The sequence below is a fragment of the Gambusia affinis genome, linkage group LG08 (assembly GCF_019740435.1).
Source record: "Gambusia affinis linkage group LG08, SWU_Gaff_1.0, whole genome shotgun sequence".
Lineage (NCBI taxonomy): Eukaryota > Metazoa > Chordata > Actinopteri > Cyprinodontiformes > Poeciliidae > Gambusia > Gambusia affinis.
The window spans coordinates 22,755,709-22,813,092 of record NC_057875.1 but is presented as its reverse complement, the minus strand read 5'-3'; the positions used below and the strand labels follow the sequence as shown (position 1 = coordinate 22,813,092).

The 57,384-nt window shown below is 41.5% G+C and overlaps 1 protein-coding gene across 3 annotated transcripts; it reads left to right on the top strand.

Annotated features, from left to right (window-relative positions):
• The first annotated feature begins 285 nt into the window (after window positions 1-285).
• fbln1 (fibulin 1) lies at window positions 286-46,572 on the top strand. 3 transcript variants are annotated; one of them, XM_044124974.1, is made up of 17 exons: window positions 286-649; window positions 14,389-14,497; window positions 16,704-16,833; window positions 19,100-19,259; window positions 19,800-19,853; window positions 19,947-20,033; window positions 20,146-20,283; window positions 20,399-20,536; window positions 21,491-21,634; window positions 21,718-21,843; window positions 21,921-22,046; window positions 22,639-22,758; window positions 22,883-23,014; window positions 23,106-23,229; window positions 30,557-30,702; window positions 32,483-32,623; window positions 46,008-46,572. In XM_044124974.1, the coding sequence occupies exons 2-17, from the start codon at window positions 14,487-14,489 to the stop codon at window positions 46,145-46,147; spliced, it is 1,917 nt and encodes a 638-aa protein (XP_043980909.1). In that variant the 5' UTR covers window positions 286-649; window positions 14,389-14,486; the 3' UTR covers window positions 46,148-46,572. The 3 variants fall into 3 exon arrangements, with proteins under 3 accessions (XP_043980909.1, XP_043980908.1, XP_043980907.1); XM_044124972.1 differs by lacking the exon at window positions 286-649 and adding an exon at window positions 7,613-7,960; XM_044124973.1 differs by lacking the exons at window positions 286-649; window positions 30,557-30,702; window positions 32,483-32,623; window positions 46,008-46,572 and adding exons at window positions 7,609-7,960; window positions 24,012-24,570.
• The last annotated feature ends 10,812 nt before the right edge of the window (window positions 46,573-57,384 follow it).

Here is a 57,384-nt window from a genome sequence, read left to right as displayed (position 1 = left end):
CCAGAACTTCTCATTGTAAATAGAAATAATGAGATTTGGTTATATAGAAAAGCAGGCTTTATTGCTGAAAAATGATCAAATGCTACAATCCCTACATGTCATACAAATGGAACAAATAGAGTTACATTCACCGTCCAGCGCTGGGGCCACACTGAGCTCACCTTATGGATGGAACCAAGATTGTAACGCGAGTTTACGTTTATATTCTTCTCTGCTATCTGTGCCCTTCCTAAAGGGTAATCTAATCAGTTTCAGTCTGTTCACGTATGGCGGTAGTCACATGGTTATGTAAGCTGCAACGCTTGCATGTAAGGAGTTAAAAGAGGCTAAAAGAGATAGAATAAAATATAGATCCTACAACAACACTTAGGCAAAATTTCTTTAAAACTTTTTTGTTGTTGCCAGTGACGGTCCAGCGCTTTATTATCGGTCTCATTGCGCTGCAGCAGTGTCGAGGCGTGAACGGGGTCCTTTCCAGCTCTCCGCGGGCATTCTTCTGTCTGCCCGGCCGTGTTAGAGGTGACACATACGTGGCAAGGCGAGCTTTATTGAGCTTCAAAGGAGCGCAGCCCCCCTCTGCAACAAGATTAACGCCGCTGGAGAACGACCTTTCAGGAACTCCAATTTCCTCCAACGCATTAGCTCAGAGGTCAGTGAGCTGCTGTTTCTCGTTAAGACCCCGCGGTGGAGGAGAGGAGGAGTGAGTGATTCGCTGAGCTAGACCCTCTGGTATTCTGGATGTCGCTCCTTCCTCATTCAGACTTTTATCACTAAGATAAGATAGGCACCTACGCAAAGAGAAGCGTAGGTGTCGGTCGGAAGTAACGAGGTGTGATGACTCCTAGGAGGATCCGTCCATCCATTTTCTGTACACCCTCCTCCCTTAGAGGGACACTGTGCACTCGGAGGAGGCTGCACAGTGACGCAGTTGCTAGCACTGTTGCTAGCTGTTGGTAGCAGTTGATAGATGTTTAATTACAGAAAATAACGAAAGCTGAAATTGAGAGAGCATTTTCGCTAACTGAGTGGCGCTATGTCATGCGTTTATAAAACTAGCTACAACACACATGCGAAATTTGTGAAGTTGACATCAGCTGTCGGCTAATCACGATACTCCATATTCCTCCTGGCGGCGCTCACGCTAGTCCGCAAAATGGCGACTGCAAAAGTTTATGAGGGAACAATAGTTGAATCGATTTGTTTTTTAATGGTTTCTTTTGTTGAGTATTCATTATCTAATCGATGCATACATAATGACAATACGGCCCTTTGACCTTTTTTTAATTCTGCACCCAAAAATTTCTCAAAGGATAAAACACTAAAACACCTTACAAACTAAAGTAAAATTCACAAATAATAACTGATAAAAACTGGCAAACACGCTCTAAAAACTAAATAACTGAATTAGACAAGTAAAAAGTCACAACAAAATAAAGATAAACTATAATAAAAAAAACCCCAAAGTATTATAAAAACCAGTGTCACATAACTAACACCGATACATTTACAGTCATTCTAAGAGTTTCTATTCAGATAGATTCTTTCTTTTCAGGCACATTAAAGTCTGTTCCTTGATTTATTTTTATTTATTTATGGGTTTTTTTTTTATTTAATCTTTATTAAACCAGGTAAGTTGATTGAGAGCAAATTCTCATTCTCAACAACGACCTGTTCAGAAAACATTAAAACATCTTACAAATATTAAATAGTGAGTGAAGGTACAGAGGGGTTTTTGCTAGTGACATAGTCTTATAGGTGAATTTGTACCAATTTATTAATTTGTTAGTGATTTTTGTCGTTCATTGCAACAAAAAGCAACATTTTCCTGACTTTTCTTTCAGTTTGCCGAGGCGTTCACTGAATCGGTGTGACGTACGAGCTTCTAGTTTCTACTGCGTGTACGGGTTTTTATTTTGAGAAACGATTAAAGCGTGGCCATTAAAGTTGATTAAAAAAAAAACACTGATTGACAGATGTGTTAATTCATGTAATGAATTTGCTGTTTATCCTTTGCAGCACCTCTGCGGCTCTAACAGCACGACTCTCTAAAACAAGTCGAGAAATGTGATGCGTTTCAAAAAGAGGACACACGGTTAAAAATGACTTGTGCTTTTGTCAAGATCTGGGATTCGTTAAGTCAGTCATTCTACTGATTGTTCTCATGTGTTTCCCATGCCGCTGATCACCTCCCATAGACTCGAAAGACAACTTCTAGATTTGTTATGTCTTTGTCAGATCCTTCCACCATCCACTCAATAACAGTCACTGCTCCCACCAAACTCAGCAGGTGTTTACATCCCTGCTGGTATTTGTACAATTTTAATGCTGTACAATTGTAAATAGTCTATATTTTATTGCTCAGTGAGACGGGCACATTTTAATTTAACCAACTCAGCTGCATATTTTTTTTATAGCTACACTTTTTAAAATCTTGCCTGTATTTTATTCTTTATTCTGCTTTTCTTTTCATATTCTGTCTTTATGGAAGCTTATTTGCGATCGCCTGCCACTGTTGCACTGAAATTTTCCCACCGTGGGACGATAAAGGGCATTTCTTGTTGCAAGTAATCAAATTAAGTTTATCCAAGTCAATATATTAAGTTTCTGAAGTTGTCATGTTGAGCGTAAATAAATTACGTTTGTCAAATTTGATCACATTAAAAAAATTAACTCAACTTTTTCTGTTGTTTTTTGAAGTTGAAGCTCTGTTCTCTAGCCAGAATAGAGAAGAGCAGCTTAGATCGCACTTTAGAATGGCCCAGTCAAAGTCCAGATCTAAATAAAAAATAAAAACAAAACTATGGTAAGATTTGAAAAGAAGAATAAGCAAAGCCTCTAGAGATATCCTTAAAAAGGCAGAAAGGCATGTGTCAAACGTTCCACAGTTTTATTTGTAAAAACCTTGAATACCATTTGCCTCTTTTCTTCTCCTTCACATTTGTCCAGTGCATTGTTTTGGCTATTCAGGTAAAATCCCAGTAAAATAAATATACTCGTAACTATATTGTTAAAAGTAAAAATAAAAATCCCCGCCAAACATTCAAAGAGATAGAAATATTTTTGGACAGCACTTTATGAAGTGTCATGCTTAAAAAGACTATCCACTGACTTTAATTATCAACCAAACCCAGACAGCGGCAGCAAGCACAGCAGAGCCCTTTTCCTCTTTCACACTGCAGTTATCTATTTCTCGCTGTCATGTCGCTGCGGTTTCCCCCGATGACACCGAGTCCACACTGATGTTTCTTGACCGACTAGACTGCTGGTGGAGGAGGAGGAGACGACATCTGGCTCTGATTAGAGGATCGTTTAACCTCCTCCTGTCAGCATGCCCAGAATCAGTAGACTGATTGAATTTGCAGAGGGCCTTAGCTGGTACAAAATATTTTGAATGCAGTCTAGCAATTATTTCTGCGCCTCTTGCCAAGTCTGGCAGGCGAGTGTGTACCTGAGTATGCGTGCGTGCGTATGCGTGTGTGTGTGTGTGAGCAGCTTGTTTATACCCAGACCCTTCCCAGAGTCCATAATCACTTTGGCTGACAGACACCTTTTCCCTCCAGCTGGTGGCAGCGCTACAAAAAGCCTTAACTTATTAACTTTAATGGAGAAAAATAGGCTTAGTTGTGGGCCTGGAGGGAACCGTGGAACTACCGCAGAGAGGCGGGGGGGGGGGAAGGAAAGGCGCTCAGCCTCTTCACAATAATCTCTGATACGACAACGTGACTCGCCAAATGTGTTTGTGCTCAAGACCCTCGAGTCGAAACGCTGCAGAGCTGCGTTTGTCTGTCGCTACAGCTGCAAGTGTTTTGGGCTTTCTTGTCTCTATCGGTTCACAGTTTGGCCCGTTCTTTGCGAGCGCAGTCAGGCCGAACACAGAGCATCTGCGAGTCGTGATTTTGAACCCTCCCCTCAGATTCTCTGTTTTGATTCCGCTCTGGACTTTAACTAGGCCAATCTGGCACATGAATATGCCTTTGATCTAAACCAGGGGTTTTCAAAGTATGAAAGGGTGAGCCCCCCTCCAAGGAGCACAATGCCTGCCGCGCCCCCCCCCCACACCCCCTTTGAAAAAGTAACTATAATCGGGCTACTGATTACTCCTTGAAAAAGTAACTTAGTTAGATTACTGACTACTTGACTTGCAAGTAACTAAGTTACATTAAAAGTAACCTTTTAGTTACTTTCAGCAGCTGCTAACAACAACGCTCCGCCTCCTGCCAATACTTAATTATCAGCTATTTTATAATGGTAACATCAACAATGTGTCTCCACTTATAAGGTTGAACTGAAGAGGAGATTGTACAAAAAAACAAAAAAAGTGAGTAATTTGTGTGGTCCACTGTTGTCGGAAAACTCTAAGTAGGATTTTAAAGCCCCCCTCCCCCCAGCCTCCAGATTCTGTTACGGCCCTGCGTTTGGTGTCAGCGCAGCGTACAGAGCTCCTCCTGAAGCTCCACAGCTCAGATGGTTGCACAGATTTGTGACACTTACCGTAATATTAATTATTATAACGGTGCAAACTTGCCATTATAATTATTGGCAACTACGGACACGTTCATTCGTGGCTGTTTTCACGTTTATTGCGCTGTTCATATTGGTCTCGATGTTTGCAGTTTTCTGGAGCGCAACGCGAAGCTCGACGTCATTCAGAGGTAATATATTAACTTGACATTAACAAAGACACAGCGGGACGGATCATCCTGGAAATGATGAACAAGGAGAGACTGAGTAAGACTCCCTTAATGACGGACAAATTCTGGGATTTATTATGAGTCTCTGCTTATTTCTAAGCCCAAATGAGTAACTTCACGTTCAAAAACGAGCCCAAAAAGGCGCAACCAGCAACTCATTAAATTTTCAAGCGACTTTAAAAAAATGAAGCCCAAAGCCGCTTGTAATAATCGGACTTGGCGACAGAAACTCAAAATAGTTCCAGTTTTTCCACCGACAAAATGCGCATCTCCCTCCATTGTTTACATTTCTGTTGCATAGAGACGTCGGTCACTCGACAAGACGCGTAGAGGAAATACGATTAAATAACAAAAGAAGATAGTAACGCACAGTAACGCAAAAATGATTTTGATAAGTAACTGTAGTCTGACTACTGGATTTGAAATAGCAACGCGTTAGATTACTTGTTACTGAAAAAAGTGGTCCGACGTCAATAACGTTACTGACATCACTGGCCAAAACATCCTCTAAGGGGGGAAACATTTCCACTGATCCCCGCTCCACACGCGCACCCCACAGTACCAACTTTTTCCTAAATCCACAGAGTTGATCGTGTGCGTAAAAGACGTTTCTCTCACATCAGTAGACAGCAAGCAGATATCTTTTCCGGTTTATTTTTTCCCTCGCACCGCGCCTCCCCTAAAGTGCTCTGGCGCCCCCCAGGGGAGGCGCGCCTCACACTTTGAAAACCGCCGATCTAAACCATCCACCATAGCTCTTTTCAAATTTGATTAGAAAAACCAAATTTTTTCATATTTTCCTCTTACTGCACAGTGATGTTGTGTTGGTCTATATCCCTTAGATTCTAAGATTGCACCACTTTTGTTGGCAGCATGTTGGAGTAACTCAGTTAGTTTGCTCTGATTTGCCCTTTTTTTTCAGAATTATTATCTTTATGCCTCAAGGTATTGCATGTTTGGGCAATTATTCCGTCAGCTAGACACTTTTACTTTTTGACTTTCAGCCAGTTGTTACGACGCATAGCTGTGACAGTAAGGTATTGGTTTTTTTAACAACTGAGAGCATGATTAGCATCTCAAAGGCTCCAATAATACCTGAACCACAAACCAAATGCAGAGAGCAGAGTGAAAGATGGTCAGACCAGCTCTTCTGTTCGTCATAAGGAGCAGGAATCTCATCCTCAACTCCAAAATCTTTCTAACCTTACAGCCAGACAGAGATTTATAGGGGAGCAGCAAAAGCAAATGAGTCGGATTAGCAGTGTTCTGCAACAACTGATGGTGTCATCTGGAAAGTTACTGTGGTATTTCATTTCATGTCTGCAGCCCAGATATCATGAGACTGTGATAGCTCAACAGCCTTCAGTCAGAGGCTTCTTCAGATTCGTTGCAAGACTGACTGCTACTGGAGATGCATTATTCCCACAGCACCACTGTCCACAATGACTCTTCGAAGTATTCGCTTTGAACCATGCGGCTTACAGCCCGGTGCGGCTTTTCTGTGGGTTTTCCTTCAACCACCAGGGGGAGCTCTTTAGAAGGAAGTGAATCATTGGAAGTCAAAATTGGAAATCAAAGTAGAAAGGGCTAATTTTCATTAAGAACAAGCACATGCTAGCAGTAGACACGATGGAGAAATTTCTTCAAATTTACATCCCGTCATCATTTAAACACGAAGAAGTTCATATGATGCATCTTTTAAGTTGAAGGCTATCGATTTGGCAGTACAGATCGATAGCCGCTGCACTTAAGCTGGTTCGACGTTGGAAACGAAGGGCTATGTCCTTAATATCAGATTTATTAGTACCCAGCCCTCCGCTGTCCTTGTGGAAAAGCAAGAGCGGTGGAAATACCAGCGGCACACACACACACACATATATATATATATATATATATATATATATATATATATATATATATATATACGTTTCCAGTTTTTATTTTATTTCATTTTTTTTTCACTTTGTGGGTTCTGCTTATAGTGAGGTGCGCTCTATAGTCCGGAAAATACGGTACTTGGATGATTTGAGTCATGACAACATTTAATTTCCCTTTTGGGAAAAATAAAATATTTTGAACTGGAGTAAAATACCAATCAAACAGATGAAAGTTTGTGGCTGGAGCGCGACAAAATGTGGGAAACCTCATGTGGCGCGGATGCCTTTGCAAGGCACCGCAGCGACAGAACTGACATCCGATACCGTTTACGTTTTACGTCCCTGTCGTCCGTATAACTGATGCCTAAAACTTCTACTGGCTTTAAAAGGGGCAACGTCTGGACACAACCGCAACACATTTCTACAAAGCTCTCCAAACCATCTCCAGATTTTTACTAATCTCTGGAATCGTTAGTCATGGACCAGGAAGGTCTCTGCCCAGCCACTGACGAGGAGATAATTTTCCACGTGTGCCAGCGTCCTCCGGGACACGGTGAAGAGAGACAAAAGAAACATTCTGAAGGCTTTTACAGAAAAGAAGATTTATAGTAACAATAATCTATTTTTTTTCCCCAAAGCACTTTTCAGGACACTTGAAAACCTCACTTTCATTTTTCATCAACTACAAATTGTTGAATTGCATCCGATGAGCACTTCTAAAAAGGTTACAATATTTAACATTGAAATAATATGGCATCATATTAAAGAACTCATTTGATTTGAGTGATAAAATAATATTTAAGCTCACAACAGGAAGTTCTATTTTTTTAACTTTAAGGGGCCATGGAAGTAGCTATAGTGGGCAGAATTTGGCTCACATATGCGCAGTACAGTAATAAAGATGAAAAACTACAACAACAACAGGAGTGGCAACAAGCAATCGGATAAATATTACATTTAACGTAGATATAAAATCCTAAAGGAACAACGAACGTGTTCGAATGACGTCGAAACCAAACAGGGAACAAAGATCACCCTGTAATTGATGAGCAACAAGTGGGTGTGAGTGGACCCAGCCCGCCCCTCACGGGGCCATTAGACGCTGCAGTCACGCTGCGAGCTGCGACTTCCCAGCTCCATCACATCCACTTTTCTTTCCCCCCCCTTTTTCCTCCACACACTCAGTCCTTTCTTTTTAAAAGAAGCGCTGCGGTTTATCCACACATCCCCGAAGGAACGAACACTCTCGCAGGATCGGTCACTCCATTTTTATTTATTTATTTATTTTTTGTAACACTCCTCTCTAACCCTCCTGCGGCTGATATTCGCGTCCCCCAATGGCTCTGCGTGTGGTGCTGCTCTGCTCTCTTTTCGGGCTTCTCCTCGGACAAGGTAACGAGGTCACCTTTGCGGACGAGGCTGTGCGCGTGCGAGGACTTTTAATTAGGTTGGGGGCAAAACTACACGTGATTATTGGCGCCGTTGTGTAAAGATATGTGTATCAGAGCGCTGCACGTGAAGAGTTTGAAGATACTTAGAGACGGAAGCAGATGAAGCAGAGTGGGGACTTGAGGAAGTGATGATTGTGTCTTGGGACTAGTTGGGGCTTGTGATTGAAAGCTGAGTGCTTCAGAGTGCTGCAGGAACCCCCCCCCTCCCCCCGTTTTACTAACTTGATGCAACCATGGTACAGAAAACTCTCCTGGCAGCTAATCAGTGTTAGCACCTTTGGTTTGAATCATTGCCTGACTGATTTATAAAAGGTGTGAAGTGCAGTTCCTCCTGTCATGCAAGTCAAAGGCGATGTGTGTTTTGATGTTACATGTGAATGCTAAGTTAGTATCTTACTAGGACAGGAGTGTTAGTAGGATTTAAACACTGGGGGTGGAGGTGAGGCTCCAGGGTGGATAAGCCCTCAAACTCCCCCCAAAAAGTTAATCAAACCTTAAAATAGTAGCTGGATTTGTAAAAAAAAATCTGTTTATCACAATTGTCTTGTATAAAACTGCTGATGCACAGTGACATTTCCCCCCAAGTTCTTTTACATTGAAATTAAATTTCCAAATAGAATGGAAATATCTTTTACTGTCCCACAATGGGTAAGTTGCTAAATGCATCAGTGATGTTTTCTTAGTTAATTCTTCTGTGTCCCTCAACCTACACTGGGACCAAGTTTGCCTTCCCGATTAGCTTATCTAGCTGCATCCTCTCAGCAGTAGATAAGCTGATGCTTCAACAAACTACACCACAGATGATAGTGCAGGTAGACTCTGCATTGGGCCTTCCTGTAAAGAAAGCTCAGACTCTTTAAGGAAAAATTCCTAACTACCTGCTGGCTTCAGCCTCGCTCGCTCATGGTTATGTGACATCTTTCCACTGCAGTTATCAGTAATGACTTAATATATATTATATATTCTGAACTTACCCTTTAAGAGACTTCATTATAAAGATTCATCGATCAGAAATGTGTGGCCCATTTTTGATTTCCAGTTATTGCAAATCTGTTTTGGCCTCTTTGAGAATGAACAGAGGATGAAAGTTCAAAATGACAAACCGAGACAACCACTCTGTAATATGTTCAGCCTTCCTGTTGTCTGCTTCAAGTCCTGCTCTTTCTCACTTTCTGGCAGCCTAAGTGAACCACCGACATGTCTCCTCATGTAGAAAGTACAGCTTAGTTTTGAAATATATTCCTGCATCTCTGAACGTCCTCTGACTTCACTACACTGACATTGAAAAGAACAATCTTCCAACAGAGGAGTGTTGTTGGACTTTCTAGTTTCTGATTTAGTTTTATTACTTGCGGAGCTTTATTTATCAAGATGTGTTGTTTAACATAGTGGCTCTCACTTCTGACCTCTGCTCTGCTTGCTGGAGATGTTCCCGTGCTTGAACAATATGGCTGAAAAAAACAAATCATCGATACCAGTTGAAATCGATGATTATTGATTTGTTTTGTATTTATTGTAAATATTTGAAACACTGACACTCTGGTGGCAGGACCTTTCATATTTTATCCACATTTTTCACTTTACACTGTTGTTTTTAAATTTTATATTTTTATTTTTAAGCAGTTAAGAGACACAGACACACACACACACACACACACACACAATCTGAAACTGCTGCTGCGCAAGTTACTCAACAGGTTGTTGCTAGGCAACAAAAGAGCGAGCGAGTCATTTGATGCCACCAACTTTTCTTATCCGGCTGTGACAGGTTGAGCTGCTAAAGCCTTCCCTCTGCCTACATCTCCCAGAATACCTTGTTGCTCTGGCTCGGAGTTCAGTGAAGTTACTGAATGTTCTATCAGACGTTATTATCTATTGATATTGATCACATACCTATCGTGAGACATATTGTTATTGATTTATTGCTCGGCCCGACTTGAACATACCTGATTTAAATAAATTGTTAATGAACAAGTTTGGACAAAATCTAAATGTAATACGTATTGTACTGTTACAGTTATACTGGGGGTGATTCTAAACATCTTAAGGAAGATTCACCTCCTTTACGACTGGACCAGTGAGGCTGTAAGTTGTGCTCAGAATCCCACTGAGGATGACCTCAAGAAATGAAACTGTGTTTAAAGTTTATTATGAGAAGCTTAATTATTAATACAAATAACATACAGTTGTGTGAAAGTATTGTAGTTGGGTCTTTGGTTAAGTTAACTAAGACATAGAAAAGCAGCATAAACAACCCCAGTGATACTTTAACAAGTAATTGTTAGTTATTTTGTGGAGAGGAGACTTAAAGTTTTGAATCACAACCGCAGTCACACAACCGCGTGATTATCCCCCGACACACACAACAGGAGCTCTGAAGTGTAGGATGTTAATGCACATGGGTTGATTTCTAAGCTTTTATTCAAAAGATGTCAGTAGCTTGGTATTACCTTGGAAAGTCACTATTATGCTATTATTTTGGAAGTGAGTTATTGAGCGAGTGAGTGCTGACCATCAATCTTCTCTCTGCGCAAGACTTTTATGACCATCCAGGCAAAACAGAAAGCTCCCATTAAAAGCCCTTTGAGTGCGGCTTGGAAAGCGGTCCAGTACTCTGTTGCGATCCGGTTCCAGACAAGCCGCTCTGCCTGGGCGGAGCTCCACCAGTGGGCTCGCTAGACTGTGTTTACATGAGGCGTCTAGACTCGGGCAAGCCACGTGCTGCTCCGCATGGACAGAATGGCCCTCTCTACCAGCAACTTCATCCAAAATGGAAACGAGCCCCTATTCTGACAGACTGTGAGTCACAGAAACAGAGAAACAGGTCGCAGGATAGCTGGGCCAGTCGGAGTATGCCGGAGATGGGTTACACGGTAGTATTTGTGGATCTAAATGTGTCAATTTAGCTTTTAAAACCCAGTGAGGTGGAATAGCTTAGCAAAAATCTGTTAAAGGAAGAAAGCTCGTGAAATATTTCTTTAATACATAAATATACTCTGGTCTCTAATTTCACCACAATTCAGATCCACTACATTATCTTCAATAGCATTTTTAAAAGACCAACATTTCTATTAACCTGCTTTACTTTAAGTATTACGCTGCTAGCTTAATGTGACTGCAAATCTCCAAAAGCACTGCCAGGCTTTTTGGGATTAAGTTGATGTTTCACCAATGTATCCAGAGTTTATCTATCAACCCTCACTTGCGTAAATTCAGAACACTGTGGTTCTGTTTCTGTCATTTTCAAATAGACGTCCTCACTTCGAGTGGCTTGATAATTAGCTTCCTTTGCCTCTTTTAAGTTCAAATGTCACGGAAAATGTCAACTTTGAACCTCCTGTATGGAGAAGCAAAACCAGTGTTTCGCTTGGATGAAATCGAGTCTGTTATTATAATTATAATTATTATTATTATTATTCAAGGAATAGCGGTAATCACTTGTAATCTGAGGTTTTGCTGCATCATGTTTCTCTGGTCATCTAAAAATCCCAAACCCGCTGATATTTTGGGGCTTTTACAATATTATCATATGCATATGTTATTCCTTGAATCAGTCAGAAAATAAGAAATAACCCACATTCTGTATAAATTTTCTTTATAATTAGTGTAAATATTACAGCAAATAGGCTCAAATACATGCATACACTCCCACAAATATACTTAAATAACTTCAGTCTCAGCCGAGGGTTGTACGATTACGGCAAAAATTACAAACGCGATTTATTTTTTGTCAATACTGGGATAATGATTATTTAAAAAGATCACTTATTCCACAAAAATATAGCAAGTGGCTCCAAGTTAAGCCTTGCTTGGCTCCAGTAAGCATGTCATAAAAATTTTATTTAGTTGTTTTTAAAAATCAGGCTTTTTTTCAAAATCCTAAACATCTTACCGGCTTTGGACTACATTTCTTAATCTTCAGTCTACTTGTCATAATGACTGGTATTACATGTACCTCCGTAAAACTGTTTGGGGTTGTTGTACACTTCCTTCTGCTGTTGTGGAAGAAGACAAACAACATCATAAAACCAGGCAGTGCTGCTCCAGACACTTGTCCTCCCAGCTCAATCTCTCACTATCTAAACTTGCTCACTCCTGCCAGACCGCTCTCCGCAGCCAAGACAACCCCCAGACAAAAGCAGCCGTACAGCACATTTCCCAATCACTCCTCAAAAAAAAAAAACCAGAGCCAAGGTTCTGTTACCAAGACTCAATAAAAACCCATCTCAGACTTAGTTGGTTTCATCCCCTTTTTTGCCGTCTCGGGAGTCGTTCTTTAAAAAAAACAGCGTGGCATTCTAATCCTGACTCCAGCCGTGGGCAAAATTCTTCTCAAGAAGAAGTCTTATCTGCCAAAGCTTTTGTTTTTACGTTTGGCAGTTCACACAAACCACAAGGCAAGTGAATGTACTTGACGTGACTGCGACGGTTGATTGTTTACAGAGCTGAGGCATTCCACATTCTCTAGTCCACATGAATCAGCAGCCAGATCACCACAAAACTGGTCGCGCTCCAGTCGAAAGCCTCTCTTGTGTCTCCAACAACATATTTATCATCCTCTGCCTCAGACAAAAAAAAAACCAAAACCCTAATGATTGTAAAAGATGTTGCAGTTCATCAATCTTACAAAAGATATTAAAGCAGAAGGATGAAGTCTTCTTTTATTTGGAGCAGACAGACAAATATGATCATCAAGACTCAATTAGGAATAATTGTGTCACGGAGAGTTTAGGCGTGAACCAGACTGTTCAGAAAAAGTATAAATCGTGACTACGATGTCACCATGTTGTATGTTGCCAGAGTCAGAGTTTCAGGTTTCCTGGTGTAGTTTTAATAGTCTACCACTGGTGGACCACAGCCAGAGCAATTCCAATTAGAAGAACGGCAGACGAAATTAGCAGAGGGGAGTCAAACTATCTGCTACACAGGAGGGTGAAGTTCCACAATAAGCAACTTAAACCTCAAAACATAAATTGCAGCTCAAGTGAATGAATTGTTTACATTATACATGTCGCACTGTTTTCTCTCTTGCACCATAATAATGGTTAGAGTGATGACCCTCCCCATTGAAAGAAGATCAAAGTTTAAAAAAGGTCTTCCTGTATGTGCAGCAAACTCTACGTGACATTGATAAGGGCTTCCAGTCTGTTTAAACCAGCGGTGCCCAAAGTGGGTCCTGGAGGGCCGGCATCCTGCATGTTTTATTCTCTCCCTGGTGGTAACAGGGAGAGAATAAAAGTTTCAGCTTGTCAGTGTTCTTCTTAGAGACCTTCTAATGAGTCATCATTTGATCCAGGTGCGTTAAACCAGGGAGAGAACTAAAACATGCAGGATGCCGGCCCTCCAGGACCCACTTTGGACACCACTGGTTTAAAATCCTCTACAAATGTTAAGAACGGGTCACTCTCTGGTGCTCAATGGATTCCAAGGTTGTATACCATGAAAGGATGATTGCTGAAGCACAAAAACAAGAGGTTGCTTTTTTTCCCTTCAATATATTTTATTGAATTTTCTCTTTTAGGACACAACAAACTTACAAACCACAAACTTAACATTGTAAACATGTACATTACATGTATGCACTTGCATTCACTCACGCACTCACCATTCGAACCTGCATTTGTTTAGTTCCAAAAGCAAAATAAACTCTTAAAGCCCCAGTATGCCAAGACATTTTGGACAATTATATGCTCCCAACTCTGCAGGAACTGTTTTGGAATGAGACTTTTACTTTCTGCTTGACCTGGTCCCGTCTTACTTAAATTCTGCCCTATGAAATTAACACTGGCTGTTCTCTTTGCTTCAACTACATGTTTGTTTTGTTTGCTCTGAGCGCTCTGACAGAAAAAAGGGAAACAAATATTCAGCGTTATGGCTCCTGCGTCATCTCCAGTCTGATCTCAAAATATCGGATCTTATTTCTGAGTTCTAACCATCCCGTCCAACATCAGCGTCTGATCTTGTGAATGCCCTTCTGAAAGAATGACCAGAAATTTCCACAAAGAAAAAGCCAATGTCATATTAAAGTAGTGAATCCATCCCGAACCCAGTGTTCCCACCCGGTAGACATAAAGTTCCTGTCTTTGTGTGGAAAATTGGACAACTCTTCTGCATTAACTATGTCACGTTTTTCCTAAAATTTGATTATTAACGCGCAACATAGTTTCAAGCCACCTGCCACACAAAGCATCTTTCATAATTTGTAAGGTGCCGCACAGTGTGTTAGTCAGTCACACCTCACTTCTTTGGAAAGCTTTAGCTTAAACCCGTTCCAGCCAAACTATTACCAAAAAGGTGGATTTAATAGTTTTCCACACTTTGATGAGCATATTTTGTATGGTAAGCAAATAATTTTGTTTGTTTTCACAGGAGAAAAGCACACCGCAGTAGACGACTGCTGTAAAAACGGCCAGAAGCATGCGAGCGATAACAATGACTGTGCGTCCCTCCCCCTCATTTCCTCTTCAATGACTTGCAGGTAAGGAGGTGCTCATTTGATCCCGGTGACTCAATTCCTGTTAATCCACTGGGGTCATGAAAACCTTCACCTCTCTTGCTACAAAGTTTCACTTTCCGTCAGCACTCCATCGGTTCCCCCTTTTTGGATCTCGGCCTGTTTCGGGAAATTTCTCTCGCTCCTAATTCAAAACAACCTTACCTTACGAACATAAATCTACGAACACATTATTCACTTCTTAAGAGAGCAGGAAACGCTAATAGTGATGGGATAATAACAGGTCTCCCTGTAATCCTAGAAGGTGTTCTGCCGCAGGTTGAAGGCCCCCCAACGGCCAGAGAGCTCTGCCCGAGAACACGAATGGCAAATGGGTTTCCCATAGCCAGCGCGACTTATCTGACATTCCTCAAAATTATAGGGCGAGTGGAGGGTCGGAAACGGGGAGGCGTTAGCGGCGCAGGAGGGTGTGTGCCTGGAGGTGGAGATGATCGGGCTTGTGGTCACAGAAGATTAAGGCGAGGGCTTGTTTCAAACCAAATGAATACCTCAGAGGTGAAACATGATATTAAAGAAAAAAAGCAAATAAGAAATAGTATCGGAGATCAGGAACGCAGGGATGTTAGGAGAATAAACTAGAACCGATACGGTTTCTCATTGGGGGGGAAAGTGGTGACGAGCTACCGCTTCTGTTCCTCCACTGCAGCTGCTTAAAATTCAGGAAACCCTGAGATATCCTGATCTCTCAGAAACTTTCCTATCTGAGGAGACTCTCAGATATGATTTGCATGCATACGAAAAGCAGGTCACTGGGTCACCAAGTCCCCACCGACTTCACATGCAGAAAACGCAATACCAAACTCCTATCTGGTGTTTGTACGCCCGTCTGTTTTAGAGCTTATACTTTCCTTCTTATGAAAGCAGGGTTTGTTTCTGTTTATTCTTCTGAGGAAACTCAGGTCAACGTGATGAAATCAAATCTGACTTCAAACTGTTTATCATTGTTTGTAGAAACTCTTCAAAATATTGCTTTTGAAGGTAATTACAACAGGTTTTTGCAGTTTTCTAGGATATGTCACTGATGTCTTAATAGTTGCCGATTCATGCAATGCTGCTGAAGCAATAAAACTGCATTTCCCAGCAACCGTTAGTCACCTAAGTGGCGGCCAGCCCTCCCTTTTCTGACAGGAATCGGCAGGATTATTATAAATGAGTGGCTTTCTCTAATGATAGGATTCTTATTTGGAGTGCAGAAGTTGGTCATAACGTCTTGAACGTTTTCCGCATTTTGTCTGCGTAGAAGCGTTTTGTCAAGATTTTATGTGTTAGACGAACCACATGACGGTGCGCGGGAAGTTTGTTGGAGTTCACGGGAGGCCGGCAAAATCTAAATACGGGGCGATTCTGGACAAAAAGAGGGAGAAAAACTCTTAGGACAAGACATCAACCCTAAAAATAACAGTGGGACTTCACCCTCTGACCAGGTCGACGACCTCACACACACAGCCAGTCCTACAACGTAATAAAAGTTCAGATTAAGGCATATTCATGTGTTTGAATGGCCTAGTCAAAGTGCAGTCTTAAATTCAGCAAAGTAAGGCAAGACTTGAGAACTACTTTCTGAATCTGACTTAACTAAGCTTCAGCTTTATTGGGGGGAAAAAAAAGTTCCTTCTCTAGATTATATGCAACAAGCTTTTTATCTGTTTTATTTTATTGTTTTTATGGCTTTTAATGTCTTACATGTTGAGCACCGGGCCACTTTTAATCACGTCATGTTTATATTTATTGTGTATCCATGTCAAGTTTCCTGTGTGACAAGTTAGCTGACTCACGTCACTGTTACCAAGTTGATTGATTGATGGATTTTTCTGCCATGAGTGCATCAAACGTTTTGATCCATGGAGATGAATAGATTTATAAAAAAACAAAAAACAAAACTCTACATCATTGGCCTTCCACTCCACAATTATGCACTTTGTGTTTGTCTGTTCAGTAGAAACACATTAAAGTCTGTTGCTTTACTGTTGTGAATTTGAAAAACAAAGTGTTGAGAATATCCCAACAACAACAAAAAATCACTGCTGATTGCAAATTCTTCACTTGAATCCAAAAGATACGTTTTAACTTTTGAAACAACTGCATAAAAGTTGCTTGCTCTATAAAGTTTGTTGACAGAATCGACTGTAAAAGCAAACCCCGGGGGTTCTGTGTATGCTTCTTCTGGCAGGATAGCGCAGGAGCAGTGCTGTGTGTCAGTGCTGGAGGACAACATGTGTTCCACCGGAATCAACGTGGCAAAAGACCAGGGAGTCTGCGATTCTCTGCTTGCCGGCACTTGCGAGACCAAGACAACAAAGGTGTGTTCGCATTGCATGTGGAACTAAATGGCTTGAGATTTACAAATTATCCCTCATAATCCAGAGAATATGAATAAAACAAGAACGGGAATCTGTGGCAAGCCTCGAAAACTGATGTTCACTAGCCATTCCGATTGATCTTACGTGTTTTTGTTTTCAAAAGAAGAATGGACAGAGAGCGTTTCTGTAGACGTAAAAAGCAGGTAGAGATGTTCCCAAAAAAGGCCGTGCGTTTTTTCATATTGGTTGGGACTAGGGTTTGGTCTGCTACGTGAAAATCCAAATAAAATACATTGAGGTCTTCAAGTATAATGTGACAAAATGTGCAAAGGTTCAAGTAAACACTGGAGTTTGTTGTGTTATCTCTTGATGCTCCAGAGAAGCAAAACTGCACCTGTTTACTTCCCGTTCATATTCTTGAGAAACTACTTAGTTTTTACTCACCTCACAGAGCGGCCCTCCCTGACTCAGCTCCTTCAGACTAGCCAGCACCAATTAGCAAACATGTGGTGGAACTGAGCTCGCTAGAGGAGCTACTTCTCAGAGCAGGCTGTAAAAAAAGGCTGTAAATGGGTTAACAGAGGAGCCATGCTGTGATGACTTCCTGAAGGTGGAGTGTGGGAGTGAGTAGGACTTTCTTAAAGAGACAGAGGCGTTAAATTTCTTTTAAGAGGTGTTTGATATTCACAGCATTTTTATAACAACTTACTTGATTGTGATATAAAATGTGCCAACAAAATACATAATATCGCCCCTTTAAGGCTGGAATTAGTTTTCTTTTAATTCTCTGAAACAAAAATAAGCTAAATACATGTTCAAACAGTTAGCAAAAAGTAGACTTTACATTGAATGGTCTTTCTTTTTTTTGAATCGTCTGCGTGTGCAAGACGAGGCATGCTGCTCCAGGGAGGATCTGAGCTTGCTGCTGTCAGATGGATTATAAATCCAGATCTGACTCCAGATCTGTTTGCAGGCTCGCAGCCAACCACTGTTTAGCTCTTCTGCATACACTCAAACCCAAACGTACCCATTCTGTTTTCACAACATTTCACCATCAACACATCTGGGGAGAAAAAGAGAGAGAAAAAATTCCTCTAAAGTGGGGGCAAGCAGGTTTGTACGTTGACTCCTTAGATGATTGTCAGCAGAACGACTTGTCTTTGCTTGATTGCCCGCGTAGTTCAGGCTTGCACCTAAAATGCTCCCCAGATGTTGAGGATGACAGAGGGCGATCTGGGTAACTGGTAATACTTTCTCCCTGCACCGGTGTGTTGAAATATCTCAAAGTCGTATCTTTACGCACAGTTTGTCACCTGCTTCACGCCGAGACCACATACGGACGTTTTAGTTCGACTTCAGGAATTAAGGCAATCTGAACTTGCTCACTTTTGAAGCGAGACTTTGACGGTTTTCAATCGATAACACGCGTACATACCATCGCCTGACGAATCTGTATTTCACCAACAGGCTATTGGCCAACAGTACAAAGTAATAAAGATTTGGTTGATTACGTCTGTGTTGTAACAATGTCAAATGGCTATAAATTTTGTACGACTGGAAAGCCCTTTTTATTCTTCCTGACTTGAAACAAGGTTATGAAAAAATACGTTTGATAACTTGAGGGAATATTCCTTGACTGTGGCCAGTTGTTGTTCTGGGGTCACTGGTGCTTATCGCCAGAGGTCATTGGGTGAGACATCGGGACAGGTTGCTGGTCCGTCACGAGCCTTTACCTAAGGGAATACTCACGATTAAGGCAAACGTAAAGTAAGCTGTTAACTTCTGGGGGGTTTTCTGGTTGCACTCTTTTCAGAAACTCCGGTGTGAACCGATTGAGCGATCGCTCTTCTTCATGACAGACTGTCACAGTGATAGACTGAGAACGCATCAGCCAGAGCGGGATGATGTCACCTCATTATTGTCTTCTTGTTTTTCTTACCGGCTTCCTGTCCAGGATGTTTGTCCTTCTGAAGCATGTCAGCTGGTGTATCTGTCCGTTTTGAGCTCTTCTATCTGGCCATCCGAAAGAGTTTAAACAAATTTAACCAAAGTCTAAACAGACTGTCCCCAGGTCACACTTCAACAACCTCCAGTCTATCCCTTTCCTGTTTTCATTCCTCGGCTTTCTTCTGCTGGAACGTGGATTCCTGATAATCTGTTGTTTTTTGTTTTTTTTATTTGTAGAATTACAGGATTGACTCGTGAATAATTCTCTCTCTCTCTTTCTCTCTTTACAATGTTTATTTTTGTGTTCCGTTTTGCACAGATGTGCTGCGACTGTTGTCTCCTGGGAAAGGAAGCTCAGGACCTGAACATGCCCTGCGACCACAACCTGTCAGTGGGCTACCAGTGCAGCCTGGTGTCCCGGGCCTGCTGCATGGACGGAGCTTCAGACAACCAGACAGCAGCACTGGGACAGTCTGAAAGTAGGTAAAAACCCTCGAATCACGCGGAAATGTTTTGCTGGAAGGGTGAAAACAAACTAGGAGAAAGAAAACAAAAGAAAAAAAAAATTCTATTCAAAATGGTCTGAGTGGTGACATTGCGCCACCTGGTGGACAAATATTCTCATTGTCTTGCCTGTACGTGTTTGTGCTTTTTGTGACTTCAACATATGTAGATTTATGTTACAGGAGCTATACAATAGTGTTTTTGGGTTGCTTTTCCTTAAAGTTAACCCTTGTTAATATTAGAAGACAACAATTTTAAGGGCAGAAATGCATAATGTGGAAATTTGTTGATTTTGAGTGAATTGCCATGATCGCAGAAATAATCTGTAGTGAAGTCAAGAGGGCCACATCAGAAGCTGTTCTGGGCCGTATTTGGCCCTCACACCTCGAGTTTGACCGGTTTTAGGGCGTCATTTATTATCGATATGGATCTACAGTCTCATACCGCAGGTTAGAGGTGCCATTTGTGTTTCATGAATATGAACAGGGTTTATTTACTCTCTGTGTGTCATGCAGTACCCAACCAGGACGGCAGCGCTGGCGTAGCAGTGGGAGTTGATCCATGCAAAGGTAAGGGCCGTGAAAACCCAAACGGACGTGATTCCCTGTCGAGACGCGATCAGGCTTCGAAACCAATCCTTCCTGGTCTGCGTCGTTTCTCAGGGAAGTGTGACCACGTCTGCGTCGGGAATGACTCCTGCGCCTGCATGAAGGGCTATAAACTCAAACCGGACGGGAGGAGCTGTGAGGGTAAACGACCCCGTCAATTAATGTTGAAAATGAAAACGGGAGCCGATCGGCGAGCAGCGCTCCTGTCAGGAAGCGACGGCATAAAGAGGCGCGTGTCCCCCTGGTTTCTCAGACATCAACGAGTGCCTGCTGGGATCCAGCACCTGTCGGGGGGGAGAGCGTTGCATCAACACCGAGGGTTCGTTCCGCTGCATGAGAGAGGTCAGCTGCGGGACCGGCTACGAGCTCACCGAAAGCAACGACTGCAAAGGTCGGCTGCATGCGTCCTCTTTGGGGCTTTTTCTTTACTTTTCTTTGTTTTTTTCTTTATAGCTGGCGCTCATATATGATGTGCAAGTTAGCGTTTCTGTTTTGTCTGCGTCCAGACATAGATGAGTGTGAGGCAGGCATCCACAACTGCGGTGAACAGTTCACGTGTCAAAACACCCAGGGGTCGTTCCGCTGCGCCCCGAAGAACACCTGCGGCTCGGGGTTCATCCAGGACGCGCTCGGAAGCTGCATCGGTGAGACCGTCGTTTTGCAAAGGGCTTTTCTTGCTGGAGAGCTTTTAGATAGGACGATGGCGTATCAGGGCCAGAAAACAGAGAAATTTTGAGCTTAATCTCCGGTTTTTATTTTTATTTTTTGGAAAAAAACAAGAAAACTCCTGAGCACCAAAATTTTTAAATTTGCAAGAAAATCAGAGAAATTTTGAGATTAATCTCAGAACTTTCCAAAAGTTGAAATGTCCAACTTTTTTTTCTGTTTCCTTGGTGGAAATTTACTCTCTTTTTTTATATTTACGATGGCTCTGATACGCCGTCAGTGATAGAAGGCCAAATGGTGCAAGCAAAATCAGAAACAAAAGCTTGTTAGCAATTGTAATTGTGCAGAAAGAAGTTTTTCATCAAAATAGATCATTGACACGCTTAAGGTGTCTTAGCTGTTTAGGGACGTTAAAAATGCACCGATCAGAATTTTGGTGCCGATTTCTGCTCTCTGTTTTTAAACTTTGGGCAGCCGATATTAATTGAAGTTGATTTTCTTTCTTATAACTGAGTAGTAAATGATTTCTATTCTTCTCTGACCAGGTTTTTGTTATTTTTTATTGAGAGCAGAGGCAACATCATGCCACTGTGTGTGAGATCAGTCACACAGACACTGAAAAAAGCTCATCTCTAATCTTCTTCATTCAGTAACAGAATCTACACTGAAGAGTGTTGTTTTCCTGTGTGACCTGGTACAGCTTAATGTCCTACATTCATTGTTTGGTAAAAGATTAGATTTTTGAATGGTACTACAACGCCAGCAGTAAAGCACTAGATTTCAGAAGTGCCAGAAATGATCCAGTTGAGGGAGGATTTAGGTACAAACGTCTGTTAACCTCGTTAATGTTTCCGGCCGCCATTTAAGACTTCCACGATATTTGTTGAGGAAAAGTAAACGACAGCCTTATTTAGCACGGTCTGTGTTTCCAGATATCAACGAATGCGTCACCCAGTCGAGTCCGTGCCACCGAGGGCAGATCTGCGTGAACACGCTCGGCTCCTACTCCTGCCAGAGGAACTCTGTGAACTGCGGTCGGGGATACCACCTCAATGAAGAGGGCACCCGCTGCGTCGGTATGACGGCGAAACCGCACTTTGCTTAAGCACCGACTGAGAGTGGCTTTTGCTCCGCTGAGTTTGTGTGCGCGTCCCTGCAGATATTGACGAGTGCAAAGGAGCCGAGCAGGTCTGCTCAGGCCACGCTTGCATCAACCAGTTGGGATCGTACCGCTGCGAGTGTGAAACCGGGTACAACTTCAACAGCATCAACCGGCTCTGTGAAGGTAACTAGATCTGTAAAGAATACTTCATTTATCTTCTTTCTTATACTTTCTATTATAATCTGTTTGTTTTATTTTAGATATTAATGAGTGCAGGCACTACCCTGGACGACTATGTGGTCACAAATGTGATAACACCCCTGGGTCCTACAAGTGTAGCTGCACCACAGGGTTCCAACTGGCTCGGGATGGCCGGAACTGCGACGGTGAGAAAATATTTATTACATTAAGGTTTTGTTTTAATTGTCAATTATTAATTCTAAAAGTGTCTTGATACAATTTACACCTTAAGTCACAACATTGTGACACTTCAAATGCCAAAATAAGGCTCCCTGATAATATGGTGGGCAATAAACCCGGTGTCAACTCCCTGACGCCATGTTGTGGAAAGACAAGGTGCTTTTCCACATATTCATCCTTCGCTACATGACGGTGTGTGTTATTGATGGAAAAGCTCAATCTCAGACTCAACCAACCAGAGCACACTGTCCCACATCGGTGCTTCTAGAGGTAAAGTACAGTTGGAGTTTAGCCAAGTCCACCTGGGGAAAATACTTTCCCCTGGAATTTTGCTCTCAAATAAAATGTTGGCACAAACTGTAGGTTGCATCTAATGGTTACTATAGAGACGGGATGACCATGGCTTGGGGAGATGGGACTGTTTATCATGTCAAATTTATAAACTTAGGAGAACAGGAAGTAACCATGCGCTGCACCGATCTACTTAAGAATGAAGCCTTTATATTTATTTTATAGGAATGAAGGGTTTTGTTTAGAACCATGTTTCCTCCATTGTAGATGTGAATGAGTGTGAGAGCAACCCGTGCAGCCAGGAATGTGCCAACGTGTATGGCTCCTACCAGTGCTACTGTCGCCGTGGCTACCAGCTCAATGACATAGACGCCATGACTTGTGAAGGTAAAGTGAAAGACCTGGCTCTTCCCTTCTGAACATGTTTTGACAAAATGAATAAATATTTATAGTCGCATAAATGTTTACCCTGTGTTGACTTGTTTCGATGGGTGTTTGTTCATCCACGCAGATATTGATGAATGCGCCCTTCCCACTGGTGGCCATATTTGTTCCTATCGCTGCCACAACACAGCGGGAAGCTTCCACTGCTCCTGCCCTACCAACGGCTACACGTTAGCAGTGAACGGGCGCAGCTGCCAGGGTACGCAGCGCCCTCACTTCTGGTCGTTTCAGATTATATTTGCAAATGTTTTTTTCTTTTTTAACACTTTTTCCACCTTTCCCCAATCCAGACATTGACGAATGTGTAACGGGAAGACACACATGCACGGAAAATGAGAGCTGCTTCAACATCCTGGGCGGGTACAGGTGCCTGTCCTTTGACTGTCCCAAAAACTACAGACGTGTTGGACAGACGTGAGTATCTGAGCATCGAGTCTAGAACTGCAGCTGATGATTACTTTTGTAACTGTTTAATCCACTAATGATCTCTGACGATTAATCGGATTTTTAAAAATTGACCTTTTTTTTGCCGATTTTCATTTCAGCACATAAGCCTTTTTTATCTTAAATGAAAAAAGTTCATATTTCTGTACAGTTTTGGGTTAATTGTTGCCTTTAATATGATGGTCTTTCAGCAAATATCCTTTTTTGAGTCTATCCTCCAGTTAGCAGTTAATCGATTACTTATTTAGTTGACGTTTATTTGACTTAATCAATTAATCACGATTAATCTATTAATTGTTTCAGCCCTGCAGTTTGCAATTTGATCGTCTTATCACAAAGTTAATATTAGAAGGTCTTATGTGAATCACACAGGGCTCAAATTAGGCCTAGAGACGTTCTTTTGTTTGCTTCTTAAATTTGGTCCATATTCATAAGTGTAAATCATTGTCCTGCATGCTCAGTCTGCTTCATGTTGGAATGATTGTAGAACACATTTGACTGTAGCATGTTCTCTCTTGTTGCGACAGATGATGAAATGCACATTCATATTTTTCTACCTTCTATTTTTTGTCGTTTTTCTGAATGAGTAGCGTTGTGTAAAAACAACAGTTTGAAGAACCTCTAGCATGTTTTCTCAGACAACACCATAACCGACATTACCTTGTTAAAATTCATGTTTTCTTCTACTGCATGCAACGCATGGTTATTAAAAATGAAACCCCTTCTCCCCTCCCTCTCCTCTCATCTTGCAGTCGATGTGAACGCTTGCTTTGCAACGACTCTGTCGATTGCCCGATCTTGCCCCTGAGAATAACCTACTACTACCTCACGTTCCCCACCAACATTCCCGTCCTCACCAATATCTTCCGCATGGGCGCCTCCCACACGATGCCCGGCGATGACATCCAGGTGGCGCTCACCGCCGGCAACGAGGGGGGGTTCTTCCAGGCCGAGCACACGCCCACCGGCGGCATGATGTCGGTGGCAAGGCTCATCGACAAGCCGCAGGACTTCCAGCTGGACTTGGAGTTGAGGCTGCGCCGCTACGGCATGGTCTCCATTTACCTGGCTAAGATTCTGGTGTTTGTCACCCAGGAGGAGTCAAAAGTACCATACAACCCCTTCCAGGAGTAAACACAAGACTTGTTGAGGATTAAACACGTTAGTTTACTAATAGAAAAGGAATATTTCACACAATATTGGTGATACGATGTAGATGTATATTCCTCAAGATACAGGCAAACTCTACAATTATTGGCACTCCTAGGTACAAGGAGTGAAAAGTCTTAAATAAATTCATTTTAAACTATATGTCACAGAATATTTTGTTATTACTTGTTCGTACTTACAGCTAGGTCTGTCACAATAACAAATTTTTTCAAGGACAATAAATTTTCCCAGAAGCTATATTGTGATAAACAATAATAATTGTTGTTTCGAGGCCATTTTGAAGTGTTTTAACAGTAATGGCATAGAAACCCAAGAATACATTCTCAAAGATCAATAATGAACATTTAACACTTTAAATTTCCTAAATAAATGAACAGAACACCAGAAACAAAACATGAAATGAGTTTATGAAGTCACTGCAAACAAAATTGTCACTTAAAAAGCGGGCTGGTTGAGAACAATGCACCAAACTGAAGACTTTTGTCATCCAGTTTTTTGGCAGAAAGAGATTTTTTTTTAAAAGAGCGAAGGAGGATAAATTGTGCAAATGGAAATTATTGAGCTCGCTTTAATTTATCATGTGATTAATTGATTTATTGCTTATTGTGACAGACCTGCCTACCTGTCAAGTCTCCAGTTTTGGTCTACAATGTTTTACCTCTCTTTCCCGTCGTGTTCCCATAATAGTATTTTCTCGTAAATTTCCCATTTTATATCATATGTAGTCTCCGCCCCTCCCACACCGCTCCGACGGCTAAACATTTTCCATATTTTTAAATCCATAACTTCGCAGGAATGAGGCCTACCTGGAGCAGAAGTGATGTCCGACTGTGTGTGTGGGTGTGTGAGTGTCTCTAATGTAAGAAATTGATTAGAATCGTGAAAGAAGGACAAATTTGACGTTTTAAATTGTCTTTAGCATCAAATGTTAGCTTCTAGCATGAGTAGCACAGCGTAACTGAACGTAAACGTCAGTTACTGTACGTGCTCTCTTGAAAATGTAAACTCTTTTCTCTGGTATTTCCTAGTGTAAAGACGAAATCCTAGAGAATGTTTTGGAACCTACAACGCAGGATTAAATCTTAAGTGAATATTAGGTGGTTGCTACACTTGCTAACTTTCTGTGAGCCACTGGAAATCAGAGCTTTTCCTGTTAAGTTTTGTGCCGTCATCGCATCCGTCTTATTAATACAATTCTGAAGAAGTCTGTCTGTCGTGAATGGCATGCCATCTCTTCTAGTTCAAATAATCATGTTAGTGGAGCTGTTAGTGGTGCCAATAATTGCAGTGTTTTTATTACGTATTAGAATTATTGTTTTAATGACTAAATGTACTCGATGTAAAGTTTGAACATTTTTGATGCAACATTTTGCTATTGCAGTAATAATCCTTTTTAGATATTTTTATAAGAATAACCAATAAAACATAGATGACATATTACGTACTAAACACTTTAAATGCACGTTTAAAAAAAAAAAAATCACTTAGTTACCATAAACTCCATATTGGAGTTTATGGAGAAATTATGTGTCTGTAAGGATTCCTATCTTAAAACTTAAGGTTGGAAAACAAAGTTTTCTCTTTCAGTATTTAACATGATCAGTTTCTTAAGTTGAAACGTCATCTTTCTGGATTCTGAGCGACATCTGAGTTGATGCGTTTCCCATTTTAGTCTCTGCATTGTCACAGCCAAAACTGTAGGTGGCGCCCTCGGTCCGGGTAAACGGTTAAATGGTAGCAACCCTCAGCAAGCCCTGTGAGTGAGTGAGTGTAACTTGACGATGGTTGCATGATAAAGTCTGACATTCTGCAGCATTTTATGGTTGCGGTGCTGGATGAACACTTTTCTATTAAAACTGAGATAGAAATAACACATGTTCAAGAAAAAGTCCTGTTCCTGATAATGGGGCATAGTGGGTTCTCTAGTCAAATGCAGCGATGGGAGCCGTTAGGGTGGGAGACCAAGTCGTAGTTGTAGGCATGGAGAGCTCCTTCGTATAGTTTCACATTTCTTGTATTCCAGTGGTTTCAGCAAAGAGGAAATGCAGCTGTGCATGCAAATTCTCCAGTATTCCACTCTGCTATATTGTTGTTTTTTTTAAAAAAAGATTATTTTTAAAGTGATCAGGAACTGTGTAATTTGCAAACAGAAATCCCATAAAGTGTGCATATTAAATAGCTTTAGAAATAACAACATAAGCAAAAAACCATTCTGAATTACTTTGATAGGTTTAACACTGTTGCTATGTGCAGCTTTATCAATGCAAACACCTTATTTACCACTTATGAGACCAAAGTGACCAGATTGCATTCGTAAACCAGATCGGGCCTAATGGATCGCTGCTCCCACACCCCTTACTGCCAGGCACCACATGTACGTCTCTCTGCAGCGGTTGTTTTCATGCACATCTTTTTGGCTTCCATCACGTTTAATGTGAAATGCAAAGGTTTCCACTGCGGCTGCAGACCCCAAAGCAGACAGATAATCCAGAAGCAGGCAAAGTAAGTGACATGCGATGCGATGCAGCGGCAAAAGAAGGAGCCGGGTGGAAGGGGGAGTCGTGAGTATAAATACTCTGACATGGTGCGAGGCTGCGGCCCAAAGCCTGCGGCTTTTATTAACTGTAAATTCAGATGTCCCTGGGTTCCTTCTGTCCAGAGCCGTCGGGCCCGCGAGGATGCACTTGGTTCCTAGCAGGAATATCCTTTTAAACGAGTGCCCGGCGGTGCACAGGTCCCCCCCTTTTCACCTCCCACCCGCCCTCCCTCCCCTTTGACATTGAGTTATGGGGCTCTGGGCTCTGGCCGGTGGTCTGAACAATTTGTGGTACAGCAACATCACCGCACACAAAATGAATGATGCCCTGTAGTGTTTGTGTTGGGGCGTTATCAATGTGCCGACTATAAATAATAATTACCAAAAAAACACAGGGCCCTAAGTTTGACCAGAGCACTTTTATCCAAAAAGTCTGTTTTTCTTTCTGGTCTGTAGGTATTGGTTTTTTTTTTTTTTTTTTGCTCCTCAGCTGAGCCACGTGAGGCGGGGGAGTACCGACGAAGACGCGCATGTGTTCTTGTGGCTGAAAGCATGTTTGCATGGATGAGTGTAAAATTGATCGGTCAGTGCAGACATTTTTTTTTCTGTTTACCTTGAATCACTTCTCCCTGTTTCTAAAGTGCCCACCTGCATGTTCAGTGCATTGCAAAAGCCTTCAGAACTTTGAACGTTTCTGCATTTTGCCACGTTGTTGCCACATATTTCAATGTATTTTATTGTAAAATTACAATATGGGTCATGCAGAAGTAAAATGATAGATGATATTTTAAAAGGGCAATATTATTTAAAATGGATTTTTTTTGTATTTTTTGTGTTTACATCATGTTACAATGTTATTCCATCAAAATACATGCCTGAAGTGATGATTGGATTCTTTCATGAATGTTTGAGAAATACTTTAATCTCCCGTGGCAAGCAAAAATGCCTGGTTGAACCTAGCCCCGCCTTTAAGGCACAGCTCCTCCTTGGAGTTGCAGTCTCCAAGTTTCCAAGCTGTTACCTCACACAGCAGCTCTCTCCTCTGACTCCTCAACTCTGCTCCTTCAGACTAGCCAGCAGCAATTAGCAAACTCCTGCTGCAACAAAAAATTTCCTGTGGTCATTATATGAGCTACTTGTCATTGCAAAGCTTGTAAAAACATTGTTCAAGGGTTAGTGATGTGGTGACTTCCTGGAGGCGGAGTTTCAGAAAAAGGAGGAGTTTCTTAAAGAGACAGGAGCCCAATTTCAAGGCGTTAAATTACTACGTCAATTTTCTTAAGTCATATTTGATATACGCAGCATTTTTTTTAATAACAACTGACTACTTGCTTGTATTTTAAATGACTCTATGTGCCTGCCTCTTTAAAGATAAAAATAACAAAACTGCTTTCGCGTTTGCCATCTTTCCTCCAATAAAATTGCCTTCACAACGACCAATTGCCTTCACAACCCAATCACTTTGTATGTGAATCTCTGTTTAGATCCAGCTGTTCTGTGAAAGAGTTTGAGGCTTGTTGGAGACTATTGGTGGACAAATGGCATTGTGAAGAGCAAGGAACACAGCCGACAGGTCTGGATTGAGGTTGTGGTGAAGTTTCAGGCAGATTAAGGCGATAAAACGGTAATCCAAGCTTGGTTCACTCCAACATCTGAAAATAGAAACCATATGGCACAGCTGGAAACCAAGGCAGAGCATCGACGAGAGAAGCAGACAAGAGGGTTGAAGTTAGCTCCACTAAAAAAAAAACCCAACAAAAGGCATAAAATTATAGAAAGAATTTCCATTCGATGATTTCAGAGTTATGTATTTCTGTTGTTCCGATTTAAAGCACTTGTGTCAGTTCAACTTAATTTAAGTTTTACTATTCACTGCAGCCCAATTTAATGTAATTGAGCCAATCCAATTAATTGACTTTAGTTGATTAGGATGAACACAAATTTAGTTTCACTTGTTTAACAGTGGTACAATTACGCTACTTAAACAAGTCGATCCAATTAATGGTAATTAAGTTAGCTATACAAATGTGCTTTATGCTGAAAGGTTAGGAGCTGCAGAGACACACAGCTTCTCAACGGGACAGCTTCAGAGCAGCAAATATTTTAAATCCAAGCATATTTGTGTGGCAGAATGGTCCAGTCAAAGTCTGACTCCGTGGCTCAGCCTGAAAAAGGGCTCTTCACAGACAATTTCCATCCTGACAGAGTTTGAATTTGCGCAGAAAAAATGTGCACTACCATACAAAATACACATAAATTTTGGTGTGAAGGATTTAAAAAAAAATGAATTAAAAACAAATTGTTCTCAGAATATTTTCGCGTGGCGCTGTAAGGAGTGCCGTGCGCAGCGGGGGACCGTTCATGCTTTGCCGTCTTCTCATAAATCCACTCCCTACCTCAGCAGCTTTCACCTCGTCCTCCAGAGCCCCGCTCAGGCGGCGGTATTATAAACTAGTAGAACATTTTGTGGGTTTGGCCTGGACCAAAGCAAAACTTGGACCCGCCCGCTAATTGCTAATTACAAGCCCCTATAGTGCCGGCTTGACTTTCTCTCGGAGGGGCTCCTCTCCGCGCCGCAGGTCCAACTGGGCCCGGCTGCTGGAGCTGCGGCGGGATGGGTCCCCCGAGCAGCACCAGAGATCCACAGCCCCGTGACTCACATGTGGCTGTGTGACCGCCCGTGCGCATTAAATTGACCCGTACATGGCAACTCTTATGTTTTTGTAACCCAATATAACCACAGACTGACATCTCTCCTCTGTGAAGGCCAACCGTGAGCGGCCTAATTTAACATCAAGGCATCTTTCTTCTTTTTTTTTCTTTTAAAACTTCCTCGCTGTTTCACAGACAAAGTGTTGATTTATGAGGGCGTTAATGCGTTCAGAGCATCTCGTGAACTCCTTTTGCGGCAGACAGGAAGTGAAAAGCGATGTTCCAGGTGGCGTTGGCGTTGGGAGCCTCCAGTGTCTCCGACCTGTCACTGATTAGTCTGTGGAATAAACAAAGTCCTAAATAATAGGATGAGAGCGGCCCTAGGGGGAGAGGACGGGGAGTCGTCGAGTCATGTTGCTCACAATTTAGGAGTCTTTTAGAACATTCCCTTGCTACATAAATCCTCCTCAGGAGATTATCTGATGTGAAGCTGGGGATGCTTTGCAAATCCAAATATTTTCCCTGAGCAGGTTGTGGATCATTCTTCGTGAGCGCAGTAATTCATTTCCCACACAGCGTGACAAGGGGGCATCAGAAGAGCGTCGACGGCGGCGCGAGTCTCCATAAGCTATAAAGTCTGGCTGCAGCACGAGCTGTTGGCCATTCCTGGTTTATTATCCTTCCTAACCGCATGGATTTTGATTATTCCTAATGCTGAGGGCTAAATCCAGAACCCTTGCCGTCTTGAACAGACAGTGTTTGTGTAGCAGCCATGGAGGGAATCCCACTGAGTTCTTGATTATGTAGTGGGCAGAACTCTTCGAGTAGCTTGTAATTGTGAGCTTTAGAGAGCGAAGGTATTTGACTCTGAAAACTAGAAATAGAAAGCACCTAAGAGTGAGAGGGCCTTCTGTGTTTGTGATTTATTCTCTCCTTTAGAACTCCGACGCTCGAACGATCTGACACGGTCCGCTGTATAAAGTCCTGTCAGCCCAATGACATCGCCTGCGTTCTGGACCCCACGCTCTCCACGGCCCACACCTTCTTCTCCTTGCCCACCCTCAGAGAGTTCACAAGGTCAGAGGGTAGGTTCACGTTCACCTCTATCTTTCCTCCTCCTTCCTCTTTTTCTGCAGGATCCAACAAGTAAAACAAACACAGGAGAAGTGCAAAAACTTGAGAAAAGGTTCTGTATGCTAAACTCAGATTAGCAGTTAGCATGGATCCCCCGTGCGACATGTGTCCGATATCATCTTTTTTTATGTGACCAATCCTTGATAAAATTCATCTCAGGTCCCTGTAAAGAAAAATCAAACAGGCCCAATTCAATGCACATCTGTTCTGTCCTATTCATTCTAATATAATCTATTTTAGTCCAGTTAGATTACAACTCCATAGACAGTCTAGATTAACACAACTCACTACAATTAAAGATTGTCTCTCTCAATGTAATTGTACAATGCTCTTCAAAAGCATTTGCACACGTACAGATTTTCATACTTTTGCTTTTGTCACCTTTAAACGTCACAAGATAAAATAAGGCAAATTGAGGATAGCATTTAAGCTAACTTCGGCTTTTCCACTAATTTTTGGAGCAAAAATTACCTAAAATAAGAGACACTGTGGTAAGTGGCCTCAAAAGAATTTGAAATCAGCCAATCCACAGTACATAAGTAGTTTACAAGTTGAAGACTTTTCAACTGCTGATATGTCAAGAACTGACTCCAGCTAATTTTACCATGTAAGCAGACTGCAGGATGCTAAAAAAAAGTCTCCGATATAAATAAAATGCCATCACACATCCTGAAGCATGTTTTTATTTCTCCTGATTTGAACATTCATGGCCCTTCAGTTACAAAGACACTGCACTTGTTTAACCATCAATCAGAATTTTCAAGAGGAAACCCTTGAAGGACAGATTGATGTTGGCCAGAGAGAAGGTAGTGGTCTGCAGCCTTTACAATCTAAAAACCCATTTTTGCCCTGAGTCCAGCTGAATAAACCTAATTTGGAACCACGGATGTTTTATGCCCTTTTGAATTATAGCTTGTAAGTTACAATAAATATCTATTCGTATTTTGTGATTTAACCCCTCCCCCACCATTTTATTTTAATTTTTAGGTTTAAAAATAAAAGAAAAAAAACATAACATTTGCAGAAAGATACTGGATGCATTCTTCTATTAGATGCTGATGTGGAAAATTATGTAAAAAAAACAAACAAACAAAAAAAAAAAACATTCTTCCTTACATAATCAGAAAAATGGAAATGTTATCGGTGCTTTTAATATTTTGCTCTTGTACAAAAAATAGAAATGTACATTTCCAGCACAGAGCTGGAACAAGACGTGGCTAGAATAAAATGAACAACAAAAATTGTTCTACTGTTCCAAATACTATTGAGGCACTACACTAAACAAAAAACATGTTCAATTTAGGTTCCTGGTCTTTTTCAGTTCATGACTCCATCTTCCCCAATAAAAAAAAAATAAAAAAACACTGGCAGCCCTCTAGCTGAGAGCTGGAGTCATGCTGCCTGAATAGAAGTAACCACTGTAATCATTTGCAGACGGTGACAGCTGACAAGCATCTATTGGCCGGCATGCTGTGCCTGTCTAAGACATGTTCAGTATCTCAGAGAGTTAAGCCCTTGTCATCTTTCATAAGCTCCACGTTGGGGTGTAAAGGACTGAAAGCACTTTAGTTGAGCAGCGGTACTGAAAAGCTTCAAACTCTCTGTGACCCTCTCAGTATACAACAAAACACAGACCGCAGCATCTTTCAGTATATCATGTGGTACAAGTCTGCCAGAAGAACCCTTATGAGGATTTAGGTCCTTTTTTTGTCCTTGATTATCTTCCAACAGAAATCGTTTTCCTGAGAACGACAGTTCCGGCTTACGGATCGTACCACTTAGGTACTTATGACGTCAAGTTTGAAATCCTAGAGGGCAACATAGAGAACGCCTTTGACATCATCAAGCGAGTGGAGAATGGAGTGTATGTGGGTGAGTAGATTCACACAAAAGCAGTTTTGTTATGTAACATTTACCACCCTCTGGCATCTGTGATCAGACACAGCATTCTGGTTTTCTCAAAGGAAGTAGTTTTTCTTATTAAAAGTAAAGTTATAGTGCCTTGCGCAAGTATTCACAATGAATACTTGCACTTTTCAGCATTCTGTCATGACAGACTTCAAGCATCTTGTAAATGTATATTTGGTCCCCTTATTTAAAAGGGGTGTGTTCAAACTAGAGAAGGATCACACAATGAAAGCTCCCTGGAAAGGTTTGTTAGGGAGGTCTGGAGTTGAGGGTCTGCTGGACAGTCAAACATCGGGTTCAGGAGAAACAGAGTGGCTTTCATTCTGGTCGTGGAACACTGAACCAGATCAACCCAGAGGGACTTAGAGTAGAGCCACTGCTTATCCACACTGAAAGGAGTCAGCTGAGGAGGCTCAGGCATCTCGCCTGCATTGCCAGCAGGAAGTCCAACTCGTTTCCAGTGAGAGTTGGCCTTTGCTAGGGTTTCCTTGTGTCACCAATTCTGTTCCTAACTTTAATGGACAGAGTGTAGTTGCAGCCAAAGTGGATCGCTTCTCTGCTCTTTGCAGATGATGTGGTGCTACTGACTTTATCGGGTCGGGATCTACAGTTTTCGCTAGAGCGGTTCACAGCAGAGAGTGAAGTGGCCTGGCTGAGGATCAGTGTCTCCAAAGCCAAGAGTCTTGAGCCAAAAAATGGCACAGTGCCTTCTCCGGAAGAGGTCCTGCCTCAAGTGGAGAAGTTTAAGTATCTTGGAGTCTTGTTCACGAATGAGGGAATATGTAGCAGGACATCGATAAGTGGATTGGTTCTCCATCTGCAGTGACGCAGAGGCGCTGTGCCGGGCCTTTGTGGTGAAGAAACAGTTGAGTCAAAAGGGAAAGCTCTTTACTTACTGGTCAATCTATGTTCCAACGCTCATCTATGGTCACGAGCTTTGGGTAGTGACCAGAAGAGGCCAAAATGAGTTTCCTCCACAAGGTGTAAGGCTCTTTCATAGCGATGGGGTGAGAAGCTTAGTCATCTGGGAGGCACTCAGTGTTCTCCTCAGTTGAGCCAGTTAAGGTCTCCCGTGCGGAGGTCTTCCAGGCCCGTCTCACCAAAAGGAGACCCACATTATGACCCAGGACTATGTATATCAGCTGGCCTGGGAACGCCTTGGGATTCCCCCAAAGGCACTAGCCCAAGTGGCTGGAGAGAGAAAATTTCTGGGTCTCCCTGTTTGCGCTTCTGCCCCCACGACCCGACCCCGGATAATCGGAAGACAACAGATGGATGGATTTAGTTTTCTTTTTTGCAGTCTATTGTTTCTCTGTTGAGATGCAGGGAGGAGTTGGTTGTGCAAAGAAAGTTCTTGTCTCTGTAACGGATGAAGACACTGGCTGTCAGTAAGCACATCTGCCTTTACGGAGCGGGAGAGGAGATGAAGAGGTTATACGAGGAGAAAAAATGTGGCTGTCACCGGGTGAATGCTGGATTATGAGCGCACGCAGTTCTTTCACATTTGTGAACTTAGAGAAACAGATGTGCGCTGATCAAACACGCCCAAATTTATAGAAAGAGGTGGATGACATATAGCAGTTGGGGGTAATAATTCATACAGATCTCTGCAGATTTTATGATTGTATGCATTTATTTCAAATGGCACGCTTTGTTGGAATTCACAATGGTGTAATTTGGCGTCAGTAATCGGTCCATGCGTTTGGGTGTGTGTACAGAGAAGATCTTGCTTAATTCCTTGTTTATATTAGTGCTCAATTTTATAGAACAATGTGTGTGTGTACAGTGGAAGGAATGCAAATAAAACAGCAGGGAGAGAAAGAGACACAGAATGAGACAGTAAGACAATGAGAAAATAAGGAGGAAAAGTCTGTGCAGAAGTAATCCTGTGACTCTTTGCTTCATGTGGTTGAATGCATTGTTCCATTTCTTCACGATAGGCCTCAGTGTCTCGCCGAGCATTAGAGCACTTAAACTGACAACCACATGAAAGGCCTGTTTTTTAGGAGCCGTTTTTCTCCCGAACCCGTCGTTTTGCTTATTGGATGCAGCTTGGTCCGTGTTAGCAGCAGTCCGCTCATCACACCTCTAAAACCCAAAGGCACCCCGGCTCACTGGAACCTGAGGTCACTAACTTACTTACTGAAATGTGTAGTGGTCATGGTGTGATGATGGCGCCTCTTTCTGTCTCTCTTTCTTTTTTCTTCTTTTTCTAAATTTGCGCCGCTGGTACTTTGGCCTGCAGACGCTAGTGTTGCGTAACCATTGTATGAGGCTCGCTGATGTGTCACACAAGGAAGCTTAGTTTCCAGCGTCTACAGTGACTCCATCGGTTGTATAACGGTTTGGTGGGACGTGGACAGCGGCAGACATTCAGGCTCCAGCGATGAACGTGTCAGCTCAAACTACAGTCGCTCCCATTCATTTTGTCCCTGTTTTGAGATATTAAAAGTGTCAAACGAGCCAATTAGGAATCCTAAATATGTGCTGCTGGCTTTTAAGAAACATTCTCGTTTGATAATTCGATTGGAAGATACAACTTTTTCATATCTTTTTTACATTGCAAATTATAAGATGATGTTATTAGGATTCGGTGTGACAGATGAGCACAAAGTAGTGCATGAGTGTGAAGTAGAAAGAAAACGAGGGTGCATTCACACCAGTCCCGTTTGGTTTGCTTTAAAGATGGAGTTTATGATATTTTTTTAAACATATTTGTTAAAATTGTAACTATGTTGTGACAGTAATTTTTTTTTACCTCGTGTCGGTTACTTCCTGATTACATATGCTGAAGTTTGTGGTTGTGAAAGTCAAAACAAAATCCAAGGGGTAAGGACACTTTAGCAAGGCACTGGACTCAAACCAGCATACACAAGTGCAACTCTGGCCGAACACACAGTCCAGCGGGAGAGCCACGCTGTTATTTCTCAGTCCAGAACCATTCGTCTCTGGTTCATCTGGATGAAGAGCCCCAGGGCCCCGCGCATCTGAGCGAACACGATGGTCTCTCAGGACTTGGCAGACACGATCAAAATCAAACCGCGGTGGTGGGGTAGCAACGCCACAAGATTCCTTCAAGTAGAGAGCAAACGACACACAAGGTCTGCCACAGTTAGACTTTACAAGAGAATAAACAGAGGTGGGTTGAGCCCCACAAAAATTTAATTCAAGTCATTTCTTGGATTTCTACTTTTTAGTTTAACTTGAGTAAAAATATGTTGTGGGAGTGCTATTCTTACTTAAGTAAGAGTGAAAAGTGTCTTTGGTGAAAAAGGTGACTCGGGTAACTGGTCAAAAAAATACACTCATTTAATATGTCAAAATTACATCATCAGACAGACCAAAATATAAAGTTATGTGGAAATGTTGCTATTTTAATGACCAAAGTGTAAATAATTAATATAAATAATTACAAAACAACAAAATCAGGCAAAAAGAATCAGTCTCTTTCAATATAAAACTGCTGTGCATGTCTGTCTCTGGTGAGGTTTTGGTTAAGACGAGTTTGTTCTTCGCTCAGTGAAGTTACTCGCAGTGTGTAGAGTATCCAGACAATTTACTCAAGTAAAAGTACAAAACACAGAATAGTAAAAAGTAGGCTTTCTCTGAAAGGTTACTCAAGTAAAATGTAACTAGTTACTACCCAACTCTAAAACTATGTGTTAAGATTAACCCATGGAGACTCAGTAGATGATGAAATGCATTGCTCTTTTAATTGGGGGAAGGTTGTCTGATCGGACCTGATATTGGGGATGATTAAGTGTAGCAGTCAGTTGCTGGATTAATACACCGGCTCCCTGATAGCCTCGTAGAATAAATCCTCCTTTCTCTCTGTTTTTACCGCCTTCCATTGAATCGCACACATCTTCCCTGCCTTTAAATGTTACGGTCGGCTCGATGAATACGCCCAGTATCACTGGGCCTTGGGATTTATTCGATTTTTTTTTTCTTTTTCTGTTTCGACGGGACATTGTGTTAATATCTTTTAACTGTACAAACCATACATTTGAACACAGCTCCATGTCTCGTTACAGTGTGTGTAAATCCACTTTATAGACAATGAAGAGACAACTGTGGAACCACACGGACAGCACGCTTAGTCATCCATTGGATTTCTCTGAGTAACTCCTCTTCATGAGCGATTGTCACGGGAGGACTTTACTGTGCCGTTAATCTTTGCTGTGTGGGAAAATAACTTTTTATTATGCTGTATATATATATTTTACTGGAAACTGCACTTAATACAGAGCCCCCACCCCTTTTTTTTTTCTTTTTTTTTCATGCGACACATACATCATGAGCGTTTAAGACGGCAACGCTAAATTCTGGTCATTTTTCATACGCCGGTGTAGATGCGCCTCTGCGGCTGATTTGACGGAGCGCTGATGAAAGCGAGCTGGATAGACAAAGAGAAGAAGGAGCCCGGTCCAGGTAGTCATCGTCCAGCGGCGCGGCCGACAGTAGCGGGTGGAATGTGAGCTCTCAGTGTGAGACATGACCACTTTCTGACCTGCTGGAGCTTTTGGCTCCGAAGACGGTCAGCTCCTCTGGTCTGGACGGCAGATGAATCCCAACAAAGCTGCAAGGGGCCCACCAGAGAGCGCCAAGCCCATGAGGAATACTTGTTGAGCAGATTTATGGGGCTAATCAGAACCAGGGTCTTCTCCACCCAGCGATTCCAGTCGCACATACGCTGACTGTGGCGGCCCTCAGGGTGGTCCGATGAGCAGATAACCATGCAGAGACGTGGTCGTCGTAGGGACAAACCACGTATGCAGTGTGAACACAAAGTACATGTTAATTGCAATAAAACTGTCTCTGTAAGTCATCCTGATCCATTCGCCTGCCCGGGGTTTGTGGAATCTGTTCAATTTAAATTCATTGTTAAGTTTGTGCTTTCAAACACCGAATTCTTAGAAAAATCCCGTCTTGTGTGGCTGACTAGTAAATATAAAATTCCCCCCCTCCCCTGTGCTTTTATTCATATTTCTCATGTGATGTGCCAAACTCAAAAGGAAAGTGCCTTGACGGCTCATCAGCTTGTTGCTTTAGTCCATTTAGTTGAGAGTTGAGTAAAGTTTACTGAAGGATTATCATTCAAAATGTGGAGAATCAGTTTTTAGTCTAATCTCTATATTCAATCTATTTTATACTCCCAATTTGTGACCTGCATGCGCTTACACTGCACTCGCTCTCAACACACCATACCCATAGTGAAACGTGGCGGTCCGGTGGTGGACGGTGACTTTCAACCCCTCTATATTTCTCGGGAGCTTGTCACTACTCGTTCCTTTTGGCTCGGCGTGGCTCTGTAGTCCGCAGTTGATGGTTTTCTTTACTCGAATGCAATTGGCCACACGCTATGCTCCTCACCAGAATGGGAGCTGATCACAGGCGCCGCTCACACCTGGGATTTGTAATTACGTCATCCTCGTTAAGTGCGGCGAGCCAAGCTCCCGCTTTCATTCACACAAAACTCGGCAATGGGGCCGGTTAGAGAAACTCGAGCGGAGAAACCAGCGGCCACATCTTAGTTCGATGTTTGATGTTTTTAAGTTTCTGTGTTAAATACAGTATTGTAATTACCATTACTTATAGTTGTGAGGAGGAAAAAGTCTGGTTCTTTTTTGTTTTTTGTTTGAGGGGTGGGACGTTTTAAGTAATAATAACATAAAGAAAATAGTGCCAAGTTTTTGCAGGTGGCGTAGACGTCTTGTGTCAGAGTGGTTCTACATGTCACTACAACACAAACATAATTTGTACTTCTGAATACTGAAGTATTTCCAAAGCGTAAGTACTTAAGTACTTAAACCGGAGTAAACTTTTGAGCGAGTCACTTTTACTTGTAATTGAGAAAGATTTGGCCTCGAGTATCAATATCTCCACTCACACTAGAGTTAGGAACTTTTTCCATCACTGGGAGTGACAGTGTTATGCAGTGAAGATGTTCTCTTCTTATTAACAATAAAACTATTCACATAACTCGCTGTCATACATTTCTTCTAATTTTCCCTGTCTTCAGTAAAGCGGGGGACGATTTTCTTATTATTATCTGCAACAAAATTGTGCACATAATTCACAGTGACACATTTATCTCCCGAATATGAACTTTAATGAATCAAATGAAAACGTTAGTCAAATGCTTTCAAACAGCGTGTTCTCAAGTTTTGTTTAGATAGCCGTCAAGGCTACAAAATTATCGGAGCTTACTTGCATGCCTTGTGTGCGACACACCAAAGCTCAAAAAGACCTCAGCAGCTCATCAGCAAGTCCATGCTTTGCTCCATTTACTACATTTTAGAAGACTTTATTAAAGACGCTCGATTCAAAGTGCAGACAAAGCAAGTTTTTCTTCCGCTGCCATTTTTCATTCAGGCTATTTTATGCCTCCAGGCTTTGGCTTTGAAAGGTTGCTTGTGTTGCTGCAGAAAGGTTGCGGTAAAGATAATGGTGCGTGTTATGTCATCTCAGCTGCTCTGGCCCACAGCTGCTAAAAACTGAATACCCAAGAAAAGAACATATCCGTGGCCTTTAGGCTACTGTTCACCAGTCATGTCACCAGTCACTGTCCAGCAACAACCCACGAGCCACTGAAGAGATCAGTGACAATGACTCTCTGTTAATTGACCTTAAAATATCAAGCCGCATGTGTTGGCCTTACCGAGCTGGACTGCACACGCATCCCACTTGCTCTCCACAGTGGTCAGCGCTGTGTTTGGATAGCCTGACCTAACCGTCCGACTGCGTAGCAGTGAAAAGGTTGCAAACACAAGATCTTACCCCAGAGAGGCATGAGCGCTCCGCTTGAACGTAGCTGGTTCAGGTTGCTTTGCCTGGAAGTTTAAAAGGATTGTCAAGTCAGCCTCCGTGAACGGTTATCAGAACTGAAATGTGTCCGTTTCCTAATGGGGAAAGTGATTTAAGACTAAGAATAAAACTTAATGGAGGCGGTAGAGGCAAGCACTAGTTTGTTGTCAGTGAGACTGAACACAAAGTGATGAAAATTATTACTGACCATTAATGATAAACTGTCCCAGAACGATAATATTTCAAGCAATATAATGGTAAAGGTATAATAATGCAGGAACACATTCTCAAAGATGAATGAACTTTAAACTTGAATGAATATTTAACACTGCAACTGGAAGACATTAAAATATCCATCATAAACAACAGAGGAAAACAAATAAATGCATTATGAGGCATATTTTTTCACGTCCTTCAAAAAAAAAAAGGACCAAAACACCAGATTGAAGCCTCGTACCATCCAGTTTTTGGCAGAAAGAGAAAACTGATAAATTATGCAAATAAAAATGATTGAATTTGTTTTAATTGTCATGCGATTAATTGATTTATTGCGACAGGCCTACTGACCATTTGACTTGTGTGACTGAAGGAAGACTGCTATATCAATAACATTTTGATAAAAGCTCGTTTTATTTCACTGTGTATTTTTGGAGGAAATTAATGAGAGTAAAACAGCTGTTAACATGTAGGGCGAGGCAATAAATCCACAGTACATATTGTAATGGATACATAACATAACCACTATCAATTGAAAATATGTCCATTATTTCACTGAACTCTGACCCAGAACCGCACAGCATTCTGGGGGATGTAGGCAGAGCAAAGGCACTAGCAGCTCAACCTCTCATTGGTTACCTAGCAACAACAAAAAGTCAAGGTCACATCAGTAGTTTGGAAGAATCTTTTGCCTTCAGAACTGCCTTTATTAAAGGTGCTAAGCTAAACATTCAGCAAGTCATCTTCGCTGACTCTACAAATAAATGAACTGAGTTGCTATCGTGTGATTGGCTCATCTACCGTTTGTGTGAATGATGAATTGAACTGTGGTACCTAATAAAGTAGCAGCCGTCAGTGAAAGACGCTGAACGCATATTACTGCAGTGACGTTAAAGTAAACCATTCAAGCACTTCTCCACCAACTTGGCTCCCGTGGACCCGCCGTCGCGCCGTAGCCAATGTGTCATTAAACAATACTGCGGCGGAGTCAGTACATGCTTTTCATTTGTTTCTGGTGTGAAACCCATTCATTTTAGATTTTCCCATCCAATTTCTCGCCGAGTTGTAGAAACCAAGAAACCCTGAAATTGCACTGTTTACATGTAAGCCTTCAATACTGCAGACCTTGTGGCTGTAAAGGATGACAAATGCCTTCTGGCATTTGTGAGGTTGTCTCGGCTACTCACAGGCATTTATTTGATTTTTTTTCTTCTTCAAAGCGAACAGATGGATTGTACAGCTGTTTGGTGGTGGCTGTTGGGACCAGTGGAGTCACCTTTGAACCTGGTGGTTGATATCTCATTGAACGGGAGGTGGACCGCAAACTCCTTCAGGACTTCAACTGTAAACGTCTCCTCAGACGGACCAGGCCTGAGATTAATTTTTTGAGTTTTTACGGTCTCAACGGGTTTATTGGCTTAAATAAGGCCCCTGTTGTGTGCTAGCTAATCAAAGTGAACCTGTTGTGCGTGGCCTTTTGACTTTTCATCTGGATGAAATGTTCAGGATGGGAGTGCGGTTGTGGTTTCGCCTCAGGTTCGCTTTGAGCGCAATGAGGCCCAGCTGTTAGCTGATGCTTTCCCCTCATTGAAGACGGCGCTCTGCTTTTGATGGGGAAAGCTTACGGAAACACCGAATCATCAAGTCAGGATTCGATGAAAGGCTTCCAAGAGGTCACGCACAATGATTTAAGCATCAAAATCTTTCACGCTGAACGTTGCAAACGACCAAACACTTTTCACAATCAAAGCAAAAATGCTCAATGCACAAACCTCTGTATTGTTCCAATGCCACTCGACTTTGCAATAACTGTGATCGCCGTTTATGCGTTGTGCTACGCCCTACAGCAAACAAAATTCAAACAGTTTGGGGGTTTCAAAGTCTTTTAATTTCCCACCACAGCCTCAGAAGAAATCTGGAGCAGTTAAGGGGCATTATAACAGATTTTTGTTCATAGGGGGAACACTTATTACGCTAATTAGACCACAAAACAAATTTACAAAACACTAATAGGGCTCAGACACATTCCACATATTGCTGTGTTTAGAAATCCTTAAGTTACATTAGTGTGGATATAATGTTTCCCTGTATTTTGCTAAGTGTTTTCTTATGTGGTTAGATCGTTTAGGATGTTTTCATAAAAACACTCAGCAGGAGGTTTGGAGGAAAACCTTGTTGACCCTGATTAACAAGTGCTCTGCCCTCATTAAGCCTCAGCCAAATTTACCCTCCGCATCATTTAAAACATTTGAATCGATTCAACAAATAAATACTGAACTTTGGAACTTCGCTAATAATTTGCTTCTGTCAGCTCCGGTATCTCCGCTGGCTTCAGTCGGAAAACAACCTCCAGACTTAAAGTCCGACCTTCCCCTGACGGCCGTTTTCAGCTGGTTCTTACACAGACCTGAGACATTTTGGATCACGTCAAAAATTTGGAAACGATAAAACCTCGGGCACGTGCCTCTCCTGTCAATTGTCGCCATGCAACGTCGTTCCAAAACACCAAAACAAGGGAGGTAACGCTGGTACGAGGGGGCCCCAGCTCCTGCTCTTCTCTACGCCTATCGCCATAATCAGCTGCATTTTCTTGCTTGCCCTCAGATCAAACTCTGAGAAGGATGAGAAAGTGAAATAAAATGAAGGAGAGAGAGAGAGAGAGGGGAGAAGAAAACAGATCCAGTGCCGCAAGTTTATCCTTCCTTGAGTTTAAGAAGGATTCCTGGAGGAATGCCTTCATGGCTGTATTGCGTGACTGCGACTGCTCCTTTCCATCAAACACATGGGATTCATTTACCCTTGTAGGCCACAGTGATGGTGCCACAAACACCAGGCCCCCGCAGGAAGGGAAGAGAGGGAAGGCGAGGGAAAAAAGGCAGAATGAGTGGGTGGGGGATCCATCGTTTTACAATGCCAGTGTCCCAAAGGACGTCGTGGCTGGCACGTTACGGATCATCGTTCCCCTTGTTGTGCATGACAACCAAATGTGATTCGCTTCTAGTTTTAAAGTGTCACAGGGAGGAGCCTCGTAATCCTGATGAATGGAGGTAAGCGATCGCTCGTCATGTTTTATCCACGCCTAGTTAAGTTATGGAATCATTCATCTAACGGTCTGAGCGATTTACTGACTCTGAATAAGTGAAACAGAAATGACCGGAGTGAAACGAAGTAGGGTGTTGTAAGGTGCAGTCCAAGAACATGTGAGTGGTTGTGTTCAAACAGGCCAAAGCTGAAATGTCACCAACCCTGAGCAGGGAAAGGCCTGCTGACAGCCTGCATAAATACCGACACCAACCCCCCTCTCTCCCGTAATCACATGTTCACTTAAAAACAGCACCCAGTGAATTCCCAGGGAATTCAGTAATGCTCTGTAGCGCTGTGTTTATTCTATCATCTATTTTACTTTTGACTTTAATGCGTCTCTGATTTGTGAGGTTTTGTCATAACCATTTCTTAAAGATCATTAGGGACTCACTTTATTTCTTAGCTCATCTAAAAGAAAAAGAATACACAATAGACTTGAAATTAATCTGATAAGTAAAATATATTTCTTTATTTTGGCTTTTAAATCTTGTAAATCACCAGGTTCCAAGTGAACTGGCTAACAATTTACAGTCCTACATCTACTTAGTTTTAAAAGGGGTATTATTCAAAAGTGTCTCTTAGGCCCCATCTCAAAATTTAATGTGTCTGCAATTTTTTGTTTTTCTTTGTCATTTAGGCTATGTGTCCATGCAGATCCAGCATTTTGGGAAACCAGAAACGAGAACTTTATTTTTTGGTTTTTAAATTATGCTGCACTTTGTTTAATGTGATTTACACAAATCAAATACACAGATCCTTTAGAAAACAGGTCCCAGAGTGGAAACATTTCAAAATACTGATGTAAATGCGACTTGTTTATTTTTTTGTTAATATATCAAAAACATAACGCTCCCATTTTAAATATTATTCCAAACAAAACCAGACCAACTAGCTGGCAGTACTTTAACCCTCCCGCTCTCTTAAGAAATGGGGTCATTTGGTCTTTTTACCGATTGCGGTCAGGCGGAGTCGTACTGACCCCATGTGCGCTATTATAAGGTATTTTTCTATGGCAATCTGACAGGACAAACACCCACTTCCCCACTGGCCGACCGTGACATCTGCTGTACACTTTCTGAGTGTCGCGCTAATGATAAGGGGTGGGTTAAGCAATTTTTTGAATGACTTATACAACAAGAAAATCGTACTAGGCCAGCAAAAACAAGAAACACACTCCATGTTCTGGCTTCCTATGTATGTGCTGATTCTCTCTGTTGGAATAATGCTGTTGGCTGGAGTGAAGAGCACTCACCTCCAAATTGAGCATACAGACTTGAGCCTGGCAGATTGAAATTGATTGTATCCCACATATTGTGTTGTTCAAATACAAAATGTATCTATGATTCTGCCAAGGAGAAGTCCTGGCATCCTATACAGAGGCTCATACATTATGCATTAGTCAAAACATGACATATGAAAAGAAACAAAAACCTCAACCTTCAGTGCTTTGGTGTAATCAGCTCAAAGTTAGCAAAAGTGTTTTTATTCCACAATTTCTTCTGATTCCTTTGTATGAGAATCACACACACAATTGTATATGCAGAAGTGCTCTGTACAGATAAACCTCTCACCTTTAACTTCTCGCCCTGCTAATAATGTGAATAAAGGTTTGAAATTATCTTTTTTACAGAAAAACTGAAACTGATGGTTGAGGTACAGAAACTTTCAATGATTACAGAATGATTATCCGTATCTGTAGGAAACATCTGTGTGCCAATATGATACAAACAGAAGCAACTGGAGGACGTTCCTACATACATTAGATAATTTCAGGCTGATTTATTTCTAACAACTAGGTTAAATGGACAGTTTCTCTAAGCTAATGCAATAACTGTGAGATAATTTTGGCTAACAGAGAACACATTGACTCAATGCAGTTTCAAAACAAGTGTTTCGAGACACACCAAAGAGAATATCCACTTTTAGTATGTTGGTATTGTTTTTTTTGTTTGTTTGTTTGTTTTTGTTACACAATCAACAGGCTTTATGCTTTTATTTTTTTTTATTTTAAGTCAGGCAACTAAACCCATTAGTAGGGCAGATTGTTCCAGCAACACAAAGGCTTTTTGAATTGACTGTTCTCCAGGAACCTTTTCCTGACCTCTTGTTTTACCTTTCCTTATCACGATTTAACACAGCAATAAATCCATACATTGGCCTTTTCCCTCTCTCTTTTATACAAATGATTTGGTCCCACATATAAACCGAAGCATACGTGGTTTCACATATGCAACAAAATAAAATAAATTACCTGGTTAATGGTCAGGACATTAAAATACCTATTTGGGTTAGGGAAAAATGCACGACTCTGTATTAAATACCATCCTAGTAGCCAGGAAATAAGGCATGTCGGCACGCGTTCAGAAACCAGTGTGATGCTCACGAGTAGAACATACGTGGTGCACATATTTCTGGTTTCCAGAAACGTAAAACGGAGACCTATTTCTCAGGAGGCTGGGCCATGTAATCCACATTTTAGTTGACAGTGCTGACCTGGAACCAACCTTCCTCACTTGTTGGTGAAGGACTCCAAACTATTTGTCAAAACCGTGCTGCCTAAAGGCACCAGTCTCTGTTTGACATAACGTCTGTGCCTCAAGAAAACATGCCTATCAAAACTGCAAATAACTCTAAATTAAGGATTGGATTTGGACATGTGACGTCGTGGTAGTTTGCTGGTAAATATATCTTGCACTGATAAGAGTTCGACCTACCATAAAACTGAAGAATCTATTGGTATGGATGACAGGGAATGACACTTGAATATACACAGAAGGGTATATTTTGACTGGTGATGCACACAACAACCTGGCAATGCATCATGTGGTTTCTAGGAATGTTAATTAAGTCAACTACATCATTTTCAAATAGTGGTTAAATATTTGTCTCCCCCCCTAAAAGAACCTTTATAAAGTCCTTAACACATCTTGGAGTAAGATTTAATTTTTGATTTGACCTAATTAGTTACAAAGTGGCTTAAGTACAACATAGAAAAAGGGATGCACTGTGGAAGAGTACTTAAGCGTCCAACATTGAAGTTTAAGGCATTCTCTTTAAAACATATATCTTTTGTTATTAAATAAATAAAACCATAAAACAAACACTTCAAAGTTGCACTGAGTGAGATTTACAGTCACTTTTAACTTCAATTAATGACCAAACACCTGAGCCTAAGATTGCATGATTGTATTAAAAACTGCTAATGTTGCCATTAGCATGATAAATGTTTTTGTTCCCATAGGTGTTGTTCGCCTTGTAAAGCCTCTGATTGGTCCAAGGGAAACAGTACTGAAACTGTCCATGCGCAACCTGACAACCCAGGGTGAATCTGGCCAGAGCATCATCAGCGTTCACATCTTTGTGTCAGAGTTCTGGTTCTGAGAAGAACATAGACGATTTTACAACACATATAACAACATCCACTCTTAACACTGTACATGTTGTTGTTGTTCTTTGAAGGCATAACTCGGTGTCAAGGGGTTTAACTGTATGTTTCGACAACGTCAATACTTTCTGACTGTCGTTGAGATTGAAGGCCACTGCTTGCTTCTGATGAAAGCTCTGTATTTTGTGGACGACAAATTCAGAATAAAGTGCAGCATCGTTGAGAAACCTTACGCTATGTTGTCGGTATAAACACATGTCAGAGATACAGATATGCCGTTTGTTTGAAGTGCATGCATGTGAAGAACTAATCTAATAATAATAATCATTTTCTTAAACTTTTTCTTTTGTTTTTCTTCGTCTTGCCAAATGTATTTTTGTATTTAAGCATTTTATACAGAATAAACACTATTTTATTTACAGTACTTTTTGAATTTCATTCCATTATCACTTAAGAAACATTTGTTATATTTTTTTTTCTTTCTGACAAATTTGAGTGTTTCAGTTTTTCAATAAAACACTGTTGTCCTGTCTCCAAACAGAGAATGAACTTTAATACCAGCCTTACAGGAACAGTCTTTTTAATCACAGTTTTCCACAGGTTATATTTTCCCACTTCAACTTAAGTTCAGTTCTGCTTCATTATCTCGTTTGATAATGTTTATAGGTCTTAGGCAGCTACTTTCTTTAAAATTCAAACAAAGAATTTTCAACATTTTGAGCAGTATTCTGCAAATAATTATTATTATAGAAAGGTGCAAAATGATCTCTTTCAAGACAGAAATCCGTAACTCCTCATAATGGATGCTGTCGTAGAAGGCATAAAGACGCCTAAACTGTGGCGCTATCATTCTTTCTTCTCAAAATCCAGCGCTTTATATGCTACAGTGTTGTTAGCATTCCAGACAAAGAGGATAGTAGATCCTTCTGAAAAGATTTCAATAGCTGAAAAAACACGAGAGCATCCTATTTATTAAGTGTTTCAGCCAAGCTAGAGAAGTTAGCATTCAAAGTCATGCTACGCAGCTAGTTGAGAAGATGGTACAGTTTTACAAATAAACGTGGCTACTGCAAATGCCAGATGGTCTTTAAATATGGCTGCCATCTTGTTTCTCAGCTTTGTTAGTTTTCTGAACTGAGTTTAATAAGTTTGACCAAACAGAATCATCTAGAGAGCCGGCTGCTAATTTTGTTTGCTGACAACTTAATACTGCTAGCTTATGTTCATGTCTAACTCCAACTCCATTCCATAGGCAAAGCCCTCTTAATTATTATTATCCTTGTTAATCTTTCGCACCGCCAATGTAATTTTATAGATTCATAAAAATGCAAGCTAATTTAAAGTTACTTTTCTCAGAGGTCGCGTTTTTATTTAGCTATTAGCCCACAAAAATGTTTTATCTCAGTCTACACATTTTTAAAATGCATGTTGTCAACGACGTTGTCTTGATTTTGAGTCACCATTTGGTGGGATAGCGCACTGTCTACACCAGGTGCATCGCCATGAGAGCCAAAATTGGTAAGTTGAAAGTACTCACAAACCACAATTGATTTTTTTTATTACAGATGTTCAACAATAAACAAAGCATGCAAATGTTATTAAAATAAAGTATTTACACCCTAAAGAAAAGGGATTGTAAATCACTAACAAGGGGCTCAAACGTTTTCTCTATTACACAAACGCTTTTGCTTAAGGCTTTGGGTTGAAGGTCAGGGTTTCCCCCAGAAAACTAGCTAAGCCTGGTGTTAGTAGTGCTAGAGCAGTCATTTATCCAGTGGCCCGCCATGTGTTTGAGTTAAAAAATTTTTTAAAGTTGACAGGAAATTTTTTATATGTCAATAGGTAATTATGTGTTATTGGAAGACATTATTAACAATACCTATAAACACCAACTATAAAGTCTTTAAAAAGGCACACATAAAAAAACACCCTAAAATTAATAAACAATTTGTAGCCTGGTGGGAAGGCCAAGTAAAGCCTGGTGGCCCGCCAGTCTTATAATACACTGGGGGAAAGCCTGAATGTTTTCTGTTTTATTGGTCTGTATTTTTTTCATGTTTTGTCGGGTTTGAGCAAGAAGAACCAGATATGTTTCAATCTTTCTTCAGAATCATATATTTTGCCAAGTTTAATGAGTGCATGCACACAAATCCATTTTTGAGTAAAGGTTAAGGAATATGCAATCAAATGTTACAGGTAACATTATTGGTATGCGATAGTGGAGCAGGAGTAGGAATAACCACTGTTTTTCTGTCAATACGATCAAGGTGTCCACTGTTTAGATCTTTTGTGTTTTACTGTTAAATTATGGTATTTTTACAAAGTTTAATATGGCACCAGAATCCTGTCGTTTAGAACAGTAGGAGGAATACCCAGAAAAAACACGTGCATGCACATAGAGACCACGCAAACTCCAGAAAGGTCGTGGCCTTGGATTTGAAGACCTTCTTGCTGCAATGGCAACAGAGCTAAAAACTGCATGTGGCGGACCATAATCACAAAACCATAATTCCTTTTAGCAAAGGCCCTGACCACGCTCACGACAGCCAACCTAATTTTGAAAGTTCAGACATGTCAATATTAGCGAGCAAACAGAGATATATGAATCAAGCTATCTTGACCGTTTGACATTTGTTCGTGGTGCTCAGTGGAACTTTGGTTTCCATGGTGACATCCAGAAAATGCTGTGTTTGCGTTTGCGCCCAGCGATATCTGTCAAGAGACGGATAAGATATTATGTTGGTCCTCTGAATGCCCTCAGGCGATTTGGTGAGCGGGGATGTTTCTGTTAGATTTTCAACAAAAAAAAACCAGAAGGCCAGGTTTAGATAAGTATTTAAAGGAGCGGCAGTAAAAATGAGACCTCAGGCATGGCTGGTGAACCAGATCGTTTCTTTCCATAAGTCATGGGGGGAGATGAGACGGTAAATGAGCTGGGAACATGTTAGTAATGGTCTGACTACTGCAATCATCGCTGTGGACGGGCATGGTCAAAGCTCCAGATGCTTTAGAGACAAATAAGGAGAGAACTAATACATCATAATCTCAATACACGCACTGTGATGGATTGTAAACCCTCACAGTAAGGGGGATAACCTCTTTTCAGAGAAAACACAGGGCAGCAGTTCAAACCAGTGGTTGGCATGAAGAGACAGAAGAAAAAAAAAGTTGTGTTCTTCGGTGTTTGCATGTTTGTTTCAATCCAGTATTTATTGACGCCAATAAATACTGGAGGCCTTAGATGGTCGCACTCTTTTTAAGAGAGCAAAAAAATAATCAATTTAGCTATGCATCAAGAAGAAGAAAAAAACAGTAATTGTGGTGAGCTTAATAACACAAAGGAGTAAATTAAGTACATAGTTGTATAATCATGACAGACTTGTGATATTTTCTGTACACAAACCTAAAGAAAAATAATGAAACACTATTTAAAGCAGTAGTTCATTTTTAACCACTGCGTCGTTCACATTTAAAGAAATTCTTTCAGTTTGAGGTTTAAAATAAGGCTTATGCTGGATCTTTTTTTTTTTTTTTTTTTTTTTTGCTTGGATGTACAGTTACAGCAAATCCGCAGGAACCCAGGGGAGAAACATAAAGAGCTAAATATGAACAATAAAAAAGTCACACAGTCAGACTGTGTGGGAGGACATTAGCCAGTTAAAAAAAAAAAAAAAAAAGGTCCTTCTGGCTCCAGAATCAGAAAGACTGGGGCAGCGGTCCCCGAGCAGCGTTAGCAAACCATGTACATGTGTGGGGACAAATGAGCAAATGTCTTCTGCCAGATTCTCCTTCCTATAAGCCACGACGGAGCCGCGCGCGCGCTGCAGGCCTCGGCTATGACTAAACCGAGTGGGCTTCCTGAATCGACGTGACGGCGAGGGAAGCTGACCCGTGAGTCTCAGTTTGTTTGTTTGCTCTCTCGGCTGCGGCGTAACAGCGGTCAGGCCGCTCGGTGCGGACTGGGTCGCGGCGGACGGAGTCCTGGGGGGCTGACAGCAGGCTAGCCCCGGGGCTTTTGGAGCGGCTGAGCCCAGACGGGGCCCGGAGGACCTCGGGGAGGCACGTGCTCGGCCGACTCCTACACTCACCCACTCCTTCTTTTTTCCTGGCGTTCATCGCTGGCTCCCACCGCAACACATGTTATAGGATATAAGTGAGTTCTTATAATACATTTGGGAATATTTATTTTTTTTCCCCCATTTCACAAACCGCTGCTCCTCATTGCCATATGCAATTTCTGTCCAATGGGCACCGGCAGCTCTCTCTGGTTTTGCTCTTCTCTCTTCGTGATTAAGAGCATTTCATGCTCATTAGGACAAAAGGGATTATTTTAACTTTAGAATAAGAGTTCAATTACAAATTGCTTACAAGTCACAAATGAACCAAAAGGCATAAACTTTTTTTTAATTGATATGTTGAGACACAGAAATGTCCAGTGATGTGTTATAAAGTCCAATAGATGGCAGACACATACAGCACAAAACCACAGTGCTAGAGGAGCTTCAACAATAGTCTCTGAATAACATCCAGCCTGTGTTACAAAGACAGTCACGAGTCAATATTTTTACCTCAGAGGGGAAAATCACCCCTTTACTACTGCAGCAGTTATGTTTTGCGGTAACATCTAAGCTTCCTGAAACAAATGCAAGTAATTTTTACGTAAATTCTCCATGGAGCTGATTCCTGACTTCAGCCTTGTAAAGTGTTGGATTGCACTCAGACAAAGTGAGAAGCTGATGTGAGCGCTGCAGACCAGTCAGCTGAGACCTTCACCCGAAATAGCTTCCTGAATGAGTGGCTCCACTACTGTGTGTTTCATTGTCCTCCTTGTAATATAAAACTGATATTATTGGCTACTTAAATCAATTAGGTCTGCTGAAGTTTAGTGAGATGGACAGCCCGCCAATTAGAAAAGCACTTCAGCCGTGACCTAGAGGAAAACATAACGAGGACAAGTGTGCCCTTCCATAACTTATGGATTTCGAACACAACGACTTAACAACCGCTCAAACAGCGGCCAAGGTATATAGAGGATCAATCACATCGGGGAATATAGACTAAGGCTCCTCTCATGAAAATTCATTGTGGAGTCTCTCTCTGTTGTTCCAAGCAGCCTTGACACACACTGTGACGTTCGCGCCGCTTACGTGGATGACTATCGCCGCCATGGAAAGGAAAGAAGTCTGACCACGTCTAACCACAGTGCGATGGCCGCCTAAAATAGTCTCAACCTCACGGACATCTTTCCCCGTAGAACCGATGACAACGTTGTGACCTCTTGGTAAGTGATTCATCTGTAAGGTTGGGTTTTTCAGACGATCACATTAAATCAAGTACAAGACAATAAGTAATCCCGTATAATTGCATTACCACATGCAGCCGGTCATCAAAACAAGTGTGCTCTTGTGGGATTTCTCCTCTAAAGAGTAGCTAAAAGAGAACCTCATCCTCTTTCAGCTATGAATTGACACGAAAGAAAAGAAATAACACTGTATTTACTGTTAAAGAAAGTTCCAGGACTAATAGCTGCGTTTCCATTGATCGTGTGACTGCACTAAATGGAATTATGGAAATAAATTTGTCATGTTAAAGGAAACACTGCGATTTCGAAAAAACCTTTCGTTTTTCAATAAAAAATTAGTGCATTTCACAAAACTCAATGGAAACACTTCTCCCCGCCCCTCAGCCAGCCAGGTGCCAACCACTCTCACCTGCAGTCAATTAAGCTCATCAGCCCTGGTTTTGTATAGCTCTCTACCTCCAAGTATTTAAGCCTCTCATTCGCTTCCGTTCCTTGTCAGATCCTCATGTTCATTTACCTCAGTGCTTCCCTGTTTTCTCCATTTGTCTCCTGGTTTGATGTTATTTTGCATTTAGTTTTGTTGTTACCTTGGATTTTGCATTTTTTGTTAGTGCCCATTGTCATTTCTACCATTCTACATTAAATCATCAAAAGAACTCAGCTGCTGCCTCCGCTTTTCTGCATTTGGGTCCGCCAATGCGTTATTATTGAGCAAGTGTAATGCAAAATTATTACACAGCAAAGAAAAAAAAAACACATTTTCCCCCCATCTCACTTTTTTATTTTCATCTGTTTAAGAGAGAATTATCAAGTAGAAGTCGGGGCAGTCATGTGGCGAGGCTGCAGACTTGGGAAGTTCAAATTCCATCGTCCGTTCCTTTCCCTTACGTCTTCCTCTACCCTGCACCCTTCCTGTCAGACAATTTTCAAATAAAGGCCACTAGTGCCAAAGAAATTCTTCAAGAAAAGACAGATATAACGTACAACCTTTAATAAATAGGTGAGAAAGGGAAGCATGTTACAAGTTTTTCACCTTTAGCTCTTTGCTGGCTAGTCAGGTGCCAGATGAATGCTTGAATGCACGTGAAGTGGGATCGCGCTGCTTTGACAATCATTCTTTGGGAAATTTGCATCTTTCAAAAAGATGCACTTTTTTTTCTGGACTACTGATTGAAGAAAGTGTCTTCTAAAAACTGGCAGTAAGTTTGGACCCGTCTTTAATAATGCCAGCCCATACCGATAGCTCACCTGCTAGCATCTGAGTCAAAGTGGATCTCTGTGCCTGTTCCTGAACCCACCCATGAGCCCATCCGCCTGGTGTTCAAGTGTCATTCTTGTTTTACCCATAAAACCTTTGAAAAATCTCTTTCGATTGTTCTTGGCCCAGTGCAGATGCATCAGTTATCATCCTTCCTACCTTGACCAAGTCTCTAGAGTTCTGAACATCTTGTACCTTTAGGTGTGTCTCACTTATGTTATGATAGAACTGGTGGCTTCACGCTTGATTCTCCTCAAATCCTTGACAGTCAATGTGCGTATTTCCCCCCCCCGCCCCCCCCACAGATGTTTCACGTGACACTGACTATTTACAACAAAATGTTTGATGGTTCTGTGATCACGCCCTGATAATTTAATTTCAAGAGTGCTGCATCCATCCGACAAACTTTTGGTTATTTTTGACTTTTCAGAGTTCAAGTTTGTCCAGTTTGGAGTTAGAAAACATGCCTAAAAATTACATTGTGGTCAAAATACTCTCCTGTCTAATAATTGTGCTCACAGTGTTGATATCCTCTGGATGTTATTTCCGTAGTCAGCTATGTCACGTTTCTTCACAGTCTTTTCTTTTTACTCATATTCCAACAAGAACTAAACAGAAACTAAACTTGTGTCTATTCCTACATATATTGGTAGAGCACTTAGAAGGCCAAATCGGTTCTGAGACAGCATATCCCATTAGTATGATGATGCTTTACATCTATCACCCGGCCATGACTAGATGTGCGGTGAGGCTAAAGCAGATGTTCCAGGGTACAGACGAGCTTAGAGCAGAAACTGCAGTTAAGCCAGAAGGGAGAAGACTCTGGAAGCCACTGAGTCATTGGTCTCAAGACCCTCCGGTTCATTTCTGAGCCTGGGTTTGTTCTCTCTCCCCTCACCCTCCTTCCGTTGTTTGGTCCTTTGTTGTGGTCACTGGGACAATCGGTTACAGCCCGACGGAATGAAAACCACTCATTCAGAGCCCTGCAACAGCAAACTATTAAACACAGGATCCAGTTTCTTAGTCTGGGAGGGAAGTCGTCTTTAGAGCGAAAGACTCTTCTGAGTAACCCCCCACTGGAAACAACAACAACAAAAAAACTTAATCGAACGTTTTATTCACCAGGTGGACCCACTCAAGCTACAGACGGGCGAACGGTTTGTCTTTAATATGCGATGTGGATAGGTTCAATATATTTTTGCGTTGCAGACTTTGGGCCAGGCTGGATGTGGTTTTATTTCCACATCTATCACAGACAAACACAACAGTGATGGTGACGTGGATAAACAACATTCCCCCTGCAGAAACCTAATACAACTCATTCCTATGAATTAGCCTGTCTGTGTGTCTTGCTGAGGCAACAATGGTGATTTCTGTTTGAGTTTTGTGGCTTCCAAGCCCAGAACCAGTCTCCCAGTCGGAGCGACAGAAATGGAGGGTCGTGGTCACCGCGGATGCTTTGTTTTCCACAGCGCTGGCTCGTTGCTGTCCAGCCCGCAGAAGGACCATCTGCCTTTTCAATTAATAGCCCTGTTTGTGCTTCACATTTGTTTGCGCTCATAGATGATTTTTATAATAAAACTCAGACTTTCTGGTATTTTGCGAAATCCAGGGTGATGACATCGTTTCTTTTTTTTTTTTTGGTATTTTTTGCAAAGGGGGAGTTTGCAGCTTGTGGCCGTTTCCCGGAGAAAAGGCAGCTTGCAGACACTGCTGCAGCTGTTTTCTGGTGTGTCTGTGTGATGAAATGATTCTTGCCGATGTTCGGCCTTTACCACAATTAAGAGCAGACCCGTTCAGTGCCGGGGGAATACACAAGATGAGGGAGCAATTTTTGCCATCCCCTTTGAGACACGACAATGGGAACAAAGTATTTCAGCCCAGAAAATGTCATGGTAATACCAGGCTCTATTGTTCTATGGCTAAAGCAACCTATTCAATAATGGGAACAATGCAAAAGCAATTTCTTTGTTTTATTTGAATAGGACTCTTTGGTCCAAACCCTCAAATGTCATCCAAAATATTGACTGCTTATTTCAGATAAGTTGGAGAAATAGAGCAAGGGATGCTCCAGCACGTACACAGCAAGCTAAAGAGTTTCAATTCACAGATGGTTTGCTTTTTTAAATTCTTTTTCCCAGGAAGAATATTTTAAAAAGTGCCTTAAAAGTGTTATTTGCCTTTAAACGACGCTTGTGGATCACACAGCAAGAGGCCTTAGTTATTATCTGCTTGGTGTCCATGTTATAATAGATAATCACTCCCACTGTGGTCTCTGAGTTTTACAAACGTTTAAACTTTAATGACATCTGTTTTATGCAAAACCTTAAACCACAACCGTAGCCATTGGTCCCCAGCTTCAACCACGTCACTATCTGCTGCATACAGAACGGAGGCGCAACACGTAACGGTCTGGTGTAGAACCAGATTTGATCAATCTCTAAGTGTTGATAAAAGATGTGATTTCAGGAGGGAACGTTGTGCTCACTCTCCATTGACCATCAACCTCCTGGTGGAGATTGACCTGTCACATCATGTAATAACCCTTCACACACACTCACGCACACACTTCTCTCTCTCTTACCTCCTGGAAAAAGATTTCGGTCCATTCAGGCCTCCGCTACCAGGAGGTAGAGATAGCAACAATAATTGTGTCACATCTATAACCCATAAGTTACAGACCTGACCAACAATAACCGATCCACCAACACATGCATTAAGCTGTTTACCTCCCTGACCAATGGTTGACAGGTGTACGTTTTACTGTTGCTGTTATAACCTTAGGTATGCATCGTAAACTTAGTTTCAGTTTTAGCTTCAGCCTCGGCTTAGTTTAGTTTTTCGAACTGAAGGTCTATAGATATCCAGAAGATATGCAACTCCAGTCTGTCTAATTAAATTGGTCAAAATATACCAAGGCTTTTAAAGTAAACATTTCAGAACTGCAATGAAATTTGAAATCAGGCTATTTCAACTGTTTTGGTCAGAGCTATCTAAAATAACACTGAATAAATTTTATAGATGACGTTTTTGTATCTGTAGTTTTCAGTGATTAACAATATTTCAAGAGCATTACGAATGATTGTTGCATTTCTTTCTAAATTAAAATCTCCTAGATCACGCGATACCAAAACTCCAAACGTAACTCAGTGTCAGAGTTTTCCCAAGGGAGATGCTAAGTGTGGATTTAAGAGACAATAATGACAGTGTTAGACAATTTATTGAAAATAGTATTGAATTTGGGATTGATGGAGGATGGATTAAATCAGGGGTCTCAAACTCCAGGCCTCGAGGGCCGCAGTCCTGCAGTTTTTAGATGTGCCACAGGTACAAAACACTGGAATGAAATGGCTTAATTACCTCCACCTTGTGTTGATCAGTTCTCCAGAGCCTTAATTATTCTATTCAGGTGGAGCAGCAGAGGCACATCTAAAAGTTGCAGGACTGCGGCCCTCGAGGACTGGAGTTTGAGACCCCTGGATTAAATGGATAAAACTAACTGATATCTATAAAGGACCCTGAAATGCAAGATATGTAAACATGTCACAACCGAGCTGAGATGGGCTGATTCTGTATGTATTTGCAGGCATATGGGAATGAAGACTAAATGAAAACATTTCTTTCTGTATTGTTGTGTCCAATATTAATGTCGTTTTTTATATTTCAACTCTGCCTGGTTTTTGCTAAGCCAGCATTGTGTGTTATGTTATTTTGTGAAAAATAAATAAATTGTGTCTTGCTAAGTAAAATATGTCCAGATGCAACATTTAATTTTTAAACAACTATTTGTGTGGCGATGTTTGACTTTTTAGAAAGAAAATAAACTTTAGTTTAAACGCAGTGTGGATTGTGAAAAGTTGTGTTGTGGCTAAGCAGCAATGGCAGCTACTACGGCTAAATCTCCTGTGTACAATTGGGCTATAAGGTGATGAAGTAACAACATTTCACGAAAGGATTTGTCACTAAACCTTTCACCAATACCAGTCATCAAGTTGTAGCATGGCTGGACAGATCACTCTTTTGGGGATTTCTTAATCTTTAGCAGTGCATTAATACCTGCGGCTTTTCGCTGGGTTCTCTCACGAGCGTCATGGTTGTAAGGTCTTCCTTTACACATGGACGGTTCAAGTCTCCTTTCCACCATTCGAATGAAGCATGGCACCATTTGGAGTGAGGAAATAAAACCATAATGTGATTTCGCTCCATTCTTGCCGGATCGTCCGACCTCATTTTGCACGTACCCCTAGAATTCAAAACAGTCTGGTCTGTCTTTGGGAATGTCCAAAGCTGTCGTCGATCAGCAATCACTGAACGACTGGAGCATTCAGAGTAGTTGGCAGTTCTTCTTCCCGCAATCGGAATATTTAGAGACTGTTACATTGTGCTGACACGGACTCTGAGGTTTGATGAAATCCTCCCTGTACAGTCCAACTTTGTTTTTCTTCTGGCGAAACATAAACAGCCATTTTAGCAAGAGGTCAGACCTTAAACTCGTTGTTTCCCTTAAAAAGAATTTTATGTCGTTTCTCTATTTATTATGATTTAATTGAAGACAATGTAATAATTTTATTCGCCTACTACGCAAACATCATCCATTGCCCGCGCACCTTTAGACTTTGTCATATTTCTACTTAACTACATTGGCATGGACGGTCCAATGAGGATGTGAGCCA

Coding starts and splice junctions, on each gene's coding strand:
- fbln1 (XM_044124972.1), top strand. CDS start 7,906: ATGGCTCTGCGTGTGGTGCTGCTCTGCTCTCTTTTCGGGCTTCTCCTC. Junction 16,834..19,099: donor GCGAGACCAAGACAACAAAG/GTGTGTTCGCAT, acceptor CGTTTTGCACAG/ATGTGCTGCGACTGTTGTCT. Junction 32,624..46,007: donor GGAGAATGGAGTGTATGTGG/GTGAGTAGATTC, acceptor TTGTTCCCATAG/GTGTTGTTCGCCTTGTAAAG.